General features: G+C 42.0%; 1 protein-coding gene across 3 annotated transcripts; it reads right to left on the bottom strand.

Annotated features, from left to right (window-relative positions):
* Positions 1-29,886: 29,886 nt before the first annotated feature.
* LOC137423033 (cytochrome P450 26B1) lies at positions 29,887-42,352 on the bottom strand. Of its 3 annotated transcripts, none has more exons than XM_068109809.2 (7): positions 42,140-42,352; positions 40,347-40,615; positions 39,328-39,552; positions 38,770-39,045; positions 33,114-33,269; positions 32,442-32,729; positions 29,887-31,762 (listed from the first exon to the last, which is right to left on the bottom strand). In XM_068109809.2, the coding sequence occupies exons 2-7, from the start codon at positions 40,548-40,550 to the stop codon at positions 31,394-31,396; spliced, it is 1,518 nt and encodes a 505-aa protein (XP_067965910.2). In that variant the 5' UTR covers positions 40,551-40,615; positions 42,140-42,352; the 3' UTR covers positions 29,887-31,393. The 3 variants fall into 3 exon arrangements, with proteins under 3 accessions (XP_067965910.2, XP_067965911.2, XP_067965909.2); XM_068109810.2 differs by having other exon boundaries at positions 42,116-42,180; XM_068109808.2 differs by lacking the exon at positions 42,140-42,352 and having other exon boundaries at positions 40,347-41,065.
* Between the last annotated feature and the right edge of the window lie 29,737 nt (positions 42,353-72,089).

The following is a 72,089-nucleotide window of genomic DNA, read 5'->3' as shown; positions in this document are numbered from 1 at the left end:
GACCATAATGACTATGATCTTGACCATAATGACTTGAGACTTGACCATAATGACTATTAGCTTGACCATATCGACTTGAGACTTGACCATAACGACTTGAGACTTGACCATAACGACTTGAGACTTGACCATAATGACTATAATCTTGACCATAACGACTTAAGACTTGACCATAATGAATATAATATTGACCATAACGACTTGAGACGACTATAATGACTATAATATTGACCATAATGACTATAATCTCGACCATAACGACTTGTCTTGACCATAATGACTATAATCTTGACCATAACGACTTGAGACTTGGCCATAATGACTATAATCTTGACCATAACGACTTGAGACTTGACCATAATGACTATAATCTTGACCATAACGACTTGAGACTTGACCATAATGACTATAATCTTGACCATATCGACTTGAGACTTGACCATAACGACTATAATCTTGACCATATCGACTTGAGACTTGACCATAATGACTATAATCTTGACCATAACGACTTGAGACTTGACCATAATGACTATAATGACTATAATCTTGACCATAACGACTTGAGACGACCATAATGACTATAATCTTGACTATATCGACTTGAGACTTGACCATAACGACTTGAGACTTGACCATAACGACTTGAGACTTGACCATAATGACTATAATCTTGACCATAACGACTTAAGACTTCACCATGACGACTTGAGACTTGAACATAACGACTTGAGACTTGACCATGACGACTTGAGACTTGACCATAATGACTATAATCTTGACCATAATGACTATAATCTTGACCATAACGACTTGAGTCTTGACCATAACAACTTGAGATTTGACCATAATGACTATAATCTTGACCATAAAGACTATAATCTTGACCATAACGACTTGAGACTTGACCATAATGACTATAATCTTGACCATAACGACTTGAGACTTGACCATAATGACTTGAGACCTGACCATAATGACTATAATCTTGACCATAACGACTTGAGACTTCACCATGACGACTTGAGACTTGACCATAACGACTTGAGACTTGACCATAACGACTTGAGACTTGACCATAATGACTATAATCTTGACCATAACGACTTAAGACTTGACCATAACGACTTGAGACTTGATCATAATGACTATAATCTTGACCATAGCGACTATAATCTTGATCATAACGACTGGAGACTTAAACATAACGACTATAATCTTGACTATAACGACTTTATTATTGACCATAACGACTTGAGACTTGACCTTATTGACTATAATCCTGACCATAACGACTTAAGACTTGACCATAATGACTATAATCTTGACCATGATGACTATAATCTTGACCATAACGACTTGAGTCTTGACCATAATTACTATAATCTTGACCGTAATGACTATAATCTTGACCATAACGACTTGAGTCTTGACCATAATGACTATAATATTGACCATAATGACTATAATCTTGACCATAACGACATCAGACTTGACCATAATGACTATAATCCTGACCATAACGACTTGAGACTTGACCATAACGACTTGAGACTTGACCATAATGACTTGAGACTTGACCATAACGACTTGAGACTTCACCATAACGACTAAAGTCTTGACCATAACGACTATAATCTTGATCATAACGACTAGAGACGACCATAATGACTATAATATTGACTATAACGACTTGAGACTTGACCATAATGACTATAATTTTGACTGTAACGACTTTATTCTTGACCATAACGACTTGATTCTTGACCATAATGACTATAATATTGACCATAATGACTATAATCTAGAACTTAACGACTTGAGACTTGACCATAATGACTATAATCTTGACCATAACATCTTGAGACTTGACCATAATGACTATAATCTTGACCATAACGACTTGAGACTTGACCATAATGACTATAATCTTGACCATAATGACTATAATCTCGACCATAACAACTTGAGTCTTGACCATAATGACTATAATCTTGACCATAATGATTTGAGACTTGACCATAATGACTAATCTTGACCATAATGACTTGAGACTTGACCATATCGACTTGAGACTTGACCATAACGACTTGAGACTTGACCATAATGACTTGAGACTTGACCATAATGACTATAATCTTGACCATAATGACTTGAGACTTGACCATAACGACTTGAGTCTTGACCATAATGACTATAATCTTGACCATAATGACTTAAGACTTGACTGTATTGACTATAATCTTGACCATAACGACTTAAGACTTGACCATAATGACTATAATGTTGACCATAACGACTTGAGACTTGACCATAATGACTATAATCTTCACCATAATGACTGTAATCTTGACCATAATGACTATAATATTGACCATAACGACTTGAGTCTTGACCATAATTACTATAATCTTGTACATAACGACTTGAGTCTTGACCATAATGACTATAACCTTGACCATAATGACAATAATCTTGACCATAATGACTATAATCTTGACCATAACGACTTAAGCCTTAACCGTAATGACTATAATCTTGACCATATCTACTATAATCTTGACCATAACGACTATAATCTTGATCATAACGACTGGAGACTTAAACATAACGACTATTATCTTGACTATAACGACTTTATTATTGACCATAACGACTTGAGACTTGACCTTATTGACTATAATCCTGACCATAACGACTTAAGACTTGACCATAATGACTATAATCTTGACCATGATGACTATAATCTTGACCATAACGACTTGAGACTTGACCATAATGACTATAATCTTGACCATAACGACTTGAGACTTGACCATAATGACTATAATCCTGACCATATCGACTTGAGACTTGACCATAACGACTTGAGACTTGACCATAACGACTTGAGACTTGACCATAAAGACTATAATCTTGACCATAACGACTTGAGACTTGACCATAATGACTATAATCTTGACCATAACGACTTAAGATGACCATAACGACTATAATATTGACCATAACAACTTGAGTCTTGACCATAATGACATAAGACTTGACCATAATGACTATAACCTTGACCATAACGACTTGAGACTTGACCATACCGACTATAATCTTGATCATAACGACTAGAGACTTGACAATAACGACTATAATCTTGACTATAACGATGAGAGACTTGACCATAACGACTATAATCTTGATCATAACGACAAGAGATGACCATAATGACTATAATCTTGACTGTAACTACTTGATTCTTGACCATAATGACTATAATATTGACCATAATGACTATAATCTTGACCATAACAACTTGAGTGTTGACCATAATGACTATAATCTTGACCATAATGACTATAATCTTGACCATAACGACTTGAGTCTTGACCATAATGACTAGTATCTTGACCATAATGACTATAATCTTGACCATAACGACTTGAGTCTTGACCATAACGACTATAATCTTGACCATAATGACTATAATCTTGACCATAATGACTATAATCTTGACCATAATGACTATAATCTTGACCATAATGACTATAATCTTGACCGTAATGACTTTATTCTTGACCATAACGACTTGATTCTTGACCATAACGACTTGAGACTTGACCATAATGACTATAATCTTGACCATATCGACTTGAGACTTGACCATAACGACTTGAGACTTGACTATAATGACTATAATCTTGACCATAACGACTTGAGACTTGACCATAATGAGTATAATCTTGACCATAACGACTTGAAACTTGACGATAATGACTTGAGACTTGACTGTAATGACTACAATCTTGACCATAACAACATAAGACTTGACCATAATGACTATAACCTTGACCATAACGACTTGAGACTTGACCATACCGACTATAATCTTGATCATAACGACTTGAGTCTTGACCATAATGACTATAATCTCGACCATAATGACTTGAGTCTTGACCATAATGACTATGATATTGACCATAATGACTATAATTTCGACCATAACAACTTGAGACTTGACCATAATGACTATAATCTCGACCATAACGACTTGAGACTTGACCATAATGACTATGATATTGACCATAACGACTTGAGACTTGACCATAACGACTTGAGACTTGACCATAACGACTTGAGACTTGACCATAATGACTATAATCTTGACCATAACGACTTGAGACTTGACCATAATGACTATAATCTTGACCATAACGACTTGAGACTTGACCATAACGACTTGAGACTTGACCATAATGACTATAATCTCGACCATAACGACTTGAGTCTTGACCATAATGACTATAATCTTGACCATAACGACTTGAGACTTGACCATAACGACTTGAGACTTGACCATAACGACTTGAGACCTGACCATAATGACTATAATCTTGACCATAACGACTTGAGACTTGACCATGACGACTTGAGACTTGACCATAACGACTTGAGACGACCATAATGACTATAATCTTGACCATAATGACTATAATCCTGACCATAACGACTTGAGTCTTGACCATAACAACTTGAGATTTGACCATAATGACTATAATCTTGACCATAAAGACTATAATCTTGACCATAACGACTTGTCTTGACCATAATGACTATAATCTTGACCATAATGACTATAATCTTGACCATAACGACTTGAGACTTGACCATAATGACTACAATCTTGACCATAACGACTTGAGACTAGACCATAATGACTTGAGACCTGACCATAATGACTATAATCTTGACCATAACGACTTGAGACTTCACCATGACGACTTGAGACTTGACCATAACGACTTGAGACTTGACCATAACAACTTGAGACTTGACCATAATGACTATAATCTTGACCATAACGACTTAAGACTTGACCATAACGACTTGAGACTTGATCATAATGACTATAATCTTGACCATAGCGACTTGAGACTTGACCATAACGACTTGAGACTTGACCATAACGACTTGAGACCTGACCATAATGACTATAATCTTGACCATAATGACTATAATCTTGACCATAAAGACTATAATCTTGACCATAACGACTTGAGTCTTGACCATAATGACTATAATCTTGACCATAATGACTATAATCTTGACCATAACGACTTGAGACTTGACCATAATGACTATAATCTTGACCATAACGACTTAAGATGACCATAATGACTAATCTTGACCATAACGACTGAAGAGTTGACCATAATGACTATAATCTTGACCATAATGACTTGAGACTTGACCATAAGGACTATAAACTTGACCATAACGACTTAAGACTTGACCATGACTATAATCTTGACCATAATTACGATAATCTTGACCATAACGACTTAAGACTTGACCATAATGACTATAATCTTGACCATAACGACTTGAGACTTGACCATAAGGACTATAATCTTGACCATAACGACTTAAGACTTGACCATGACTATAATCTTGACCATAATGACTAATCTTGACCATAACGACTATAATATTGACCATAACAACTTGAGTCTTGACCATAATGACATAAGACTTGACCATAATGACTATAACCTTGACCATAACGACTTGAGACTTGACCATACCGACTATAATCTTGATCATAACGACTAGAGACTTGACTATAATCTTGACTATAACGACGAGAGACTTGACCATAACGACTATAATCTTGATCATAACGACAAGAGATGACCATAATGACTATAATCTTGACTGTAACTACTTGATTCTTGACCATAATGACTATAATATTGACCATAATGACTATAATCTTGACCATAACAACTTGTGTTGACCATAATGACTATAATCTTGACCATAATGACTATAATCTTGACCATAATGACTATAATCTTGACCATAATGACTATTATCTTGACCATAATGACTATAATCTTGACCATAATGACTATAATCTTGACCGTAACGACTTTATTCTTGACCATAACGACTTGATTCTTGACGATAATGACTTGAGACTTGACTGTAATGACTATAATCTTGACCATAACAACATAAGACTTGACCATAATGACTATAACCTTGACCATAACGACTTGAGACTTGACCATACCGACTATAATCTTGATCATAACGACTTGAGTCTTGACCATAATGACTATAATCTCGACCATAATGACTTGAGTCTTGACCATAATGACTATGATATTGACCATAATGACTATAATTTCGACCATAACGACTTGAGACTTGACCATAATGACTATAATCTCGACCATAACGACTTGAGTCTTGACCATAATGACTGATATTGACCATAATGACTATAATTTCGACCATAACGATTTGAGACTTGACCATAACGACTTGAGACTTGACCATAACGACTTGAGACTTGACCATAATGACTATAATCTTGACCATAACGATTTGAGACTTGACCATAATGACTATAATCTTGACCATAACGACTTGAGACTTGACCATAATGACTATAATCTTGACCATATCGACTTGAGACTTGACAATAACGACTTGAGACTTGAACAAAATGACAATAATCTTGACCATAACAACTTAAGACTTGACCATAATGACTATAATCTTGACCATAACGACTTAAGAATTGACCATAATGACTACAATCTTGACCATAACGACTTGAGACTTGACCATAATGACTATAATATTGACCATAATGACTATAATCTCGACCATAACGACTTGTCTTGACCATAATGACTATAATCTTGACCATAACGACTTGAGACTTGGCCATAATGACTATAATCTTGACCATAACGACTTGAGCCTTGACCATAATGACTATAATCTTGACCATAACGACTTGAGACTTGATCATAATGACTATAATCTTGACCATAGCGACTTGAGACTTGACCATAACGACTTGAGACTTGACCATAACGACTTGAGACGTGACCACAATGACTATAATCTTGACCATAACGACTTGAGACTTGACCATAATGACTATAATCTTGACCATAATGATTTGAGACTTGATCATAATGAGTATAATCTTGACCATAGCGACTTGAGACTTGACCATAATGACTTGAGACTTGACCATAATGACTTGAGACTTGACCATAATGACTATAATCTCGACCATAACAACTTGAGTCTTGACCATAATGACTATAATCTTGACCATAACGACTTGAGACTTGACCATAATGACTATAATCTTGACCATAACGACTTGAGACTTGACCATATTGACTATAATCTTGACCATATTGACTTGAGACTTGACCATAATGACTTGAGACTTGACCATAACAACTTGAGACTTGACCATAATGACTATGATCTTGACCATAATGAATTGAGACTTGACCATAATGACTATTAGCTTGACCATATCGACTTGAGACTTGACCATAACGACTTGAGACTTGACCATAACGACTTGAGACTTGACCATAATGACTATAATCTTGACCATAACGACTTAAGACTTGACTATAATGACCAATATTGACCATAATGACTATAATCTTGACCATAACGACTTAAGACTTGACCATAATGAATATAATATTGACCATAACGACTTGAGACGACTATAATGACTATAATATTGACCATAATGACTATAATCTCGACCATAACGACTTGAGTCTTGACCATAATGACTATAATCTTGACCATAACGACTTGAGACTTGGCCATAATGACTATAATCTTGACCATAACGACTTGAGACTTGACCATAATGACTATAATCTTGACCATAACGACTTGAGACTTGACCATAATGACTATAATCTTGACCATATCGACTTGAGACTTGACCATAACGACTATAATCTTGACCATATCAACTTGAGACTTGACCATAATGACTATAATCTTGACCATAACGACTTGAGACTTGACCATAATGACTATAATCTTGACCATAACGACTTGAGACTTGACCATAATGACTATAATCTTGACTATATCGACTTGAGACTTGACCATAACGACTTGAGACTTGACCATAACGACTTGAGACTTGACCATAATGACTATAATCTTGACCATAACGACTTAAGACTTCACCATGACGACTTGAGACTTGACCATAACGACTTGAGACTTGACCATGACGACTTGAGACTTGACCATAATGACTATAATCTTGACCATAATGACTATAATCTTGACCATAACGACTTGAGTCTTGACCATAACAACTTGAGATTTGACCATAATGACTATAATCTTGACCATAAAGACTATAATCTTGACCATAACGACTTGAGTCTTGACCATAATGACTATAATCTTGACCATAATGACTATAATCTTGACCATAACGACTTGAGACGACCATAATGACTATAATCTTGACCATAACGACTTGAGACTTGACCATAATGACTTGAGACCTGACCATAATGACTATAATCTTGACCATAACGACTTGAGACTTCACCATGACGACTTGAGACTTGACCATAACGACTTGAGACTTGACCATAACGACTTGAGACTTGACCATAATGACTATAATCTTGACCATAATGACTATAATCTCGAACTTAACGACTTGAGACTTGACCATAATGACTATAATCTTGACCATAACGTCTTGAGACGTGACCACAATGACTATAATCTTGACCATAACGACTTGAGACTTGACCATAATGACTATAATCTTGACCATAATGATTTGAGACTTGATCATAACGAGTATAATCTTGACCATAGCGACTTGAGACTTGACCATAATGACTTGAGACTTGACCATAATGACTTGAGACTTGACCATAATGACTATAATCTCGACCATAACAACTTGAGTCTTGACCATAATGACTATAATCTTGACCATAACGACTTGAGACTTGACCATAATGACTATAATCTTGACCATAACGACTTGAGACTTGACCATATTGACTATAATCTTGACCATATTGACTTGAGACTTGACCATAATGACTTGAGACTTGACCATAACAACTTGAGACTTGACCATAATGACTATGATCTTGACCATAATGACTTGAGACTTGACCATAATGACTATTAGCTTGACCATATCGACTTGAGACTTGACCATAACGACTTGAGACTTGACCATAACGACTTGAGACTTGACCATAATGACTATAATCTTGACCATAACGACTTAAGACTTGACTATAATGACTATAATATTGACCATAATGACTATAATCTTGACCATAACGACTTAAGACTTGACCATAATGAATATAATATTGACCATAACGACTTGAGACGACTATAATGACTATAATATTGACCATAATGACTATAATCTCGACCATAACGACTTGAGTCTTGACCATAATGACTATAATCTTGACCATAACGACTTGAGACTTGGCCATAATGACTATAATCTTGACCATAACGACTTGAGACTTGACCATAATGACTATAATCTTGACCATAACGACTTGAGACTTGACCATAATGACTATAATCTTGACCATATCGACTTGAGACTTGACCATAACGACTATAATCTTGACCATATCGACTTGAGACTTGACCATAATGACTATAATCTTGACCATAACGACTTGAGACTTGACCATAATGACTATAATCTTGACCATAACGACTTGAGACTTGACCATAATGACTATAATCTTGACTATATCGACTTGAGACTTGACCATAACGACTTGAGACTTGACCATAACGACTTGAGACTTGACCATAATGACTATAATCTTGACCATAACGACTTAAGACTTCACCATGACGACTTGAGACTTGACCATAACGACTTGAGACTTGACCATGACGACTTGAGACTTGACCATAATGACTATAATCTTGACCATAATGACTATAATCTTGACCATAACGACTTGAGTCTTGACCATAACAACTTGAGATTTGACCATAATGACTATAATCTTGACCATAAAGACTATAATCTTGACCATAACGACTTGAGTCTTGACCATAATGACTATAATCTTGACCATAATGACTATAATCTTGACCATAACGACTTGAGACTTGACCATAATGACTATAATCTTGACCATAACGACTTGAGACTTGACCATAATGACTTGAGACCTGACCATAATGACTATAATCTTGACCATAACGACTTGAGACTTCACCATGACGACTTGAGACTTGACCATAACGACTTGAGACTTGACCATAACGACTTGAGACTTGACCATAATGACTATAATCTTGACCATAACGACTTAAGACTTGACCATAACGACTTGAGACTTGATCATAATGACTATAATCTTGACCATAGCGACTATAATCTTGATCATAACGACTGGAGACTTAAACATAACGACTATAATCTTGACTATAACGACTTTATTATTGACCATAACGACTTGAGACTTGACCTTATTGACTATAATCCTGACCATAACGACTTAAGACTTGACCATAATGACTATAATCTTGACCATGATGACTATAATCTTGACCATAACGACTTGTCTTGACCATAATGACTATAATATTGACCATAATGACTATAATCTTGACCATAACGACTTGTCTTGACCATAATGACTATAATATTGACCATAACGACATCAGACTTGACCATAACGACATCAGACTTGACCATAATGACTATAATCCTGACCATAACGACTTGAGACTTGACCATAACGACTTGAGACTTGACCATAACGACTTGAGACTTCACCATAACGACTTGAGACTTCACCATAACGACTAAAGTCTTGACCATAACGACTAGAGACGACCATAATGACTATAATATTGACTATAACGACTTGAGACTTGACCATAATGACTATAATTTTGACTGTAACGACTTTATTCTTGACCATAACGACTTGATTCTTGACCATAATGACTATAATATTGACCATAATGACTATAATCTCGAACTTAACGACTTGAGACTTGACCATAATGACTATAATCTTGACCATAACGTCTTGAGACTTGACCATAATGACTATAATCTTGACCATAACGACTTGAGACTTGACCATAATGACTATAATCTTGACCATAATGACTATAATCTCGACCATAACAACTTGAGTCTTGACCATAATGACTATAATCTTGACCATAATGATTTGAGACTTGACCATAATGACTATAATCTTGACCATAATGACTTGAGACTTGACCATAATGACTATAATCTTGACCATATCGACTTGAGACTTGACCATAACGACTTGAGACTTGACCATAACGACTTGAGACTTGACCATAATGACTATAATCTTGACCATAACGACTTAAGACTTGACCATAACGACTTGAGACTTGATCATAATGACTATAATCTTGACCATAGCGACTATAATCTTGATCATAACGACTGGAGACTTAAACATAACGACTATAATCTTGACTATAACGACTTTATTATTGACCATAACGACTTGAGACTTGACCTTATTGACTATAATCCTGACCATAACGACTTAAGACTTGACCATAATGACTATAATCTTGACCATGATGACTATAATCTTGACCATAACGACTTGTCTTGACCATAATGACTATAATATTGACCATAATGACTATAATCTTGACCATAACGACTTGTCTTGACCATAATGACTATAATATTGACCATAATGACTATAATCTTGACCATAACGACATCAGACTTGACCATAATGACTATAATCCTGACCATAACGACCTGAGACTTGACCATAACGACTTGAGACTTGACCATAACGACTTGAGACTTCACCATAACGACTTGAGACTTCACCATAACGACTAAAGTCTTGACCATAACGACTATAATCTTGATCATAACGACTAGAGACGACCTTAATGACTATAATATTGACTATAACGACTTGAGACTTGACCATAATGACTATAATTTTGACTGTAACGACTTTATTCTTGACCATAACGACTTGATTCTTGACCATAATGACTATAATATTGACCATAATGACTATAATCTCGAACTTAACGACTTGAGACTTGACCATAATGACTATAATCTTGACCATAACGTCTTGAGACTTGACCATAATGACTATAATCTTGACCATAACGACTTGAGACTTGACCATAATGACTATAATCTTGACCATAATGACTATAATCTCGACCATAACAACTTGAGTCTTGACCATAATGACTATAATCTTGACCATAATGATTTGAGACTTGACCATAATGACTATAATCTTGACCATAATGACTTGAGACTTGACCATAATGACTATAATCTTGACCATATCGACTTGAGACTTGACCATAACGACTTGAGACTTGACCATAATGACTTGAGACTTGACCATAATGACTATAATCTTGACCATAATGACTTGAGACTTGACCATAACGACTTGTCTTGACCATAATGACTATAATCTTGACCATAATGACTTAAGACTTGACTGTATTGACTATAATCTTGACCATAACGACTTAAGACTTGACCATAATGACTATAATCTTGACCATAACGACTTGAGACTTGACCATAATGACTATAATCTTCACCATAATGACTGTAATCTTGACCATAATGACTATAATATTGACCATAACGACTTGAGTCTTGACCATAATTACTATAATCTTGTACATAACGACTTGTCTTGACCATAATGACTATAACCTTGACCATAATGACAATAATCTTGACCATAATGACTATAATCTTGACCATAACGACTTAAGCCTTAACCGTAATGACTATAATCTTGACCATATCTACTATAATCTTGACCATAACGACTATAATCTTGATCATAACGACTGGAGACTTAAACATAACGACTATTATCTTGACTATAACGACTTTATTATTGACCATAACGACTTGAGACTTGACCTTATTGACTATAATCCTGACCATAACGACTTAAGACTTGACCATAATGACTATAATCTTGACCATGGTGACTATAATCTTGACCATAACGACTTGAGACTTGACCATAATGACTATAATCTTGACCATAACGACTTGAGACTTGACCATAATGACTATAATCCTGACCATATCGACTTGAGACTTGACCATAACGACTTGAGACTTGACCATAACGACTTGAGACTTGACCATAAAGACTATAATCTTGACCATAATGACTTGAGACTTGACCATAATGACTATAATCTTGACCATATCGACTTGAGACTTGACCATAACGACTTGAGACTTGACCATAACGACTTGAGACTTGACCATAATGACTATAATCTTGACCATAACGACTTAAGACTTGACCGTAATGACTATAATCTTGACCATAATGACTATAATATTGACCATCACGACTTGAGTCTTGACCATGATTACTATAATCTTGACCATAATGACTATAATCTTGACAATAATCACAATAATCTTGTACATAACGACTTGAGTCTTGACCATAATGACTATAATCTTGACCATATCTGCTATAATCTTGACCATAACGACTATAATCTTGATCATAACGACTAGAGACTTAAACATAACGACTATAATCTTGACTAGAACGACTTTATTATTGACCATAACGACTTGAGACTTGACCTTATTGACTATAATCCTGACCGTAACGACTTAAGACTTTACCATAATGACTATAATCTTGACCATAATGACTATAATCTTGACCATATCTACTATAATCTTGACCATAACGACTTGAGTCTTGCTTTTGTGATTTGAAAAAAGACGACTTTGTCACAACTCTGGTAGCCATTGCGCACACATGGGCAAGTTCTCTTGCTCGGACGTCTCTCACGGTCGTGCTGTCACCGCGCACCCGGCTCGTTAAATTGTCCCACAATTCGCGCTCCAGCTCCGTGCAGGTCAAGTGTGGGTCAGGAGGAAATAATGCGATGAGACGGTAATTGCCTCAACAGATAATCTAGCGCCCAATAAAGCGCGTTCATTCTAATGAAAAAGCCGTAATGACAAGACCATTGTACTTCTCTGGTGGAGACTAATCGGCTAATGAGGCGACGGCGCCTTCGTGCGGTTCTGCTGGGGGACGCGAGCCGCCTAATGATGACCCGAGGGTCCTGCCAATGCCATCCAATCAAAAGTATTTACTCTTGAAACAGCACCGGTGGGGCCCGAGGTCGTGCTCGTTTGCATAAGCGAGGCACCCAAACGCCTATGGGCCATCTTCCACGCCCAAATCGTTAGTCACCGTGTTCGAGAAGGCAAACGTGGTACATGGGGGCAGGGGGAATGATTTGCGGCCGCGAATGAGTGGTTGGGATGTGGGGTGGGGGTGATTTGCACAGATGAATGAGTGGTTGGATTTGTTGGGGGATTGGGGGTGATATGCAACCACAAATCAGTTGATTTGGTGGGGGTGAGTGAGGTGTTAGGGGGTAATTTGCAGGTACAAATGGATTTTCCTTCTTTTATAATTCTTATTTCGTTCTCCTTTATATTCACCTCCTTTCCTTCCTTCTTGCTTTCCAACTAGATCTCTTTCTTTCTCCATTTCTTTCTTTTTTATCTTTCTTGCCTGCCTCCTTTCAATCCTTCGATCACTCTCACCTGCTTTTTTTTCTTTCTATTTCTCTTGCTCTTTTTCATTCTTCTTTCTTTCTGTATTTATTTATTTTTTCTTTCTTTTATATTTTTCTCTTTCTTTCTTGTTTTTCCTTTTTTATTATTTCTGTCTTTCTCTTTTGCTTGTTTTCTTTTTCATGTTTCTTTTTTAAATTATTTTCCTTTTTCTACTCTCTTTTTTGAAAATATATCCTAGCTTTCTTGCTTATTTCCTTTACTTTTTCTGTCTTGGTTTATTTTTTCTTTAATATAACTTTAGTTATTATTTCTTGCTTTCTTTTTGTCATTTTTGTTTATTAGCGCTGAGGAAGCGCCTCTAGCGAATGACTTCCAGCCAGTGTAACGCGAATTCCTGTCACAGGAATTCTGAGATCATATAAGTGTGACGTGGCAGTTCCTGATTGGTTCGTGTTGGGGAACCCCTTCTCGCTGCCGACGTGACGTAAATTCGCGCACGCGCACTGGTGAAGCGCGAGATTCGGCCCAAGGTTCTTATTATTATTATTATTTTTGTATACAAGATCGAGGCTCGAACCATGATCGAGGCTCGAAATTCCATGCCCGAACCTCAGCGCAATCCAAGAGGATTCACTTGTTCGCTGAATTATTCATTCTTTTTCCTTCTTTATTTTCCTATCACCTTGCCCAGTTTCTTTCTTGGCCTCTGCCACCAAAGGTTTATGGAGGTAATATTTTCACCACTGTCTGTCTGTCTGTTTGTCTGTCTTTGAACAGGATATCTCAAAAAGTTGTCATTTGATTTGGACAAAATTTGGTGGAAAGGTTGGTTACGTGACGAATACGAAATTGTTCGATTTTAGTGAAAATCCCAATCCGGATCTGGAACTTAGATTATTTTAAGTGATTCTTCACCATTGAGAGATATGGGTCTAAAACGATATATAGCAGGATATCTCAAAAGTTAAGGATGGGTTATGCCAAAACTAGGTGGGTGATCAGTTGGTTCGGTGACGAGTATAAGCCAATTAGTATCGCAATAATACTCACGAACAGGTACTTACAATAATCCAACTTAATAACTATATTTACCTAGTTATTTGAAAAATATAGAGATAGTCGGTGTATATTGGGTCATTTTGAGTAACCCTATCGTATACCCTTTTTAATACACTTCGTAGTGCGGTATGCCCTTTGACCTTTTTGGCCCTAGGTTTGAATGTTTTGCTTTAGAATCATCCTTTTTATCTAGCTGAAACGGGTTGGCCTCAAAAACCTGTAAAAATCTGACTTTTTCTCTGTGTAATCACCGTATTTATGCTTTATGTTGTTTTGTGTCGGTGAATGTTATGTTTGTAAATAATGGATAATTCTTCGATCTTTGCTTTTTATTTATTTGAGCAAAGAAAAGAATCCTGAAACAGATGCCCAAGACCGGTGGCTTTTGTATGGTTTAGTATTTGCCTGTAATCATTGTATTTTTCCCCTTATGTCCATGTGTTAGACTGAATATTAGCATGATCACCAATATATTATAAATACATCACGGCCCTCATTATTTAATGCTGTTTTATAAAATTTCTCACTTTCATCATTGCAATTTTTAAAATACAGATATAAATAAATAAATTGTTTTTCCCCTGTATTACATTCCTGATTCCACCCTATGTTAACTGTCTTTCAGTGCTGCGACATAATCTTCTTCCTCTTCCTCTGTACTTCACCTTCTAGAGGACAATCACTTTGTTACATTTTTGTTGCATTTGTGGTTTTAAACTAAAATTGCCTCATCATGTTCGTGTTTTAAACTCCCTCCCTCCCCAGCCCTATCTTAGATTCCGAAGCTCCTTGGCATCGTTTCCGAAGGTCTGTATGCAGGTTGAGCGTGGGCCACGCGGTTCAGGAGCAGGTCGTGCTAGATAACCGCATGACCTGACCGAGAGTGTTTCACAAACATACTGTCAAGCTTCCAGCTGGCCGTATGAACAGCAATCCATAGGTTATTTGCACGAGACAGCGACACTGTCCGGGCCACAAGTAGGCACAGGGGTGATCGGTTTGTTTCTAGGGGAGTAGGGGTAGAAGATACTCAGAGCTTGAACAGGAGATGCGACCGCTTAGGTGAAACAATCCTGAAACAATCTAGGACGTGAATGTTCAAAGATAGTAGGACTTTTATCAATTTGATGTGAAGCCATCAAAAATGGAACCGAGACATACAACATAGAACATAGAACATGGAACATGGAACTCTCCTGCATCATTTCTCTTGAAGGATAATAGGCTGAGTCAACCCGCCTGGTGTTATTCCACACTCAAATAGGGGCGCAAACCCTCAAGACCCTATTATATTAAGGCTGCCATATTAACCATATTAACACCAGGCCTACTTTTGCAATAATCTTATATTCACAAATGAAAAATGAACCTCATTTTGTTTTCCGCCAGTTTGAGTTTTACATTTTGGATGCCGTTTGTCCATGAACTTACTGATCTACGCTCACACCTGCTCAGCTCACCTGCACCTATATGTATCGACAAAACCTATTCACTAAAACTATTACAATAAACAATTTAACACATGAGATTCACACTTTAATTTTAATTTTCCAATTGAAAGTTCTCGTGGAATGCAGCAACATAAACCTACTGACCTCAGTTAGCATGAGGGTTAGGTTTTGGATTAGGTTTAAACTTTTGGCTTAAATTGTGGTTAGAGTTATAGATAAAGGTTGACTTTAGGGTTACGTTAGGATTTGAGTTTGTGTTACGGTTAAGGGTAGGGGTAAAATCAGGCTTTGGGGTTAGAGCTGGATTTGGGTTTGAGTTTGCGGTTTGGATTAGGTGTAATGTTAGGTTACATAAAGGTTAGGGTTAGATTAGGGTTGCGATTCAGATTACGGTTATGGATTGGGTTAGATTAGGGTTAGAGTTTGTGTTACGGTTGAGGTTATGGTTAAAAATCAAGTTATGGGGATCGAGCTAGATTTGGGTTTGAGTATGGATTAGGTTTAATGTTAAGTTACATAAAGGTTAGGGTTAGATTAGGGTTGGGATTCAGGTTAGGGCTATGGTTTGGGTTAGGTTTTTTTTTTTTTTTTTTTTTGTATACAAGATCGAGGCTCGTGAGAGAGCGAACATTAATCACACAGAAAGACAAACAGACACATAAAACAAATAACATCGGGAGCGGTAGACAAGATGGGGAGAGAGGGGGAAGGACACAAACACAACATTTGAGAGCAGGGACCGAGAGACATGGAGACATCGAGAGATCTGTGGGAGGGAGAGGGCTTTGGGGGGGAGGCATGTGAAGGGGGGGAGGCATGTGAAGGGGGGAGGCATGTGAAGGGGGGGGGGGGGTGGGAGAGGTATAAACATATGGACACTGCCAGGATTTCCAGGAAATAAGTTGGAATTTCAAACAAGGTGGATCTGGGGTGAATTAGTGGGGGTAGAAAAGATCAAGGTTATGGATGGGGGAAGATAAGAGATGGTGGTGAACAGCAGTTTTAAAGACCTGGAGGGAGGAGAGGGATTGAAGGGAGTGTGAGAGTTTGTTCCACAGGCGGAAGAAAAGAGGAATGAAAGAGTGAAGGTGAGCAGAGAGCCGAGATTTCGGCAGTTTAACCATCAGAGGGTTGCTGGCAGATCTTGTGCGACCTGTAGGAATATTTGGGGGACAGAGCACGGAGAGAGCTGGGGGAGCAAGGCCGGAGAGGAGTCGGTAGAAGACAGAAAGACCACCTACCTGCCTGCGGTGAGTGAGTGAAAGGCCCTCAGAGATAGCTTCATCGCGGGAGATTCCAATGATTTTGAAAGCTTTGGATTCAACAGCGTGAAGCCGAGCCAGGTGTGAGGCAGGTTAGGGTTAGAGTTTGTGTTATGGTTAAGGTTAGAGTTAAGGTTAAGGTTAGAGTTAAGGTGTTATGGTTAAGGATAAGGTTAGAGTTTAAAAAGCAGGTTTCGGGGATATAGGTAGATTTGGGTTTAGATTTTTTTTTTTTTTTTTTTTGTATACAAGATCGAGGCTCGTGAAAGAGCGAACATTAATCACACAGAAAGACAAACAGACACACAAAACAAATAACATCGGGAGCGGTAGACAAGATGGGGAGAGAGGGGGAAGGACACAAACACAACATTTGAGAGCAGGGACCGAGAGACATGGAGACATCGAGAGAACTGTGGGAGGGAGAGGGCTTTGGGGGGGAGGCATGGGAAGGGGGTGGGGGGGGGTGGGAGAGGTATAAAACATATGGACACTGCCAAGACTTCCAGGAAAGAAGTTGGAATTTCAAACAAGGTGGATCTGGGGTGAATTAGTGGGGGTAGAAAAGATCAAGGTTTTGGATGGGGGAAGATAAGAGATGGTGGTGAACAGCTGTTTTGAAGACCTGGAGGGAGGAGTGTGATTGAAGTGAGTGTGGGAGTTTGTTCCAGAGGCGGGAGAAAAGAGGAATGAAAGAGTGAAGGTGAGCAGAGAGCCGAGATTTCGGCAGTTTAACCATCAGAGGGTGGCTGGCAGATCTTGTGCGACCTGTAGGAATATTTGGGGGACAGAGCACAGAGAGAGCTGGGGGAGCAAGGCCGGAGAGGAGTCGGTAGAAGACAGAAAGACCACCTACCTGCCTGCGGTGAGTGAGTGAAAGGCCCTCAGAGATAGCTTCATCGCGGGAGATTCCAATGATTCTGAAAGCTTTGGATTCAACAGCGTGAAGCCGAGCCAGGTGTGAGGCAGGAGCACCAGACCATAGGGGAGAACAGTATTCCATTGAGCTGTGGATGAAAGCCTTGTATGTGGTGAGGAGCTCAGGTGTGCCTAGGAAGGACTTCGCACGACGGAGGATGCCCAGTCGGCGACTGGCTTTGGAGGCCAGCTTGGAAATGTGGTTTTCCCAAGAAAGATCATGGCAGATGGTGAGACCCAAAAGCTTGAGCGACAGAACTTCTTGGAGAGGATTGTTGAGAAAGTAGATGGGAGGGTTGTCCAGTCGATCTTTTCGGAGAGACATAGTAAGAGAGTGAGATTTGTCAGGATTGAAAGACATGTTCCACATGTTTGACCAATCTATGATTTGGTCCAGGTCTTCAGAGAGTGAGGAGGCTGCATATTGCCGATCTGAGGGAAGAGGAATGGAGCGGCAAGAGAGTGGAGTCATCAGCAAAGAGATACAGAGGATTTTCCAGAGAGTCGGAGAGATCATTGATAAAGACCAGAAAAAGCACAGGGCCCAGCACACTGCCTTGGGGAACTCCAGCCTGAACGGGAAGGGGAGATGAGAGAAATCCATTCAGGGCCCCACGTTGACTACGACCAGAGAGGAAGTCCGCAAGCCATGCATGGAGATTTCCATGGATACCATAGGAGGAGAGTTTGGTGAGCAGAGCTGGGTGCCAGACCGTATCGAAGGCACGTGATATGTCAAGGGAGACAGCTCTGATTTCCTGTTTGGCATTGAGGACCTCCATCCATTGTTGAGACAGCAGAAGCAGCATGTCCAGAGTAGAGTGACCTGGTCTGAAACCAAATTGATGATCAGAGATCAAGCCATTGGAGAAGAGGAAAGATTTCATATCCGAAGCAATGATGGATTCCATGACTTTGCTGATAATTGGGAGCAGGCTGATTGGTCTGTAGTTGCAAGGATCTGTTTTTGCACCTTTTTTGTGTAAAGCGGTAATGTTTGCTGATTTCCAGGATGCTGGCAGATGACCTTGAGCAAAAGATAGGGTGAAAAGAACAGAGAGAGGGTGAGATAGAGCGGCAGAGCAGGATTTTAGGACCCGTGGGCTGATGCCATCTGGTCCAGTTGCAGAATCAGAGTCGAGGTTTGACAAAAACTCCTCCACCTTGTCAGGAGAGAAGGTCACAGAGTCCAGGAGCAGTTTGGTTCGACTGGGAAAGGTGGGAACAGAGAGAGATGGGTTTGGGACTAAGGATTTTGAGGCAAACACAGAGTTGAGGCATTCGGCTTTGTCACGTGCGATGTCAACTGTGTGGCCATTTGAGGTAAGGGAGGGGATGGAGGGGGAACAAACACCAGAAACGGATTTGACCAGACGCCACCAGGATTTGGAGGAAGGAGACAGGTTTGAGAGTTCATTCTTGAGTGAGGAGAGATAGTGCTTCCTGGCACTCCTGAGGATAGACACACACTTGTTCTGAGCTTGGTGGAAGGAACTGAGATTTCCTTCAGTTGGATTAGCCTTCCAAGAGGCAAAGGCAAGTTGTTTCAGGGCAACTGCCTCACCACAAGATTCAGTGTACCATGGACGGGAGGAAGGGTAAGACAACTGAAGGCGAGATGGGATAAATCTGTGCATGAGAGAGATCAGTTTGCTTTGGAAGAATTCCCAGGAAGAATTGATGTCAGAGGCAGTGGAGATGGGAGACCAATCCAGACGATTGATGGCTGCTTGAAGACCGTCCCAGTCGGCCTGAGTGAAATGCCAGACTCGTCAACGCTGAGGAGGCTCTCTGAGAATGGCCAGAGAGATGTCCACTTTGACAAGCACATGATCAGAAGAACCGATTGGAGCAGAAGAAGAGCAGCAGACATTAGCAGGGAAGTTAGTCATAACCAAGTCTAGAAGAGAAGATACTCCATTGGCTGAGATCCGGGTCGGGAAATTGACAGATTGTGTCAATCCCAGTGAGTCACAGAAGTCCTTTGCTGAGGTGCCATGACTGGTGAGAGAGGAACCCACACCCAACCAGGTGGCATGATGACAATTGAAGTCACCACATATGAGGAAGAGAGAGTTGGGATGAGTGGATAGAAGTTGGTCCATGTTGTCAGACAGTGAAATGTAGATGGAGTCATCACTGTTTGGGGGACGGTACAGAACACATATGAACAAAAGGTGGGAGCGGAGAGGAAGCCGTAGCCAGAGGTACTCCTGGGGGTGAGGAGGAGAGAGGGCAGTGCAAGGAGAGTGAGGAAGAGAGTTTTTTATAAAGATAGCCACCCCACCACCAGGCCGAGGCTCAGGTCTATCATACCGGAGGAGGGAGTAACCAGGAAGAGATATTAAGGAATCAGAGACATCTTGAAGGAGGAAAGTCTCTGTTAAGCAGATCAAGTCTGGATTGTCAGAAGCAACCTGTATGGAGAGATCAGTCAGGTTTGAGCGAAGGCCCCGGATGTTTGAGGTCCATACCGTTAATGAAGAGAGAGGGGGAGCATCGGGTACAGGACAGGGGAGGGGAGGAGTAGGGTAAGATGAAGGATGAGAGGGGGAGGTAGGGAGAGCAGTTGTTAGTGTGTCAGCGATTGCAGAAGAGTTCCAAGAAAGGGAAGGATGAGGAGGATGAAAGGTTTGAAGGTGAAGGGATGAGGCACAGAGAGGGGTTGTTTGAGGGGGGGGCAGAGGAAAGAAGAAGGTTGGTGGGGGTGGAGGTATGAGATAGAAGGGAGACGAAGTGGGGAGGAGGCAGCTTTGAGGAGCAGGGGGGAGGAGGGAGAATTGGAGAGGAATGGTATGGGGGGAGATTTGAATGGGAGGGGTTGGGGGGGAGTTTTGAAGGGGAGGAGTGAGGGGGGAGTTTAGGAGGGGAAGGGCAAGGGGGGAGTTCAGGAGTGGAAGGGCAAGGGGGGAGTTCAGGAGTGGAGGGGTAGGGGGGGAGTTTAAGAGTGGCGGGGCAAGGGGGGAGTTTAGGAGTGTAGGTGCAAGGGGAGGGATTTGGATGGGAGGGGCAAGAGGGGAGTTTAGAAAGTGGATGATTAATGAAAGACGAACATTGAAAACAAATTGGGTTTGTTGTGATTTTCAAGTTAGCAATCCGGTTCAGAATGATGGAGGAGGGATGGAATGAATGTGAATTTAGACCATGTAGTGAGGGAGACGTATAAGATATTGAATTTCTTTTTTTTGAGGTGGAATGAGTTGGAGAGGAAATTGAGAAAAGCCTTTTAAATAGGAAGAAAAACAGCGTGTTGTAAAATACCACTGAGTAAAACACTGAAGGGGAAAGGTTATACATATTTAAATAATATTTAAACAGAACCGTGAACAATCTTATGTGCACAAAAATACCAACGGGGGGAGAGCCGAGAGGGACCACCACGAGTCACGTGAAGGGCAAACGGTGGATGGCAAGGAGTTAATGGGGGCGGGGCGAACAGCACACCTGGACAGAAAATACAGGATGAGTCAACAGTACACGTGGAGAAAGGAAAATAAATGTTTTTGGTTTTTTTTTTGTTTGTTTGGTTTTTGGGGGTGGGGGGGGGGGGGGAGGTGGGGATTTAGAACGTTAGACAGAGTATTATGTTCGGGGTAGAAGGGAAAAAAACTAAGAGCCAAGCAAAACACGATTAAGATAACAAACACCGACGGGGGTACAACTACAAGGCCACACACGAGGAGCAGAACACGATTAAATAATTACAAGTTACAGGAAATTCAAACCAAAAGTAACTATAAAAAATCAAAACAATAACGCATGGACGATAAAATAACGAGTTGAAATTTGACAATCTATCTGGGGAAATGGGGGAGAAACACGTGGTCGAAGAACGAACGACCGAACGAATAAGAATGAATAAACGAATGAGAACAGAGAAGGAAATGTTTTTTTTTTGGATTTTTTTGAGTTGTGATTTACACAAGGAAGAGGGCTATGGGGTGAAAAGATTGGGAAAACAGAGAACGAAAGTTATTGGATTACAAAAACACGGACCGCTGAGAGAAAAACAAAGCCTCCAGGTTGTACAGTGTTCACTGTACAACTACAAGGCCTCAAAACACGACCCGAATTAACACGATTTTCAATACAGGTATGAAAGATTTGCACCGAAAATCTTCGTCGGGAGACAATATATACACCATAAAATAAATAGTTATAACGAAAATACAAATGGGAACAATTACTTAACTTCGATTTCGATGGATAGCATGGAGAGCTGAGAATAAACGAACCCTCGCCAGCAAGACCGGAAACGGAAGTTTGTTTTAACGTTTAAGTAATTTGGATTCGTTTTAACGTTAAGTTACATAAGGTTGCGTTTAGATTAGGGTTGGGATTCAGGTTCGGATTATGGTTTGGGTTAGGTCAGGTTAGGTTAGGGTTTGAGTTTGTGTTACGGTTAAGGATAGAGATAAAAAGCAGGTTTAGGGGACAGAGCTAGATTTGGGTTTGCGTTTAGATTTGGATTAGGTTTAATGTTAATTTACATAAGGTTGGGGTTAGATTAGGGTTGGGATTCAGGTTCTGGTTATGGTTTGGGTTAGCTTACGGTTTGAGTTTGTGTTACAGTTAAGATTAGAGTTAAAAAGCAGGTTTAGGGGATAGAGCTAGATTTGGGTTTGAGTTTAGATTTGGATTAGGTTTAATGTGAAGTTACAGAAGGTTGGTGTTCGATTAGTGTTGGGATTCAGGTTCAGGTTATGATTTGGGTTAGCTTAGGGTTTGAAGATGGGGTGGGGTTTGATTGCTCAGTTTGACAGTAAGACGGATATGTGTGATGGGATGCAAGCAGCAGCTGCGGAAAGAGCGTGTGCTCGAGCAACGACCGAGCGAGCGGATGGATCGAATGGCAAGGCTTGGACACACGAGAGCATGGCTGGTCATTCGCCCGTGGAGTCGCCCAAGGGTCAGTGCTACTTTATGGCGCCACTTGGAGTTGCGCTAAAGGAAGAACGCCGTAAACTAGTAAAGGAAATGTCTCTGCTCAAGCATTCACAGGGCGGCTGCTGGACACGCCCCCGTCTGTTGGCTCTGCAGGTGCCACAAAGCAATAAATCCAAGGCTCGTTTGGACATCCCATGAAAGATCAAAAGTTTGTGAAGGAAAACAAATCTTTGTGGAACTTTCGCTTGTCCCTCCATGCTCTAATTGCGTCGGGTCCAAAATTTCTATCTTGAATCTGAAAGAAGATTGGTGAAACCCAGCACTGTATTTCATGGATGATATTGCATTATCATGTTTGCAATGAAATAGTGAAAGTGTGCTGTTGTGGTTGCGTTTACTCAAAGGCTGCATTGCAGCAATACATAATACAAGGTGCAATGGATTTTTTCTAAAATAAATAAATAAGCAATAAATATGTCGTACATAGCACGATACTTGCGAAATCCCTAAAATAAGTTGTTGACCTTTGGCCGATGTTGACCTCAAAAATAATTGGTGGTTGAATTCAGTGATCTGATATGCAAAATCTCTTCAAATTTAAAGTCAATCAAATGACAAGTGAAGATTTTAGAAATCTGGCCTACGTTGACCTTTCACCTTTAGACTTCAAAAATAATTGGTGGTTGGATTAAGTGATCTGATATGCAAATCCTGTTCAAATTTCAAGTCAATCAGATGAAAATTGATGATTTTACAAGCTTAACTTTAGTTGTTGACCTTTGGCCTATGTTGATCTCAAAAATAATTGGTTGTTGGATTAAGTGATCTGATATGCAAATCCTCTTCAAATTTTAAGTCAATAGGAAGAAAATTGAGGATTTTAGAAATTCAACAATAAGTTGTTGACCTTTAGCCTAAGTTGACCTTTTGGCCGATGCTGACCTCAAAATTGATTGGTGGTTGAATTCAGTGACCTGATGTACAAATCCCCTTCACATCTAAAATCAATCGGATGAAAAATGCGGATTTCAGAAATTCCACTTTAAGTTGTTGGCCTTTGGCCTAAGTTGACCTTTTGTCCGACGTTGACATAAAAAATAACACTGGTCAACAGCCAAATTGGTTCTGACTTATTTTCAACTGTTTCTAACTAATTTGGTGCCCACGAATCCGAATCTGACCTTAAAATTTCGCTATCATGTAACCTTGACGTAGTACATCATAAGTGTGGATAAAATCTTTAGAGCATGCGGATTTCTTGATTAAGTCTCAATAAGTCTATTTATTGTCACAAAAAATAATATGAATTTAAAGTTTTTATTTACATCACATAAAAAAATGTAAATCTCCAAAAATAATATTAACTTTAGAAAATATCACAAAAAATAATATGAACTTTAAGTTTTTATTTACATTACATAAAAAATGTAAATCTCCAAAAATAATATTAACTTTAGAAAATATCACAAAAAATAATATGAACTTTAAGTTTTTATTTACATCACATAAAAAAATGTAAATCTCCAAAAATAATATTAACTTTATAAAATATCACAAAAAATAATATGAACTTTAAGTTTTTATTTACATCACATAAAAAATGTAAATCTCCAAAAATAATATTAACTTTAGAAAATATCACAAAAAATAATATGAACTTTAAGTTTTTATTTACATCACATAAAAAATGTAAATGTCCAAAAATAATATTAACTTTAGAAAATATCACAAAAAATAATATGAACTTTAAGTTTTTATTTACATCACATAAAAAATGTAAATCTCCAAAAATAATATTAACTTTAGAAAATATCACAAAAAATAATATGAACTTTAAGTTTTTATTTACATCACATAAAAAATGTAAATCTCCAAAAATAATATTAACTTTAGAAAATATCACAAAAAATAATATGAACTTTAAGTTTTTATTTACATTACATAAAAAAATGTAAATCTCCAAAAATAATATTAACTTTATAAAATATCACAAAAAATAATATGAACTTTAAGTTTTTATTTACATCACATAAAAAATGTAAATCTCCAAAAATAATATCAACTTTATAAAATATCACAAAAAATAATATGAACTTTAAGTTTTTATTTACATCACATTAAAAGCGCTTCTGAACTTTACTTTTGCGTTTGTAGGAGCAATCACTTTCACGCTGTAAAGTCCAACAGTAGTCGCCCATCATGTTTGGATTGAATCGGCCTTGATATCGAGTCTCCATGATGGCAATTTCCTGGTGAAACCTTTCTCCATGTTCATCACTGACATCGCCAAGATTTTGTGTAAAAAAAGTCCAGATGAGAATGGAAGAAATGTATCTTGAGTGACGTTCGAGCACCGAGCGCTGGTAACTCTTCAACATCTTGTCCACAAGCTCTTCATAATTTGGTGCTCGAAAATTTCCAAGGTGATTGTTAGCAAGAGCCACAAAGCTATCCCAAGCAACGCTTTCCAGCTCAGATAGTCTCGTTACAAAGTCCTGATTAGTGAGTACAAGACGAATTTGAGGACCATTGAAAACACCCGCCTTTACTTTGACCTCAGGTACAATGCCTTGGAACTTAATTAGCAAGTAGTGGAAGCCAGCACCATCTTGATCCATGGCCTTCACAAAGTTCTTCATCAAACCAAGTTTCAAATGAAGTGGTGGTAAGAATACCTTCTCAGGGTCAACAAGAGGTTTGTGAATTTCAAATAAAGTGGTATTCCTATGGTATACTGGTTCTCAAAAACTGGATGTGCTATTGAAAAGTGGATATTATAATCGAAAACTACAGGTTCATGTTGGTTAGAATCACCTCAAAATATACTAGAACCATAAAACATTAAAAATTTTGTTGACCAGTGAAAATTGATGGTTGAATTCAGTCACCTGATATGTAAATCCTCTTCAAATTTCAAGTCAATTGGATGAAAATTGAAGATTAAAAAATTTTTGAAAAAATTGTTGACCTTTGGCCTATGTTGACCTCAAAATCAATAATCTTCTTCCTTATGACCAACTCTATCGTTTGGTGAAGTTTCGTAAGGATTGGTTTAAAATTGTGACCTGTAGGCGATTGACATACAGAGAAACAGACCACAGGCAGAATAACGGACAAAAAGCAACCAATAAATTTGAAAAATCTTCGATTTTCGCAAATAATTAAAATAGTACAATCAAATTGAAAAATTATGTTTGAAGCTTGACTCGAAGACTTCAATCCAAATTTCGACGTTTTGAGTGAAACAATAAACCGTTAATGACAAATTATCGTTAACGTGTGGTGTTTCTCTAGAAAAAGAATCTGTCAAAAAAAGAAAAAAAAAATCACTTAATACAGCAGAATCTTACTGAGGTTGTACATTACTTACTTACTTACATGTTACTTATTTAGCTTAATTAGACCTCGTTTAGCTTGTACCTGTTGCTGTGTTTGAACCTGGGTCGTAACTGCTGAAATCTATCTATCCGGGTTCTTCCCGAAATCTTTGTTATTTGTTACTTTCACACTTCTTTCTACTTTTCCACATTTCTCTTTATTCATTCTAATTCTTGCTTTTTCTTTATTTTTGAGAAGTGAATTATTTTCTGTAAGGCTCATTTGGCTGCACTTGGATGGGATTGAGGTTTGCGGAGTAGCGGCTGAAACCCGAATCCTATCCAGATTCCTCATAATGACTCCATCTTTGCTCTTTACTTGTCTGGGTTTCTCCTGATGACTCCAAATCAGTATTTGGCCTTCCTTTTGATTACAAAAAAACAACAATACAGGAGTTAAACAAGCACCCTCTGATAAGTGAGGGAATTTTTGTTGACCCTATCCATAACAATCAGGGTTTATTCACAATATTTGAGCTTTATTTGTAATGTTCGATTAGTTTTTGTTCTTTGTAAGTCCCAATTATTCCCATTTTTTTGTTGGGTCAGCCGAGGAAAGTTTTTGGCCCAATTATTTCAAGAACCAGCTGGCCCGGCCTGATGTTGAAATGAAGTTTTTTTTTGCGAATTCCCTCACAATTCTAAGGTTGTGCGTTTTTATGATGGATGATGTTTTGGAAGCATGGGTATTTCTATACGTATTGGGAATCACCATCGTTTTGGTTGCTCAGTTTTCCTGCATAACTGCATCACACAAGCAGATGGCGCTCTGCTAGATGAGTGTGCCCTGGAGAGCTCTTCAGTACATCCATGAATTCCAGACATTCCTTAAATGTCAATTCAGATTCTTCCCCGCCATTCAGTAGATAAAGGTGTTTAGAATGTTAAAGCATGCTGTTTCCTGTTAATCGCTGTACTCATATGCACACTTCTAGTTTAACATTCCCTTATGATTTGCAAATGGCCTCTTTAAGTCATCAAGTGAGGTCAAAACGATTTTCAATAATGAGGTTAATTTGCGTTACAAAGCCCATCACCGGATTGAATTTTAGGTTGTTATATGGTTTGGTCAGTTCCTGGGATAAGGGAGAATGGGGTGTAACAAAATAGATATCTTAATTATTTTTCGAATTCCAAGTTTACTCCGTGATATCTTCAGCTCTCGCACCTCAAGAGCAAACGCTGGTAGCTCCTCTTGCATGTATGTAGATTTCTGGTGAGCTAGCAATTTTCACCTACACACATCTTAGACTTGCAACTATGTCGTTAAGAAAACAAAACTTTCATGTGCACAAATTCATTCGATATTATATTCTCCCATTTTCCTTGACATCATGATACCTGTATAATCTCAGTTTGATATTACGCATTCATTAAATATTATGTTAAGCACCAACACTAAAACAAAGAGTCCTATATATACTTTTCAGCTTTCACATTTTGCTTCGAAAATGTTGTAATATAAAGTCTGTTTGGGATATTTAACACTTATTTATATTAACATAACTTTACTTTGGCCATTATGAAAATAAAACTCTGGAATTTTGAATTAGACCATATACCAGGGAAAGTATGAGTTGTTAGTATCTATATATGATGCAGCTGTAATTCAAATGTTTTTTAAATTCTCATTATACAAGTATATGACGTAAAAATAATAATAATAATAATAAATAGTTTAAAATTTTTTTTTGGTGAGAGTGCCAAAACGTAGCATTTCTTCGTCTATTATGAATACTAGTGGGGAATCCCACGTGCATGGAGGTGTATCGTTGCGATCGGTGCAGCCGTTTTTGCAGTACCCAGGACAATAAGGTTAGGCGGGAGTACAAACCTGAAAATGCTGGAGACCAAAGCAGAAATTGGAAAAACAATATAGCCTATTTTACTCCAGGGGGTCCCAGGAATACCCACCCAAAATTTCGTTGCGATCGGTTCAGCCGTTTTTGCGGTACCTGGGAACGGACGGGCGGACGGTCGGACAGGCAGACAGACGGACAGACATTTGGTGAATGATAGTAAGATTATCATCATCATGTACCATCCCTATTTGTAATTTGTTTTACGTGCCGGTGATAGCTCGGCTAGTTTTCATGAAGGACACCGTGGGGTCTTTAACATCCACCAACGAATGTCGGCAGAAGGGGAGGCCCAGTTTAACGTCCAGCACGACAGTTTATAACTGGGTCGGGATTCAGACCCATGATCACCAGCTTGGAGGCGAATGTGTGTACCTCAATTGTATCCTGCCAGTGTCAATATCTCATTCGTACAATTTTTTAAATGCCTCTCATACATGTTGACAATGCAGAAAAGAATATTGCAACTTTGTTGATGCAACTGCAAAACAGTGCAAGTTTATTGTAGTTCAATTGCAATACAATTCAATTGTTAAAAAAAAAAAAAAAAAAAAAAATTCAGTTGGAAAACTCTTCAGCAGCCTTAAAGCCATTGAGTCACAGCTTTGTTTTAGTAATTGCAAGACAATAGACCTTGAAGAAACCTTTATTTCAATGCAAATATTTATGAGAAACAGCATATAACAAAGAGTATCCGTACGTTATAGAAGTATTTAGATTTTCTTTCACAAAATAATTATGGCAAATGGCTATCTCACAATCCAGCAGCAAATAATCGGTATTTGGAAAAAATCAATATGTTTAGCTTTAAAAGTGAAAAAGGTTACGTTCAGAGGAAGTCAACAACCACAATACCATTTTGTCACCAAACAAAACTTCACAACTGATCAGAAGCCATTCGCTGTGGGATGGAAATGCTCTTTAAAAGAAGTTTGTTTCCAAAAAAGTTTGTTTCCAAAAAAAGTTTGAGAAAATTTAATTCTTTCTTCCCACAGGGCTCATGATCCAGGTCGAGAGAAACCACAAAAGGTCTGAGGATGTTTTAGTGACAACAATGGCTCATTGTGTCGAAGAGGCCAAATCAATGCGAATGGTAATAAATCCTGGTAATGGAGTACTTCTTGTCTTCTTGCAACCATCACAACAGTGACGTCATTAAAAAATAATAATAATTATATTTCTATAAGTCGCATTTAAATGTATTTAGCATATTAACCAATGTAAACCAGGTTATTTTATCAACACTTCCATAAACGTACAGTTTTCTAAGTATTTATATTTTAACACAGTTCTCAATAAGCAGCCTTAGCTGGAATGAAAGGTTAAATTAAATTAAACATGTCACAAGTGCTAATGTATATTTCGTTACATTACATTAAAAGTCTCAAGCAAAATATCAATTATAATTCTTCAGCCTCGTTTCTAGTTAATATTTCACACTATAACAAATTATATATTTTACATTGCAGTGCTTACAAGTAAATTATACAATGGATAAAGTGGTTTTGATTACCCGTGCATGTAACTGACGCCTCCTGCAACCCAACAACAATATGCAACATTGCAGCTCAAGGGAAAAAAAAAAAAAATCCGAAATGGCAAGTTCGATGAAACTTTAGTTTTTTATATTACATATAGAAAGAAATATGTTGGTGAAAAACCAGATTAATTGTGTCATGCCATCTGTATTTGCTGAGACGCATAGCTCGCCCGGTCCGCAGCAAGGTCTAGCTAGTGGGGCAGGTGGCACATTAAGTATCAGCGTCGTCTCAGATAGAGCTTCTACGGCTCAAGACTTGGACCAAAATGTCCATTCTCAGTCCTATCACAAACACTAGAACGATTCTTTTCCAACAAATCCAAAGCATGGTATGAAAAAGTAATAAAACTAACTTTTGCATGAATGTACAGTCCACTATAAATGTATTTGCATATGGAATCATTTGCTTTGTAAGAACACTGTTACAAAAGTGCATCTGCTATATCCAAAGAATATCCACGCCTTGTGACGGATCAATCTTGACAAGTAATGACAATGTTGTCTTGGAAATATGTACTCAACTGTTGAGGCCCAAAGAAACACGCAAAGTCTGGGAATCCCATAACACGTTATTCACATTTTTTTAGGCCAATACGATCATGCCCGGGCTTCTGTAGCCCTATCCTCTGGAGCAAGAGGCCGAAAGCAAACGAGTAGACCATCAACTGGATGGACAATGGGCACTGCATGCATTTGTGGAAATGACTGGCTTGCAAGTTCCCAGCTGCAGCTAGAAGCGAGCTCAATTGCAAGCACCTTGATGATGACCTTCGCCAACTCCTTTCCCAGGCAGCTTCGTACACCACCACCAAATGGAAGATAGCTGAAACGCTCCTTCGCATCTTCCCGACGGGCCGGACTGAAACGCTCTGGGTCAAAATGTTGAGGCGAGCTGAAAGCTGCTGCCATGTCCTGTGTGTCTCGAATGCTGTACATAACTCCCCAGCCTTTTGGGATTTGAAATCCCTGCAAAAGCACAGATAACAAGGAGAAAAGGACATAAAATGTTAGAGCCCTGTGGTTTTAGTAATTTTGCTCTATGGAGATAAAAGGCCGCAAGTCGGCAATCTTTGGTCAGATTACAAAACAAAATTTTCTGCATACGTACACTCTCATGTATTGTCTTTGTGCCTAGTTTGAACAAAATCGGACCATGCATTTTCAAGGGATATTGGGGACTTGTTTAAGTGATAAAATGGCTGCCAGTCGACCATCTTGGATCTGATCTCAAAATAAAATGACGGGCATATGTAAGCCATCATTCATTATCTGCCTGCCCAGTTTTATCAACATTGGTAAATGCATGTCGGAGAAAATGGTTGGGCACGTGTTCAACATCGGGGTTTTTACAACTAAAATGGCTGCCAGTCAGCCATCTTTGTTCACATTGTGAAACAAAAGTGTGTATATGTATACCAACATGTATTGCCTTTGTTTCAAGTATGAATGAAATTGGTCAATAAATCTCCAATATCTGGTTGCGGACAGACGGACGGATGAGACCCAATCCATAAGGCCTCATTCCGGACCAAGTCCAACGGGGGCTAATAAAGTTAATGATGAAACAGTGTGTAATGAGCAGCAGAAGTTTGACGTCAACCTACAGAACAAGTATATTGACATTTAAAAAAAATGCAGCACTCACGTCTAACTCAAATGTCTTCAATGCTGTCCGGTAACCACCAGAAACAGGAGGCAGCAGGCGAAGCACCTCCTTTATTACCCAGTCAAGGTAATTAAGCCCCATGATTGAAGAAAGTGATAGGCCCTGGTCATCAGGGCCAGCGGTAGATGGTGGCGAGAGACCAGCATCGACTATCTCTTCCTGGAGTTTCGTTAGTACAGCTGGGTGTTTCAAGAGTTGTAGAATGAGGGAGGTGCTGGCACTCGCAGTTGTGCTATATGCTGCGAAGATCAACTCCACCACTGCTTCCTGAAAAAGCCATGTTTGGATTCTATTATACATCCGTTTCGAGCATTTTTACAAACAGTCACAATTAAAGAATTTCATTTCCAGCCAAAGTGATGAAAATCCCACATCTTCTGCAATAGAGATATTTGTATATAGAATGAGTCCCGCAGTGCTCAGTCATGAAAAAAAACAGAAATAAAAAAAGATGAAAAACATCGACACCAATGTATTCTTTGCTATAAAATTGATTCACTCACATATCCTATTCGAATTTTTTTTTTTTTAAAAGAATATCCAATGTGTACAGATCCCAGTGGTCGGATTAGTATGCTTTTGTATACAGGGATTATCGAAACATTTGTGAATGAACAATCAATGTGAAGTTTTCTGCTCATTTTATCTCACCTTCAGCTCCAGCATTGACATGCCTTTGTCATGCTGATTGGCACTGCTGATGAGGATATCTAAAGCATCTAAATAGTCCTTGGTCTCGCCTTTATCGAGCTTCTCCTGGATAAACTTCTCCAGAAACATGTGCAGTTTATTCCTTGCATTTATTCCCTGGGAGGAAAGAAATATCCATAAGTTAACTTTTGGAGTGTAGCTTAATACACAAAACTCATCAATCACTTATTACACGAAACCCACGTGATGTGCAATTTGAGTATGATGGCTAGAACCTCCAGTCATGACTAAATATTGAGTGTCCTGAATGACCTGCATCAGAGGGTTCTTTGGCAAATTGTGTCGAGGGAAAATGCAAGTGAAAAATGTTCACTTTCCCGATATATGTATATATATGTGTATATATTGTTACGTTTTTGGGGGTATATGACGGAATCTCATAGAAAAGATAGGATCGCATAGGTATAGCATGGACCGTTGACGTGTAGGAGACATCTCAATGTATTTAAATAGGGAAACTGGAGCTTAAGATTGTTTATATGTCTTCACACGGGGGGAGGGGGAGGGGGGGGGGTGGGGTGAAGCTGTGTTACCTAGTTAGGGATTAAGGTTAGTTTTCCCACAGTATGTGATTGCCTCCAGTGTATTTTCCCTACGCTTTTACAACTAAAACAAGCCTGGCCATAAAAACCCCCGTTTAAACAACAACCACCGGAACCGCCGACAGTACCCAAACACTGCCGGTCAGCAAGTAAGCCATGCCTTAATGACGCTCACGCCAAACGAAGCCAGCAGGCCATGCCCCGAAGTTCGTCATCTGTCAAACACGACTATGGGGTGGTTCGAAAGGGCCCGGCGATTGGCCAGTGTGATGTCAGAGCGAAAACGTTCTCGGGAAAAAGGGCCGTTGAAAGAAGAATCGCTCTCTTGGGGTTTTTGTGCTGGATGAGGAGGTTCAGCCATTGTTGTGTGAACTGGTGAGGAGAGCTTTGTTTGGAGATGGTGGAACTTTGGCAGTTTTGACAGTGAGAGGAGGTCTTGGCGGCGGTTTGAGTGGATCTTGGCACTTCGGACAGAGTGGAGAGCGAAAGAGGGCTGTTTCGGCTGCTTGCTTCACGCCTGGGCGTTTTCAACGTGTGGCGCCAGCGATATTCTTGGAGCGTTTCCCGCTCAAGTGGCGACACCGGGTGCACCGACAACCAAGCTCACCAAAGTGCTCGTTGGTACGCCAAAGTTGAACGCTGGCCGAATAAAAGGAAAACATTTTATTTCTTCATCTTTCCCCTGTGTGTCATATTTGTGACTGAGGGAGACGTCTCACAGTAGGAAATATTCGATTTGCCTCAGCATTTATTTTATTCTTTGATTTACTTTCATTAAGTTATTTGTTGAATTTATTTGTTGTGTCGTGTTTGTTCATTGTGGGTATCGAAATAAACCCTTGTGCTTCTGTCCAGGTAAGTGTTTGGTTCCTTCACCTGCACGCGAAGGACCAACTGCCAATTTTGGCTACAAGCCTCAGAATTAAGGACCGTTCTGGCTATTCGTCCAAGGCTGGTATTCATTGGTATACGGACAGGACAATATGTATGTATATATATATATATATATATATATATATATATATATATATATATATATATATATATATATATATATATATATATATATATATATATATATATACATACATACACACAGTCATGTGAAAAAGTAAGTACACCCCATGTAAAGTTTTGACCTTTTCATCATATTTCAACATACAGCTATTTGATCTTCATTTCAACAATATTGATAGATAAAGGTGATATAATATAACAAATATCATGAAACATTTACATTTTGTAGTCCATTGTATAATTTAAATAAACATAAATGCAAATTTCGCATGTAGAAAAAGTAAGTACACCCATGGCTCTAATAGGTGGTATTGCCCCCTTTGGCAGAAACAACCTCAAGTAGGCGTTTTTTATAACTACCAGTCTCTGACATCGACTGGGAGAAATTTTTGCCCACTCCTCCATGCAGAATTCTTTCAGCTGTGCGATGTTTGAGGGGTTTCTTGCATGCACAGCTCGTTTCAAATCCCCCACAACATCTCAATGGGATTTAGATCCGGGCTTTGACTTCGCCATTCCAGAACCTTCCATTTCTTTCTTTTCAGCCATTCCTTGGTGGATTTACTGGTATGTTTAGGGTCATTGTCATGTTGCAAGGTCCACCTTCAGTTGAGCTTCAACTGTCCGACAGATGGCCTCACATTATCCTCAAGCACCCTCTGGTACAATGAAGAATTCATAGTGGATTCTATGATTGTGAGCTGCCCAGGCCCTGATGCAGCAAAGCTGCCCCAAACCATAATATTTCCACCACCATGCTTTACAGTTGGTATCAGGTACTTGTGGTCAAATGATGTCTTTGGTTTTCGCAAAACATGTCTTCTGGTACTGTGGCCAAAATAGCTCTACCTTTGACTCATCTGTCCAGGGCACATTGTTCCAGAAGTGCTGGTCTTTGCCTCGGTGTTCATTGGCAAACTTTAGTCTTGCCCTGATGTTCTTTCTGGACAGCAAAGGTTACCTTCTGGCACACCTCCCATTTAGATCAAATTTGTGCAGCCTCTTTCTAATGGTAGACTCGTGCACTTTGACATCAACAGTGGCAAGAGCTACCTGTAGGTCCCGTGATGACATTCTGGGGTTCTTAGAGACTTCTTTCAGCATCTTGCGGTCTGCTCTTGGGCTGAACTTGCTGGGGCAGCCTGGCCTGAACAAGTTGGCAGTTGTTTGGAATCTTCTCCACTTGTAGATGATCTTCCGGACAGTCGAATGATTGATTTCAAATTGTTTGGAGATCTTTTAAAATCCATTCCCAGACTCGTAGGCATCTATAACCTTCTTTCTGAAGGCCTCAGAGAGCTCTTTTGATCTCGGCATTTTGACACCACACACTTCAACAACAAAGAACAAACCAAACTAAATGTCTGAGGTTTAAATAAGACAGGTTCCTCCAAGATCCTCTCTAACGATGTTCTAATAATTTGCACCTGAGTAGTGATAAATGTAGGGGTGTACTTACTTTTTCCACATGCGAAAGTTGCATTTATGTTTATTTAAATTGTACAATGGACTACAAAATGTAAATGTTTCATGATATTTGTTATATTATATCACCTTTATCTATCAATATTGTTGAAATGAAGATCAAATAGCTGTATGTTGAAATATGTTGAAAAAGTCAAAACTTTACATCGGGTGTTCTTACTTTTTCACGTGATTGGATATATATTTGCACTTTTTTCAAATAATGCAAGATTGCTTCCAGAAAATTGTTGAAATAAAAATATATTTTGGTATCCACATATGTATTTCTTTGGTTTACAGTGGAAAAAAACAAAATATCTGAAAAAAAAATACTAAATCTTAGCTTATTCCACAAAGAAACCCGAAAATGGGCCGGAAAATATTATTGGCACCGATAAGAAGTTGTTAGAAATAATTATATTTCAAGCAGGTGATTCTCCTTTACTTTGGAATTGAACTCACCTGTGGTATAAAAAATCTCTCATTCAACCAGTTTGAAAAGAGAAAAGGAGTCATTCTGCTGTTTTGTGTTGCTGTGTGTACTCAAAGGAGCATGGAGCAAAGAAAGAAAAGCAGAAATTGTCTGAGTAGGTCAGACACAATATTGTAGCCAAACATGGACAATCTCAATGCTACAAATCTATTTCCCGAGACCTTGATGTTCCTGTGTCTACTCTACGCAATGTTATCAGGAAGTTTAAGGCCCATGGCACTGTAGCCAACCTCCCTGGACATGGCCGCTAGAGAAAACAAGAGAAAACTTGTTTGAAGATTGCAGCGAAGGATTGTTCGAATGTTGGAGAAAGCACCTCAATCAACTCCCAAACAGATTCAAGCTGACGTTCAGACACAAGGTACGACAGTTTCAACTTGCACCATCCGTCGCCAACTCAATGAAAGGAGAACCAGGTGGACCCCACTGCTGCTGAGCTGAGAGAGAGAGAGACATAAGAAAACCTGACTGGAGTTTTCCAAAGCACACCTGAACAAACGAAAATCATTCTGGAAGAATGTCCTGTGGACAGATGAGACCAAATTAGAGCTTTCTTGTAAAGCACATCATCTCTATGTTTACAGAAAACTAAATGAAGCCTTCAAAGAAAATAACACCTTCCCTACAGTCAAACATGGAGGAAGTTCAGTGATGTTTTGGGGTTGCTATGCTGCCTCTGGCACCGGGTGCCTTGAATATGTGCATGGCATCATGAAATCAGGAGATTACCAAGGCATTTTGGAGCACAATGTTCAACCTAGTGTCAGAAAGCTGGGTCTCCGTCGAAAGTCATGGGTCTTGCAGCAGGATAATTACCCCAAACACACTTCAAAAAGCACCCAGGAAATGTTCAAGACAAAACGCTGGACTTTTCTGAAGTGGCCAGCAATGAGTCCAGATCTAAATCTCATTGAACACCTGTGGGGAGATCTGAAAACAGCAGTTGGGAGAAGGCACCCATCAAATCGTGGAGAACTGGAGCAGTTAGCATAAGGAGAGTGGGCCAAACTGCCAGTGGAGCGGTGGAGGAAGCTCATTCATGGCTATAGGAAGCGCTTGACTGCAGGTATTTTCTCCAAAGATGGTGCTACCAAATATTAAGTCGACGGTGTCAATAATTTTGTCATTTTCATTTCTTTTTATTTTCTGATTTAAAAGGATATATTAAGTTCTGAATCAAAAACAAAGGTTCTGTAATATTAACAGTGAAATAAAGAATTGGGGAGACCAAATACTTTTGTCAATTTAAAACTTATTTTTCAGTACAATTGTGAGTTGTTTGAAAAACGTGCAAGGGTGCCAATATTTCTGGCCACAACCATGTATGTATACATATATGATGGGTAATGGTTTTTACAAAACTTTGGTGCTGTATAAGCAGTTTCTTGGCAAGGGTTATACTGGGTGGGTTGCCATTGCTCTCCCAGCTTTGTTTGTCCATGCTCTCTGTCCTCTTAAATGCTGAACATCAAGTTTTGACATACTGTGATGCATATCGTGGATGGTTGGCATATTGCCCAACCTTTCTCTAAGTTAATATAGTTTCGTTTTTTCCTCCTCCATGGTATTATTAAACACAGTACTTACAGAGAAACGGTTGATTAATTTGTTTTATCTCTTAATGATTTAGTCTTTCCATCACAACTTGCAAATGCCGCACAACTTCCATAGATAAGCAAGTTAAGAGGACTTCAAAAGAGAGGCTTAAGTTGGCATTGTGGAAAGTTCTTTTTTGTGTTCGTTAGTGATTAAGTGTTAACTTGATCATCATTAGGGTGGCTTGGACACCCTACGGAGAACGTGACAGGTAAGCAGCGACCCGCTGTTGGGAATCCTTACACAGCTGAAACATTCAATTAAGTCTTTAGTTGGCTTAAGATCGGGCTTTATCTCCCTCCAACTACCTGCACAATGATTCAAGAACCCCAACCAGCTTGGCTGACTGTGCACCAAATCAATCAACCCGTTTGTTTGCAAACTCAACAACGTTAGTGCAACAGGCACGAGATGTTATGGTTTCAACAATTAGCGAAACAGAAAGTACGAGGTGCATGCACCAGCATACCAGAAGGTCGCTCACCTTGCGCAGACCGCTAAATGGCAGGTCAAACGGTAATGAGAACAGGTTCTCCACGAACTGCTCGAACACCTGGCCCAGGTTCTCAAGCTCTGCGTCGCTCGGGCTGAATCCCAGTAAGACGCGCACGGCGATTCGGAAAGTCAGGCGTTTGCAGGCTGGGTACACGGTCGTTGGTGTCAAGGCCGTGCTCCAGCTGGATACGGCGTCCCGCACTACGCTCTGAATGCTTGGCAGGTAGCTCTCTAGTGCGCTGTGGCTCAGCACAGGAGCCATGACCTATGGACAGGCGGGTGCACCAGGCATCATGCACGGATCGACGGAAATGCACGTTTTATGAACCCGCACACAGATCGGAGGTCGCGATGGAAGCAGCGAGTAGGAAGAGGAGGAGGGAAGCAAACAAGATGCGGACAACGCGTTTAGCATTCCTATTGTCCACTGTTATAATCGATGAGCACAGATAGCCCATGAGTGTCAGGTTGGCCGGTGCGGCGTTGCCATCTGGAAAGGTGTACAGACTAAAATAAAAAGGTGTCTGTAAGCAGTGTGTCGGCTCACCTTGCGCTTGAAGCGATGTATATCGCCCACAGAGTTTGCCAACGTGCTGCCACCCAGCAATCGGCGTGTGCTTTGCGGCCACTGCGACATGACCAGCTGGTGCTCGCCCAAGAGGATGCGCCGCACATTCTCGCCTCCAGTGACGCGCACCACGGGCCGGCCCAGCAGGTGGGTTTTGAATACATTGCCGTAGCGCTCACGGCGGGACGAGTGGAAATCTGCACCCTGTTGGGCCACAAAGAGCTTGACTCAGGACTCAGAAGAAGGTCTTGCGGGTTTTTCCGCTCTCTCACTCCTTCCTCTTTACATACTCCTTCACTCCTGCTCCCGCTCGTCTCACTCGTTCAGTCTCTCTCTCTCTCTCTAACTCTCACTCTCCCACTCTAACACTGTGTTGAACTGCCGCGCTCTCTACTTCTCTGCTATTTCCTCTCCTCCTCCTCCCCTGCTCTGAGGCTCCTACGCGTAATGCGCGCTCTCTCACTCTCTCTTTCTTTCTAACACTGTGTTGAACTGCCGCGCTCTCACTCTCTACTCCTCTATTTCCTCTATTTCCTCTCTCTCTATATATACCTCTCTCTCTCTCTTTATACCTCTCTCTCTCTCCCTCTCTCTCTCTATATATCCATGCCACCATGGTCCGACTATCCCTTTGCAATCTGTCTTCTCTAATGCTCAAAGTCCTTACTGCGCTCAAACTTATCAAGGTAATTAAACTCTAAGCTCTACAATGTTAATCATTCTAAGCTTTTATGCCAGAACCGATCATTGAAACAAACTCATAGTGAATTAAACATGCAAAGTGGTATACATGTGCGTTTGTGTAAATGATAGTTTATACACACCATATCAATGTTTCTTAGAATCAGTGCACGCATAAAACAGAACGAGCATTTGTGGGACAGGTGCATATGGTGCAACACGTTGGGCCGCAACTCGCCAAGACGGAGCACAGATTGCGCGCAAAGCAACACTTCCTTCCATAAAGTTTCAGGTGGAGCGAGGTGCACACGACGTACCTGCACGAACCAATGGAGCGTTTCTCCCACCAAGGGAAGGCCCATGGAGCCCTTAGGCAGGGGAAGGTCGATGCTGTCGTCGCGCCCGGCATTCCAGCGCAACACCCAAAGCTTCTGCACCGTGGCGAACACGATGACGACGGAGGCGAGCCAAATGCTCAGGATGGTCACGGTGGAAAACACGTCCACGTCTGTCGCGAGCATTTTCCCGCTACCGGTCACTCGTAGATCGCCGACCCAGGGCACGACCGGAGGAGGCTCGAGGAGCGCTGCGAATGGGAGAAACACCGTAATGTTCATCGTGTTCAGAAACCCGAGCACCAGATATTGCGCGAATAAAGCGTCTCTCTATTGAATGAAGCACAGGTTCCAAATTGGAGTCTTCTTCGCGCTTCCTTCGCTTATATTTATAGAGATGTGGCGTTGTGGGCACCGAGCCAGACTCGGATACGATAGAGACCGGCTGCGCCCTCGTGTCGACTTTGCTGGGGCCGCGGGCTTCGCTCATCAACCTTTATAGGCAGGAGCAGCGAGGCGCGCGCTTCTTTGGGAGCACACCAACACCTTTAAGCACCCGATACCTGCATCACGAGGCTTTCAACCTCAGCCCAAAGGCTCTTTAATAGCCTCTCAACGCCTCTTTGTTATTTTTTCTCCTTTCTGATCTTCTTCACTTTTTTCTTTTTTGCTCACACCCCAATGCCATTTAGAAGTTCAACAGAACGCGACGTTAAGGAGCACGTCAAAATATCGAGATAACATCTGTGATATATAGCAAAGGTCATGGATAAGTCATTGTTATCTCATTACGTCATTACGCCATTTATGCGAAGTTTCCTCATTTTCGCTCAACAAGTGTTTCAATCGTGGAATGTGCTTTTTGTTGCCATGGAATATGATAGTACTCCATAAGTATGGATGGCACGGGAAAAAAGGCCAAACACATTCAAATGTGTACATAGTGATATGTTTGAAAAACTACTATATGCATATATATATATATAATGCAATCCTCTCACAATCCACTACATAAAATATATAAAGCATATATTTCGTATACACCCTGGTAGTTGCTTGCAATATGCAAGCATGTCCCGCTGGTGTATACATGTAAATATATATATATATATTTCTACCGGAAAGTGCAGAAAAAGAGTAAGGTGTTGAAGTTTCCTAGCATCCACTTTAAGGTTTATCTCGTCTTCGACAATCACTCTCCCGTACGGCATTGGAAGCCAAGGAAACTAGGATAAGTGGGTGAAAGGTATACAAAAGGAAGGTGTAGCCACAAATCAGGTACGCGTGGGCTGTTGAATGACAATGCCACCGCGCGGCGTTCACGCATCTTGCAGAGTCCCAGAACCCCAGAGCCTCAGAACCCCAGAGCTCCAGAACCCCAATAAAGAGACTGCACGAGCAGTTTGGGCGAAAATCGTTTTCAACGCCGATTCCACTCGACAATCGCATAGTTTCGACCTTGATTGAAAATAATCACAAACGAACCGAAACGTAATCAAAATCACAGCGATCTTTATTCCATCATATCCCCTGCTAGATTTGGCATACCTGTACGAAAAAAAAAAACACTTATAATCGGGAGAAAGTTTGCCATCTCGTGTTGACTTTGTCAAAAAGTCATTTAATTGATTTTCAATAACACAAAAAAAAAAAGCGTCATTATCATTCATCAAGATGCGGATGTGCGAAGATGCGGATGTGCAAAATCCAGTGCGAAGAGGCAGAAAATGCAATAAACGATAAAGTCTTACTTATGGAAAGCCTTTTCCACTTACTATCCACGTGCGAGTCCTGAATGCAAGTGAAGGAAGTCCTCGTGAATGAACTCTTTCCGTCCTACGATCACTTTTATAATCCACATTACCATGGAAACCTCCTCCACGCATGACGTGCGATGTCCTGCGTCCACTATATATAGGACTACCTTGCATCAGCCAACTCCCCTGCCACACTCATAGCTGCGCACCAGGCGCGTGTTGGACTCTTCGCGCGAAGCAGAATGCAATTGCAGTTGAAAGTGATGCGCGGTCCGCATGGATTTCTTAAGGTGTTGTAATTTTCAAAATTTGAAATTGAAAAAATTTCAATGAAATCTCACTCGAGTTATGGTGTAAGGAGCTGATGAATTATCTTCACCTGCGACGTGCGATCAGACATGATGAAGTTAATTTGTGCAATACACATCTTTATTCGAGGTATTGAATGTAGCTGACTTTTTCCTGTCGTAAAGAGTTGTATTTTACCTGATTCGTTCGTCGAGTAAAGCCAATTTACCTGTGTCGTCGTGTTGCAAAGAGTTAGCAAAAGACGCGGCACAAATCTCCGGGCCCATTCGCACCGAATCGCAGCTATTCCTATCAGGACTGAAAGCATCTGGAACAGAAGGTTTCTAAAAAACTGCCCCGATAAAAAATAAAATATTTATATAAATTTTCTTAACCCTTTTGACATGGTCCGAGTAATTTCAAGGCAGCAAATTTCCCTTAGAAATCCATCAAAATCCAGTGCGTTTTTACCCTTGATCATTTGGCGTTGCTGGCGTGACACGTATTGGCGGATTAGGGCAGTGTGTTTACCCTCCGACCCGCTGGACGTTCATTTCGCAGCGCTTGGGAGACCCTGCGCCACCATCGATCTTCATCAGGCCGAGGAAAGCGGCCGCTTATACCAAGCTGTGGTCAATCCAAGCGAGGACGGCGGCCACCATCAGGGTAAGGGGACACGCAGGTCCTCCTGAAATGCGCTTTAGCGGTCGGTGCTGCTTGACGGAGGCGACTTGCGTGTCGTGTCAGACGTTCTTTTTTCAGGGCGGTGGATTCAAGAAGCACATTTAATGCGAGTCTGTTTGGTAGGTGTCCAACTGGATGGCAAGAGTATCCCAAAAATGCACAAACGTGAAACAGAGTTTCCGGTGTGTTTTTATAGCAGTGACAACGATCGGCAAGTTGTCGCAACTCCATGAGAGTTTTTATGTCTTAACTTCCGTACTGTAAAGAACAACACCTGGAATTGGCAACTTGTTGGCATCCAAAACCCTATAAGTGCATCAAAGGTGGAGTCACTAAGCAAAGTTTTCAGGGCTTGGTTTGAGCTTGCTCTCCAAAATACAGCCACATGCATTACAGAAGTAAAAGAAAATCTAAATTCTAAATAGATAAACAGCAAATTTATTCAATTTGTTGTGAAAAGATTGTGCAGAAAAATAACGCGCTTTCTTTCTGCTGGTGAATCATTGACCTTTTTTGCTCTGATGAAGGGCCGAGGCTCGAAACGTTGGCTGCAACTTTTTCCCACGGTAATAAGTACAACCTTATCAACCTCTACTTGATCAATTCCAGACTTTGCATCATATAATTTACCAGTAAGCTCTCAAGTATCACTGTTCAAATGTAATGCATATAGTTGCTGCACCTCCACGCTTGAGCGATTGACACAAAACCTTCAACATAGCAGCGCCGAGCCATGGAGAAGTAAAAAAGAAAATAAACTTATATGATGATTGAATGGAAAATGCGGCCGGAGTTCCAAAAAGTCTGTTTTCTGTAGGCATGGGTTGCAGGGTGTTTCACATATCAGGAATAATTGGCATTGACCTTGCTTCGCTCGGCCTTGGCCTAATAAACAAGCAAGACCGGACCTAATTTCAGGTGACGTTTCACCTGCTTCACAGCAAGCTTCCTCAGGCCTCAGGCCACGAGCCCCGGCACATGTCCACTTTTATTCCCGAGTCAACCATTTCCGGTCACGTGCAGGTGTGCAAGGGCATTTGAGGAGCGTTTTTATTTTGCCAAACCTCAGAAACTATAGCGACATTCCAAAAAGCACCTCGTCTTGTCTTGCACATTCAAATTGAACAAAAATACCATCGTTAACTGAACACACTACTATTATGGCGCATATACCCATGCACCCTATTATGTCACATATGTTGCCATTAACCGTTGATTTATTGATTGATTATTAGGACCACTATGTAATGACCACTTTTGCGCACGTTGAGGATAAATTGTGTCAATGAAGGTGATTATGGTGCTTACACACACACACACACACACACACACACACACACACACACACACACACACACACACACACACACACACACACACACACACACACACACACTTTAAAAAAAATTTTGTTCCTCACAATTCTATCTCTTATGATTTTCAATTCTTATTTCTCTTTTTCAATTCCTATTTATTATTAAAGTTGTTATTGTGTAGTAAAACATACACATACACACACACATTTACAATAGCAGATCACAAATAAATAATAAAAATATCAAAGCAGACCATTGATGATGTGATTGCCGTTTATTGCCTAAATTTTGGCAAAATAAAAACACTCCTCAATTGACCTCACGCAACAGCATGTGACCGGAAATAAACGCTGAACATGCCGGGGCTTGGGTTCTATTGGCCTGAGGAAGCTCGTTGGGATGCAAATGAAATGTCACCTGAAACTGGGTCTGCTCTTATTACTTGAATGATCAGAGTATATCTCGCTACTTTTTGGTTGGATGCACCTTTTTCTTCAAAAAAAGGGAGAAAGTGTATATATGTATGTATAAAAGTAGTTGCCGTACCTCAAATGAGCATTTTTTGGAGTGTGTATTGGTAGCAACGTGAATTCAGTGTAAATATTCAGTGAGCAGATATCGCAAAAAGTGGAGCTTGTAACCTCGTCAACCTCGTTCCATTCCACCAGCTAAGATTTCCAATCCATGCTTGTTGTACTGCATGGGAGTGAGGGTGATATTATGAAAGCTCAGCTGGGAAACGGGTTTGGGCATGTTTTGGGCCTACAGCCTGACGGAAGATCACCAAAGTTCTTTCCATATCAGTCGACCACCTCCAGGCACCTATCCATCTCCACATCAGTTCTTCAGCCCTCAACCTGCCCGGTCTCTCTATACTCCCTATAGCTTTGCTTTTGGCAATTTACATGCAGTATTTCTCACAGCATTTCATTCTGGTTTCCCATTCGATGATACATAGATCAGTAGTTTCACTTTCACTTTTCAACATTAGTTTAGCTTTGAGATTTCAGTTGCGATTTGTCATTGCAACTTGTGATGGCATGCAAACAGTGCACGGAAAGGGACGTCAAATATTATTTTGGGGGGATTTTTTTTTTCAATTTTCTAAGGGGTCGAACATGTTTAAAAGGTATATGGCTTTTAAACGGGCCTAATGGGATCTAAATGGGTCGAAGGGTGACAGAGCAAAATGGGTCAAAAGTGTCCAAATGGTCTTAAATTGTCTGAAGGGTCTTAAAATCTATAGGTCTGAAAAGTTTTGAAGAAGGTGTGTATGTCACAAAAGGGTCTAAATTGGTATGAAGGGGTCTAAATGAATATGAAGGGGTCTAAAGGGTGCAAAGGTCTAACAGGTCATAACAGTCCAATGTGGTTTATAGTGTGTAAAGGAGTGAAGCTGGAGTAAAGAAATTACCTCGGGTTCGTAAATAAATTAACTCTGGAGTGCAACACGGCAATAACGAGCCAAATGACCTCATCATGACTGATTAAAAACCCCATTCAGATGCACTGTGGTTAAAAATCTGATTGTAGAAAGTTTCATTGTGATTAACCTTGGGAGCTCAAAGCCGTAAGTTCACAAACAAACAAACCAACAGCAAAACAACTCACCTTATCGTGAGGATGAGGTGTTGTTGGTGGTTTACACATTGGCATGTGGCAGCTTGGAGATGGCTGCAGGTGGGTTGCCTGGCAGGCATGGTATATATGGATCTACCCTAGTTTATGATGGTGCCCCACGGGTGCCGGGTGTCGTAACGACTCCAAGTCTCGTATTTTTCACAGGTGGTGGCTTGGGTGTTTACATGTTATGAATTATGAGAAAATAACTGTTTTAAAACACCCTATTTAGGTGCATCATGGTAAATAATGTTATCCTATAAAATTTCATGTCAATTAATCATGGGAGCTCAGAGGAGTAAGGTCACAAACAAACAAACAAACATACAAACAAACATTTCACTGATATGAGGATTTTCACTCATACGAGCAAACAAACAAACATTTCGCTCAATAGCGCAGTGGGCTGTCGCCGCCAAAGTGATGGAGGTCCTTGGTTCGAGTCCCATGTTGAGTCAGAGTTTTTCACACTTAGCCCCACGCAGGAATTTAATTCCTGTTTATATAAAAATTGTAGATGAGTTAATCTCCAATGCACTTCTGCATATACTTGCATACACATACGCTCACATCCGGGGTCTGCCTAGCAGGCACGTAAGACATCGGCCATTATAAAGCTCGCAGTGTTAAGTGTGGAAAATTCTGAGATTTCAGCTGGCTCAATAGTGCAGTGGGCAGTCGCTGCGAAAGTGATGGAGGTCCTTGGTTCGAGTCCCATGTTGTCTTGAGTTTTTCACACTTAGCCCCATGCAGGAATTGAATACGTGTTTATATAAAAAAAATTCATATATATATATATATATATATATATATATATATATATATATATATATGTATATATATGTATATATATATATATATGTATATATATGTATATATATATATATGTATATATATGTATATATATATATATGTATATATATGTATATATATATACTGAAACGCAAAAGAAACTTACCACCTTTGAAACCTTTAAATATCAACAATAACACTGCGTGTAGTAAATGTGTGAACTTATTTGTGGACAATAGTGTCCTCACTGTCAGACAAAACGGTCACGGATTGTCACTTGAACCTTCAATGGTCACTTCATAGCACAGCTGTTGAACAGCCGTTTTGACTGTCAGTGATTAGCCAAGAGGTACGGGATGATTTTAATGAGCTGCACGTGATGTCTTGATATTGGCTTTAAAAAGGCCAGTGCAAAATGGGCATTTTGACCGAAAAATTTGACCATTTTGACCAACTTCAAAAAGACCGAAAACACAAAAGAAACTTACCACCTTTGAAACCTTTAAATATCAACAATAACACTGCGTATAGTAAATGTGTGAACTTATTTGTGGACAATAGTGTCCTCACTGTCAGACAAAACGGTCACGGATGGTCACTTGAACCTTCAATGGTCACTTCATAGCACAGCTGTTGAACAGCCGTTTTGACTGTCAGTGATTAGCCAAGGGGTACGGGATGATTTTAATGAGCTGCACGTGATGTCTTGATATTGGCTTTAAAAAGGCCAGTGCAAAATGGGCATTTCAATCAACATGCCACGATTGTCAAGGGATCAACGGCAGCGTGCCCTGGGCATGCTGCAAGGTGGACTGAGCTACCGTGAGGTGGCACGTCGCCTTGGCTGTTCACACCAGACGATATCGGCCCTGGTGGACAGAGACACCCTCCACAACTCTGCAGATGACAGACCTCGATCAGGGAGGCCAAGAGTCACCACTGCAAGGCAGGACAGGCAGATGGTCTGAAGTCACCTGCGGGATCGATTCCGTCCAGCATCCCGCACTGCGGCAGAAACTCCGGGGCGTGCAAACCCACGGATCTCCAATGATACTGCACGAAGACGACTGCATGACTATGGTCTGACTGCCAGAAGACCATACAGAGGCCCCGTGATGATGGTTGCCCATCGCCGCAACCGTCAGAGATGGTGCCAGCAGCATCAGCGGTGGACCTTGGCGCAGTGGAATGAGGTCGCTTTCAGCGATGAGTCAAGGTTCTGTGTGGACAGTCCTGATGGGCGTGAGCCGTGAGTGTGTCTGGAGAAGAACTGGCGAGCGATATGCCGATTGTTGCGTGCGTCAAGCCAACAGGTGGGGTGGCCCAAGTGTGATGGTGTGGGCAGCCATATCAGGCCGGTACAGGACGCCACTGGTGGTTGTGGATGGGAATCTTAACGCCCAGCGGTATGTGGATAACATCCTGCGACCTCATCTGCTGCCATTCCTGCTAGACCACCCAGAACTGAGAACCTTTCAGCATGACAACGCTCGTCCCCATGTTGCTCGCTTTACCACTGCATTTCTCCAAGGCGAGAACATCAACACCATGCAGTGGCCTGCGCTCTCCCCTGACCTGAATCCCATAGAGCACCTGTGGGATGAGCTTGGGAGACGCGTAGTTGGCAGGGCCAGGACACGGGCAGAGCTGCTTCAGACATTGAGGACTGAGTGGGACAGAATCCAGCAGCAATCCATCCAAAGACTGGTAGGCAGTATACGCCGACGATGCACTGCCTGTATCCAAAACAATGGTGGCCATACACGCTATTGAAAGGGGACTGACATTGCACCCTGTGCTGTTCTGTACTGTAGAACAAACTGATGAGATGGTGTATCTTGGTCAAAAACTTGACATGTCATCAATAAAATGCCAATGTTTCAATTAGCAATTGTTGGTTTGTTTTATTTTGAACTGTTACAATTTTATTACATTTCAAACAAGTGGTAAATTTCTTTTGCATTTTCGGTCTTTTTGAAGTTGGTCAAAATGGTCAAAATGGTCAAATTTTTCGGTCAAAATGCCCATTTTGCACTGGCCTTTTTAAAGCCAATATCAAGACATCACGTGCAGCTCATTAAAATCATCCCATACCCCTTGGCTAATCACTGACAGTCAAAACGGCTGTTCAACAGCTGTGCTATGAAGTGACCATTGAAGGTTCAAGTGACTATCCGTGACCGTTTTGTCTGACAGTGAGGACAGTATTGTCTACAAATAAGTTGACACATTTACTATACGCAGTGTTATTGTTGATATTTAAAGGTTTCAAAGGTGGTAAGTTTTTTTTGTGTTTTCGGTCTTTTTGAAGTTGGTCAAAATGGTCAAATTTTTGGGTCAAAATGCCCATTTTGCACTGGCCTTTTTAAAGCCAATATCAAGACATCACATCACGTGCAGCTCATTAAAATCATCCCGTACCCCTTGGCTAATCACTGACAGTCAAAACGGCTGTTCAACAGCTGTGCTATGAAGTGACCATTGAAGGTTCAAGTGACCATCCGTGACCGTTTTGTCTGACAGCGAGGACACTATTGTCCACAAATAAGTTCACACATTTACTACACGCAGTGTTATTGTTGATATTTAAAGGTTTCAAAGGTGGTAAGTTTCTTTTGCGTTTCAGTATATATATGTATATATATTGTTGTGAATATGAGAATGTTTTTTTATTTTGTGGTGGTGGTAAAATGTTGTAAAAGGTTGTTGTAAAAGGTTGTTGTAAAATATCACCCCTCCTCCCTCCGTTGTGGTTGTATAAAGGTCAAAGGGCGTTCCCGTAGTTAGTCCATAAAAAAACATACATGCAGGACACGATATATCTTTTCTTTTGATAGTTATCTCTTATTCTGTGTTTTAGGATAAGGCTGTGTCTCCCATTAATTGAAGTACTCCATTGCACCAGTGAAAGAGAATAGATCCCCCTTTCATTCCCATCCCCAAAAATCCCCATTTCCTCCACATCCCCCTTTCGTGATTGCCGACCCTCGATTGCCATATTACATCCCCTCTCGTCATTGCTGAGCCTCGATTCCCAATCACCTCCCCTCCAATAACCGCCATTGACCACGAGGCTCGAGTCAGGGAAGAAAGGCGTGTCTCCACCTCGTCAGAGGAGGGGAGGGGCGCGCCCGCCCGTCGTCGTCCGGGGCGGAGCCCGAGGGTCGTGCGACCAGCCAGGGCCGAGGTGAGCGCCCCGATGGGCGTGTCCAAAGCGCCAGGGGCGTGATCGCTGGGGGCGCTATAAAAGGGCGCAACCGGAAGTGGAGCAAGAGAAGAAGAAAGAGAGATGCACTCTGGGTTGGTCTGGGTCGGTTGAGAGAAAGAGAGGAGGAGTTGGTTGCAAGGAGTTGGTGACAGTCGGTTGCCAGAGAAAGGAGTCGGTGGTCAGTTGGTTGCGGTGGTGAGGAGTCGGTGGTGACGAGTGAGACAAGGCCTGGCAAGGCAAGTGCAGGCGGCCGCAGCAGCGCCACCCAACCGCCAAAGGGGGCCTGAACGGCGGTTCGGAGCAGGGCCGAAACGGAACGGCGGCTGCTGAACGCGCCGGTTGTGCTGCGGGACCCCCCTTGGACCTTTCCTCTCCCTCCAGCCATCCACCTTCTGCCATCCCTGGCATTCCCCGCGTGAGTCAGCGTTCTGTTTGTTCTGTCCTGGGATATAAGTTAAGTCTGTAGGTAAGCTAAATTTGCACTGTGTCACCTGCGTCTTGTGCTTGTAAATAAACGTGACATCTGTCTTTTTGCTTGTGTGTAAATAGTAGGAATAAATGTAGTAGTATTTCAAACCTTTTTTTGTCTCCGTCTTCCTCTTGCATTGCGTCGCTTTTGTCTTTTCCCTCATTGAGCAGCTAGGGTGCGATACAACCAACGTTCGGGTGGAATCGGGTGAGTTTTGTTAGGTCGCGGTTTTAAACCACCGCTCGGTCTATAACATCCTAACCGCGATCAATAACAATTGGTGTCGGGGAGTGAGATCGACCCGGAGCGCGCTTCACGCACTCAAAATTATAAAATACCGAAATTTGTTTTGTTTTAAAGGAAAAGCCCGAATTTTGAAATCGCGCCATGGCTGTCCAAGGCGACGGGATGCCGGTGGGAGAGATAGAGGGGTTAGAAGTAACCCAGGACTTCGGGGAAGAAAGGGAGGAGGAAAATGGCAATGTGGTTGCGGGAATTTCAGGTGCACAAAATGGCGCTCTAGCGCACGTGATTACAGCGGCGCCACATTTAGCCACGCCCATGGTCGCGGTAGTCGAACCGGAGATGCCAATGGATTTGAACCTTTTTTTTAAACAAATGAAGGCCCTTATGGCCCAGAATAGTGAGCGATTGGAGGGCCAAATGGGGGTAATGGGGAACCGGATGGATGCTCAGAGTGAGCAATTGGGGGTAATGGGGAACCAAATGGGGGTAATGGGAAACGAAATGGGGGTAATGAGGGACGAAGCGAGGGGTACCGTTGAGGGGTTAGACAATAATTTTAAGGGGTTAGACAATAATTTTAAGGAGTTAGACAAGAAATTTGAGGGGTTAGACAATGGGATAGAAGGGGTGAAACATGGGTTAACGGGGGTGGAAAATAGAATGGCTGCCCAGGAGAATCAGTTAGAGGGGGTGAAAAATGGGTTAATGGGGTTAGAAAATAGGATGGAGGACAAATTGCGGGAAATAGGGGAACAATCCGCCCGGGAAATCGAACAGATGGGGAACCAGATGGAGGAAATACGACGAGGGGTGAGTGAGGAGGTCTCGGGGCTACGCGAGGAGGTAAAGCGAGGCGAAAAGCGTATAGAGAAAGAAGTGAGGAATAATACGGCTAAGTTACAAGGGGGAATAGAAGATCTGACGGAGGAGGTGGAACAGCTGACAGAGGGACAAACGAAGTTAGTGGAGCAGGTTCAAAAGAACACTGCGGTACTAGGAGGGTTAAAGGCGACACAAAAAGAAATTAAAAACGAATTAATAGCGACGCAGAGGCAATGTCAGATGGTAAGGGAGGAACTGACAATGAGGGTGGACGAGGTGACAGAAGTAATGGAGACGAAGGACCGGGAGGTAAGGATGCACATAGAGACGGTCACGGTAGCCTTAGAGGACGAGCTTGAGGAGACGCACCGAGAAATAAAAGAGGTTAAACAAAAATTAGAGGAAGTGGGAGAAGAGGTGAGTGAAATTAAGAAGGGACGGACAGAAACTAAGAGAGAAATCCAGGAGGAGGTAATGGAATATGTGCAAGGTCTGTGTTCAAATCATGATGTGATGCTCACTAACCAAATAAAAAGTTTGCAGGTGGCAGAGGAGGTGAGACGAAGTACGGAGGTGAGTGGCAATGTATATGATGTGAGGAAAGCTTCAGTCGGCTTGGGGATTGGTTTGGATCCGGGTGTTCGTGAGAGGCCGTTGGTGAAGTGTGCGACAGGTCAGGTGTGCGAAAAGAGGTGTGCGAGAATGTCCGACCATGGGGTGTGTGAGGAAAAAGTGCACGCCGAGGAGTGAGTGTGCCGTCAAGAGTGAGTTGGTCGAAGCGCGTGTGCGAGGGAGCACAGGGAAGCGCGGTGTGGTGAGTGTTACGGAGGAAGTAACGAAAAAGTGTGCGCGGGAGGACGCGCGAGAAAGGTGTGTAACGGACGGGTGCATGAGGAAAGAGTGTGCTGTCGAGAGTAAGGGTGAGTGCGCGACCGAGAGTGGAGGTGAGAGTAGTGAGAGTGAAACGGAGCGTGAGTTGGTTGTGACAGGTGAGCGAGGATGTACACCTGGAATGGAAGGAAGCACACCTGGGATGGTAGAGCGTGTGTGGGAAGGCACATTTGAGTTGGTAGTGAGGCACGTGGATGGGTGTGCGAATGAGAGCACACCTGTGATTGTCACAGAGGAAGTGACCGAGGAGGGGGCGCGAAGGTGTGTTAGTGAGGTGTGCGAGCGACGAATGTGTGCCAAAGTGTTCGGTGGTCAGGTGTGTGACCAAGTCGGTGAGCGGAATGAGTGTACCGAGGTGTGTTAGAGAAGGTACGACCAAGAGCATGGAAACGGCTGCATGTATGAGCACGGAAGGGGTAGCGTATGCTTGTAGGCATCCAGGTGAGGCGTCGACGATAACCGGGTTAAAGGTTAGAACGACTTATAGCCGACTCGGGCCCTCGGTGCGTGCCGGGCTTCGCGTGCCGCGAGAACCAGCGGGGATCCGAACCACGGCGGTTTCGAAAGAACCGCTGTGCGCGATCCACGCTGGGCCTCGCGTGGAACGGCCGCGTCCGGGCTCCACTAGGCGGAGCGGGCAGCTCGATAGGAAGGGTCGTCATGGCGACCACTTTCTATTGAGACGTGCCGGCAGGTCGAGATCGGGACATTGGATGGCTCCACGCCGAGGTGGTGCGTGGGATCTCGGCCCGGGTAAGCCCCCGTCCCTGCCCCGAATGCGGGACGTATCCAGCCGCTGGCACAAAACGACCCGCGTTCATTGCTCGGCTGTACGAAGCCGGGCTGTAGATGTGAATTGGCGCACCGAGAGGATGTAATAAGTAGACGGACTGTGATAGTGATAGTGATTTGATCCGAAATTTAGAAAAGTGAATAGAATTGGCAGTAAATGGAAAATTTTTGAATTGGTTGGAATTTGGACGAGCGAAATTGGTAGTGAGAGACCCCCGATGTGGTGGGATGGCAAATCCACCATCCTTCCCATGGGGGGGGCAAATGCGCAATAGTTTATGGGGTGGCTATGACAACCGAGCCAGGGAGGGCTTGGATAATGATAGGGATCTAGAAGAAATTGACATTAGGTGACGTTAAGTTTAGTTAGTGACTGATACCTGTAGTGGGGACGCAGGTAGATTAGTATGGATGATAATGACGTGGGAGCGCAATAGTTTAAAGGGACGACTGGGAAGCGCAAGTTTCAGAGGGGAGTAGTTAGCTGAGATGATGCCGTGTGTGTGAGGATTGAACAGGTGAGAATTGAACAGGTGTGATTGCACAGGTGTGCAACTGAACAGGTGAATGGAGCAGTGTATGAGGGAGTAGTGGTGATTGCGTGTTGTGTTGACCAAATGGTCCAGGAAGAGGAGGAGGGTGCAGGTGGCACCAGGTAGGATTGCACAGGTGTGCAACGACAGGTGAATGAAAGACAGGTGTATGGAATAAATGGTCTGGAGGATTGGAATGGATGGTCGTGGAGTGAGAATGGTGGAAATTGTGGAGTGGAGTGGATGGTGCGAAGGTGTGAATGGGGGAAGAGTGGACCCCCATCACGGATACCCGGGGCGGGTAGTGTAAGTGTTAGGTAGAGGGTACAGGTAAATTGTGGTTGGATATTGGCATCTGTGGTGCGAGGTGAAAGAATGGTATTTGGATGGGTGCATTAGTGTTGTGGAAATGGCTGGGCGTGTAGCCTGTTAGTGTGTGTAGTTGGTTTGGGCACTCCACCACTGTGAGGATGTCGGCCAGGTGAGGCCGCAGGTGGGCTCTTGGAGCCGGTAGTAGTTGTTGTGGATGGGGCCCGAGGATCCGGGGGACGGACCCGGGTAGCCCAGTGCCAGAGGGCACCATGGGGTGACAGAGCCAGGAGAGGGGCTGCCCCCAGTTAGATAGGTTAGGGTGAGGAGCTAGGTAAGCTCGGGTGGCAACTACAGTGGTGGAGGTGTGCAGGTGGGTAGACCTGTTGGGAGAGCTGCGCGTCGCGGCCCAGAAATTGTGCGAGGGCACCGGGAGATGAATCGGGGGAGTGAGACCCCAAATTGAAAAGCACCACAGTTTGGCCAATGGGAATTGGTTGTTAGAACCAATAGTGTAAGAGGGCCAATGGTTTGGCCGGAGAAAGACCCCGGGTAGTGTAAAGTGTGTTAAAGTCATTTAGAGGATAGTTAGGATGAAGGATCTCCTCGCACCATCTGCACCCACTCACCGGAGGTGACAGGTAACTCCACACCATGCCATGTTTTATTATTTTTTATTGTGCAAAGGTTTGGAATGTGAGACGCATCATGACGTGGGTGTGACATTGTGCTTTGATGTTCCATCTCTGCCTCCTTATGAGGATTGATGATGAATTGATGATGGCAAATTTTTGAAGTAGAGGGATTGTGGTGACGAATTTGATATAGGGGAAATATGGGGAAGACGTGACAGTAGTGACGAATTGGTAATGTGTAGGTTTTGTACATATGGGGTAAGGGCAAGGGTGGGCTAGGTAACAGGGGGGTGATGTACGGTAGGGACGAGCTTTCTCACTTCGCCCTCCGTACGCATTTCGCCTTGCATTGCCTTTTTGATGTGTACCCTTGAGACCTTACCCCTCGCTCATCTGTCTTGTCCCCCCTTTTGTCTCCCACATGAGGACCTGAGCGCCGTTGGGCGCCGAGGGGAGCGTGCGTGGGTCGGCCATTGTGCGCCCGAAATTCCCAGAACCAGCTGTCTGCATCGATGCACCACATTATGGACCACATATCAGTGGCCGAGCACCACTTATGGACCCCATGGGTTGGGGCAAGGCCCCTCTGCTGGAACCGGCCATGAGGCCCCGAAATCTTGCTGGCGGACCTTGGCCACAGGGCACCGATGCCCCACAGGTGAACCACACGTAGTCGGCCCTGTGGGCCATAAATAAAGATAAATAAAATGGACACGTTTGGGCAAGCTTTATTGCAAATAGGCCGCCAGTAAGCAAAGCAAATGAAAATGACAACAACTGGAAGAAATAATGATAACCAGCAGAGGGAGCCGAAGAGCAAGAGACACCTGCAGGGTTGGGTTTGTTGGTTTTATTTTATTCATTGAACAATGGGGACTGCACCGATTGGTGCTTGGGTGTGTATTGGTGCGTTTTTGGGTGCTTTAATGGTGCATTGATGCAGAGCAGACTGTACTCCCCCCAGAAAGAACAATTACAGGTCCTGGGTTAGTTTTGTAAATAAAATTAGCGTCAGTGTAAATAATGCTCCCCACCGTCAGTGTATAGTTTGAAGACCATTCCGCAATTCGGTTAACTGTGGGCGTAAGTCTGTTAGGCAGGGTGCAATGGAGCAGCGGGACACATTTATTTATGTTTTAAAACCAGTCGCACTCAGGGTCAGGTTAAAAGTAGAGGGAACTACACCTACATGCCACACTAAGGTAAAAGTAATAGGCCCGGGACGTGCCTAAGGGGAGGAGGGTGCAGTGTTGTGAATATGAGAATGTTTTTTTATTTTGTGGTGGTGGTAAAATGTTGTAAAAGGTTGTTGTAAAAGGTTGTTGTAAAATATCACCCCTCCTCCCTCCGTTGTGGTTGTATAAAGGTCAAAGGGCGTTCCCGTAGTTAGTCCATAAAAAAACATACATGCAGGACACGATATATCTTTTCTTTTGATAGTTATCTCTTATTCTGTGTTTTAGGATAAGGCTGTGTCTCCCATTAATTGAAGTACTCCATTGCACCAGTGAAAGAGAATAGATCCCCCTTTCATTCCCATCCCCAAAAATCCCCATTTCCTCCACATCCCCCTTTCGTGATTGCCGACCCTCGATTGCCATATTACATCCCCTCTCGTCATTGCTGAGCCTCGATTCCCAATCACCTCCCCTCCAATAACCGCCATTGACCACGAGGCTCGAGTCAGGGAAGAAAGGCGTGTCTCCACCTCGTCAGAGGAGGGGAGGGGCGCGCCCGCCCGTCGTCGTCCGGGGCGGAGCCCGAGGGTCGTGCGACCAGCCAGGGCCGAGGTGAGCGCCCCGATGGGCGTGTCCAAAGCGCCGGGGGCGTGATCGCTGGGGGCGCTATAAAAGGGCGCAACCGGAAGTGGAGCAAGAGAAGAAGAAAGAGAGATGCACTCTGGGTTGGTCTGGGTCGGTTGAGAGAAAGAGAGGAGGAGTTGGTTGCAAGGAGTTGGTGACAGTCGGTTGCCAGAGAAAGGAGTCGGTGGTCAGTTGGTTGCGGTGGTGAGGAGTCGGTGGTGACGAGTGAGACAAGGCCTGGCAAGGCAAGTGCAGGCGGCCGCAGCAGCGCCACCCAACCGCCAAAGGGGGCCTGAACGGCGGTTCGGAGCAGGGCCAAAACGGAACGGCGGCTGCTGAACGCGCCGGTTGTGCTGCGGGACCCCCCTTGGACCTTTCCTCTCCCTCCAGCCATCCACCTTCTGCCATCCCTGGCATTCCCCGCGTGAGTCAGCGTTCTGTTTGTTCTGTCCTGGGATATAAGTTAAGTCTGTAGGTAAGCTAAATTTGCACTGTGTCACCTGCGTCTTGTGCTTGTAAATAAACGTGACATCTGTCTTTTTGCTTGTGTGTAAATAGTAGGAATAAATGTAGTAGTATTTCAAACCTTTTTTTGTCTCCGTCTTCCTCTTGCATTGCGTCGCTTTTGTCTTTTCCCTCATTGAGCAGCTAGGGTGCGATACAACCAACGTTCGGGTGGAATCGGGTGAGTTTTGTTAGGTCGCGGTTTTAAACCACCGCTCGGTCTATAACATCCTAACCGCGATCTATAACAATATGTATATATATATATATGTATGTATATATATGTATATATATTGTTACAGACACGACTTTGATGTTAAGGTGGGCCGAGCGGAATGGCCGTCGTGTCCGCACAAATTACCCGATTGTACTCGAACGTTGACGAAGCCGCGCGATGCTGGCTCAATAAGAAAAAGAAGACACCCGGCTGGATTACAATAACACAATACGACACCAGGGGTTCAGTTCTCAAGACCTCCGGAGGAGGTTATATTAAGGCGGAAGGTTAGATTACAACTACAAGAGGGACAGCATAGAAAGACAAGCACTTAGACACACTCTTATATTAACCCCGGACAGACGACAGACAAACGGGACAAGGCTGACTCACACGGGGGTTGATGAAAAGGACAGCGGGTATCGATGGCTCAAGGTGCACTCTTGGCTCAAAGCAGGGTCCAGTACGGTCCGGTCCGGTCCAAAGATGCGGGGAGGTATCGTCGCGCTGGGGGTGGCGGTGGCTTCCTCTGCTCTCCGTAGTTCAGGCGCATCTCACGTCACATCCGGCGCGGGGCCGCGTATATCCGGCGGGGAGTGACACGCCCTCGGCTCGTTAGCTCCGCCTCGTGGAATCGGCACGTTGCTTCTCATTGGGTGCGTGCGGGGGGTTTACCAGGCTCCGCCCTTGACGAGGAGCTGACAAGGAGCCCCTTCGTGGTAACCCCGTGGAGCGCATGGTCTGGAGCTAATCGAGCCGGTGGGAGGACGCATCCTCCCCCGCTCCGCCGCCATCTCCTCTGTTGTTGTTGTAATTGTTGGGGAAGAAGATGGAAGGAGGTATGGGAAAGGTCCTAAACTCACTACTGATGCCATATAATCACATTCTGGTGCAACGAAGAGTCATAATTAATGGAAACGAGGCCTTAACTGACATAGATTAAGAATAACTAGGAAGATGTCCGAAAGTTGTCTACGTGTGGTGCGGTGGACCTGGGCACGACATTTAATGGGGGAAGAAGGGGAAGGTCGGCTCTACTGATTGTTATTTACATGCAATGGGACTAGGGAATGGGGGATTGGGGAAAGTTGGGGAGTATTGGAGAAAATAGGGGAATATTTACAAGCGGATATGGAGGCCAAATTCCATATTCGCAACAATATATATGTCTATATATGTATATATATATATGTATATATATGTATGTATATATATATATATATATATATATATATATATATATATATATATATATATATATATATATATATATATATATATATATATATATATATATATATATATATATATATATATATATATATATATATATATATATTTTTTTTTTTTTTTGTTACGGATCCGGGGGACGGCACTCCCGTTAGCAAGGGGGGGTTAATCCCCTTGTCCTGTTAAGCTGGCCGTCCGACCGGTCCTGGGGGTATTACGTCACTTCCGGTCAGCGCTGAATAGGGTAGGCCAATTATTCCTATGACCTAATTACCAGCGCCTTCCAGTAAGCGAGGAGATACTCCCACCCGGGCCGCAGCGTGATTGGATGCGCCGAGCGAAGCGAGCTGCGACTCGGGCCGTTAACAAGAGACTAAACCCGATAATAGCGTTGGCCGAATCGCGCCACAGGTACTCAATGGGGAAAAGACTAAAGCGACCGGATGAGAGGAAGCCAAAGAACCAAAAAGGGTAAAGGAAGAACACAGGTTTATTTACTATCTACAAGAGGAAACGAAAGAAGGGAATATACAACGAGAGGAAATAAAAGGACATAGGGAAGCCTTAAAGCAGTCTTATATTATACCCCAGACAAACAAACAGACAGACTTACACGACAGGGAATGGCAGGAAGGAATGGCTGGAAGGAGAAGAAGGTCCAGGCAGGTGACAGGGTAGGAAGGTCCGGGCAAATGCACAGCGTCGAGGTTGGCTCCAGTCCACGCTCCGGGCTCGAGCCGAAACCTGGCGGCAGCTGCACATATTCATTTCACGCGGGCTGACAACGTGAATAGATGGCGTAATGTCAGCGGACTCACTCTTCTGCCTCACGATCCTTTGCACTCAGCTCTCCTCTCTTTGATCTCTTGACACACTCATCCCCCTCACTCATCTGCTCAAGCAGTCCCTCGCAGCCGCTTCTATTGCCCGTGTAGAAATCAAGCCACCGGCTCCGATGACACGCCTACCGGTTGGCTCACCTCGGCACTGGTTGGCCCACAAGGGCTCGCTGGCTCCACCTCTGATGACGAGTCGACGTGCCACACCTTGTTCTTGTGGTTCCGCCCCCTTCTTCCTCGGCTGGAGACCACGTGTTTAATGGCAGTTTGGGGCCAACAACCAAATCAAGGCAAGGGGCAGCGAACGCCGCCCTACTGCTACTTTGAAGAGCGGGTGAGACGATTGGGGAAATTGAAAGGGGCCTATCTTATTTGATTAATGCAACGCAGATTCAACTATTGGGAACAGATCCTTAACTGAAACACATAATAATGAAATAACTACAGAGAGGTCCTATGGTTCTCTACGTGTTGTACATGGACTAACTAGGGTGCGATCTTTAATAAAGCCAATTGATGGGGATATTTACAGGGGATCATTTATAAGGGAAACATTTACTAAAATTTACCAGTGAAGGGTCTAAAAACCGTAACAATATACTGAATATAGATATATATTTGTGTACTGTCAGACCTCAACATTCAGTGTCCCAACATTCGCGGACCCCGCGTATTCATGAAAATTGACTGGGAACTGCTAATGATTATTTAATTATACATTTGTTGTTCAGTTATAAGTTTTATGATTCTTTTACTATGATTCTACATGCTGCCCTGTCTTCTAGCAACCACTGAAAATGGTTTAAAATACCGTGTTACTGTTTAAAATACCTTTAGTCTGTGTAGTAGAGCACTTTGTTGGTAAGACCAAGGCTGGGATGAAAAATAAACTTTTATTTTATGCTGCGCTGTGCTCCAAGTCAGGATAATTTTTAGACGTGAGATCCAGAGCCTCATTAACTTTATTCAGGATGTTTAAAGAATTTTGCACGTTAAAATCATTCCTGGTTGGTCCTCTTCTGTTGCTTCTTCAGCCTTTTCTTCAGTCCGTTGTTGGTCAAGCTCTATCAGGTGCTCATTGGTCAAACTCTTCCAATGAGAGATTAGCAACTCCTCCACATCTCCTGTGCCGACTTCATTGAATCCCACTTCTTTGGCCATTTCGGTGATTTCATTGTGCAGTGTGGGTAACTCGGGTTTGAATCCCATAAAGTCGCTGATGCACTCCAGCCAAACCTTCCTCCATACACCGTTCATGCAGTTGCCTATGATGACTTCCCTCCAGGGTCTCAGCGACGTTTTCAATGGTTTTCATGATGTTAAAAGACTGCCAGAAGTCGCAAATGGATTGGCTATCTTTTCAATCAGTCTCACAGGTCAGCTTTGAAGAGGTGTGTCGCAGGTAGTAAGCCTTGAATGCTGCGCTGGCACCCTGACCCATCAGCTGTAGGAGAGAAGTTGTGTTTGAAGGAAGAAACACAACTTCAACTTTGATGCCAGTTGATGAGTCGATGTCGACTGGGTGACCTGGTGCGTTGTCCAAAAGTAACAGCACTTTCTTTTCAAAGTGATTATTTTCACAATAACTTTGCACTGCTGGACAAAAATCATTCACAAACCAGGAATTCCTGCCTGTGGAACCACCTTACACACTCTCTTCAATCTCAGTCTTCTCTCCGGGTCTTCAGGACAGCTGTTCACCACCATTTCAGGTCATCCCCCATCCAAAGCGATTATCATTTCTCCACCCATTAAACCACCCAACCCCTCAAACATTTTACACACATATATATATATATATATATATATATATATATATATATATATATATATAGTTGTGGAAATGAGAATTGTTTTTTTTATTGTTGTAAAAAATATCACCCTCCTTCCTCCAGTTGTTGTGTATAAAGGTCAAAGGGCGTCCCTTAGTTAGGTCAGATACAATCACGTTAGCCAATCATAGATTTCCTCCTTTGTTGGTAGTTATTTCCTTATTCTGTGTATTAGGTTAAGGCTTTGTCTTCCATTAATTAATACTCCATTGCACCGAATTCAAATAGATAGATCCCCTTTCATTCCCATTCCCAAAGCCTCTATTGCCAACTGCATTTATTGCCAACTGCATTTGCCGCCATTACGGCGTGGTCAGCTCGGGGAAGAGGGGCATGCCCGCCCATCGTCATCAAGGGTGGAGCCAGAGAGCCCGTGCCCACCAATCGGCACTGCGGAGAGCGACCCCATGGGCGTTTCCAAAAGGCCGGCGGCTTGATCGCCACGCGCCTCATAAAAGAGGGTTGGGAGGGACTGCTTAAGCAGATGAGTAAGGAGTCCACCACAGTTGAGTCCACCGCAGTTGAGTCCACCGCAGTTGAGTCCACCGCAGTTGAGTCCACCGCAGCCGAGTCCACCGCAGCCGAGTCCACCGCAGCCGAGTCCACCGCAGCCGAGTCCACCGCAGCCGAGTCCACCGCAGCCGAGTCCACCGCAGCTGAGTCCACCGCAGCCGAGTCCACAGCAGCTGAGTTGAGCTTTGATGGCAGTTTCGACCCGCTGCTACGAAGCAACGCCGCCGTGCAAACCAGATTGAGGAGGGTCGGCGGCCGCTCACCTCGAGCCTTGCCGTTTACACGAACAGGACCCGCATCCTTCCAGCTCTGTGGACCACCTGGACCATCCTCTCCTTCCAGCCAATCGTTCCTGCCTTCATTCCCCATTCGTGTGAGTCTGTCTTTGTTTGTTCTGTCCTGGGTTAAGTTCTGTCCTGGGTAAGTAAGACTGTTTATAGGTAAGCTAATTTGCACTGTGTTTCTTCTTCTTCTGTATTTTATTTTATTATCTTTCCTTCTTCCTTGGTTTCTTTTGGTTGTAAATAGTAGTAATAAATCATATTCGTATTTCCTACCTCTTGTCTTCTTCTTATTCTTCACATCCATCGTCTGTCTTTTCCAAATTGAATACCTGTGGCACGATTTGGCCAATGTTTGAGAATCGGGTCTAGTCATTGTTAACAGTTCGTGCCGCGGCTGCCATCCGCTCGGCAAATTACCATCTTATCCGCGGTCGCGAACGAAGCTGCTCACCGGCCTTTCCGGAGGTCGCGGTGCAGCTTCAGGGACCACGTCAGTCAGTCACAAACGAGGGGACTAATCCCCCCTCGAGAAGGGATCCGAGGCCGACGTTGGGTTCCGCAACAATATATATATTTTGCTTATACATTTTGCTTATATACATACATTTTGCTTATATACATATATTTTGCTTATACATTTTGCTTATATACATATATTTTGCTTATACATTTTGCTTATATACATTTATTTTGCTTATACATTTTGCTTATATACATTTATTTTGCTTATACATTTTGCTTATATACATTTATTTTGCTTATACATTTTGCTTATATATATTTATTTTGCTTATACATTTTGCTTATATATATTTATTTTGCTTATACATTTTGCTTATATATATATATATATATATATATATTTTGCTTATACATTTTGCTTATATACACTTATTTTGCTTATACATTTTGCTTAAATACATTTATTTTGCTTATACATTTTGCTTACATACATTTATTATGCTTATACATTTTGCTTATATACATTTATTTTGCTTATACATTTTGCTAATGTACATTTATTTTGCTTATACATTTTGCTTATATACATTTATTTTGCTTATACATTTTGCTTATATACATTTATTTTGCTTATACATTTTGCTTATATACATTTATTTTGCTTATACATTTTGATTATATACATTTATTTAGCTTATACATTTTGCTTATATACATTTATTTTGCTTAGAGATTTTGCTTAGACATTTTGCTTATGTACATTCATTTTGCTTATACACATTTATTTTGCTTACACATTTTGCTTATACATTTTGGTTATATACATTTATTTTGCTTATACATTTTGCTTATGTACATTTACTTTGCTTATACAGTACATTTTGCTTACTTGCATTTATTTTGCTTATAAATTTTGCTTATATACATTTATTTTACTTATACATTTTGCTTATATTTATTTATTTTGCTTATACATTTTGCTTATATACATTTATTTTGCTTATACATTTTGCTTATATACATTTTGCTTATACATTTTGCTTATATACATTTATTTTGCTTATATACATTTATTTTGCTTATACATTTTGCTTATATACATTTATTTAGCTTATACATTTTGGTTATATACATTTATTTTGCTTATACATTTAGCTTACATACATTTATTTTGCTTATACATTTTGCTTATATACATTTATTTAGCTAATACATTTTGGTTATATACATTTATTTTGCTTATACATTTTGCTCACATACATTTATTTTGCTTATACATTTTGCTTATGTACATTCATTTTGCTTATACATTTTGCTTGTGTGCATTCATTTTGCTTATACATTTTGCTTATATACATTTATTTTGCTTATGTACATTTACTTTGTTTGTACAGTACATTTTGCTTATATACATTTATTTTGCTTATACATTTTGCTTATATACATTTATTTTGCTTATACATTTTGCTTATATACATTTATTTTGCTTATACATTTTGCTTATGTACATTTACTTTGCTTATACAGTACATTTTGCTTATATACATTTATTTTGCTTATACATTTTGCTTATATACATTTATTTTGCTCATACATTTTGCGTATGTACATTTACTTTGCTTATACAGTACATTTTGCTTATATACATTTATTTTGCTTAAACATTTTGCTTATATACAGTCACGTGAAAAAGTAAGTACACCCCATGTAAAGTTTTGACGTTTTTAACATATTTCAACATACAGCTATTTGATCTTCATTTCAACAATATTGACAGATAAAGGTGATATAATATAACAAATATCATGAAACATTTACATTTTGTAGTCCATTGTAAAATTTAAATAAACATAAATACAAATTTCGCATGTGGAAAAAGTAAGTATGCCCCTACATTTATCACTACTTCAAATACCTAAAATTAGAATCAGGTGCACCAGCTCAGGTGCAAATAATTAGAACATCGTTTTTTTTTTTTTTTTTTTTTTTTAAGAGAGGATCTTGGAGAAACCTGTCTTATTTAAACCTCAGAGATATCGTTTGGTTTGCTCTTTGTTGTTGAAGTGTGTGGCGTCACCATGCCTAGATCAAAAGAGCTCTCTGAGGCCTTCAGAAAGAAGGTTATCGATGCCTACGAGTCTGGGAACGGATTTAAAAAGATCTCCAAACCATTTGAAATCAATCATTCGACTGTCCGGAAGATCATCTACAAGTGGAGAAGATTCCAAGCAACTGCGAACTTGTTCAGGCGAGGCCGCCCCAGCAAGTTCAGCCCGAGAGCAGACCGCAAGATGCTGAAAGTCTCGAAGAACCCCAGAATGTCATCACGGGACCTACAAGTAGCTCTTGTCACTGTTGATGTCAAAGTGCACGAGTCTACCATTAGAAAGAGGCAACACAAATTTGATCTACATGGGAGGTGTGTCAGGAGGAAACCTTTGCTGTCCAGAAAGAACATCAGGGCAAGACTAAAGTTTGCCAATGAACACCAAGGCAAAGACCAGCACTTCTGGAACAATGTGCTCTGGACAAATGAGTCAAAGGTAGAGCTATTTGGCCACAGTACCAGAAGACATGTTTTGCGAAAACCAAAGACATCATTTGACCACAAGTACCTGATACCAACTGTAAAGCATGGTGGTGGAAATATTATGGTTTGGGGCAGCTTTGCTGCATCAGGGCCTGGGCAGCTCACGATCATAGAATCCACTATGAATTCTTCATTGTATCAGAGGGTGCTTGAGGATAATGTGAGGCCATCTGTCGGAGAGTTGAAGCTCAACCGAAGGTGGACCTTGCAACATGACAATGACCCGAAACATACCAGTAAATCCACCAAGGAATGACTGAAAAGAAAGAAATGGAGGGTTCTGGAATGGCGAATTCAAAGCCTGGATCTAAATCCCATTGAGATGTTGTGGGGGGATTTGAAACGAGCTGTGCATGCAAGAAACCCCTCAAACATTGCACAGCTGAAAGAATTCTGCATGGAGGAGTGGGCAAAAATTTCTCCCAGTCGATGTCAGAGACTGTTAGACAGTTACAAGAAATGCCTACTTGAGGTTGTTTCTGCCAAGGGGACAACACCACGTATCAGACCCAAGGGTGTACTTACTTTTTCCACATGTGAAATTTGCATTTATGTTTATTTAAATTATACAATGGACTACAAAATGTAAATGTTTCATGATATTTGTTATATGATATCACCTTTATTTATCAATATTGTTGAAATGAAGATCAAATATCTGTATGTTGAAATATGTTGAAAAAGTCAAAACTTTACACGGGGTGTACTTACTTATTCACGTGACTGTATGTATGTATGTATGTATGTATGTATGTATGTATGTATGTATGTATAATGTGTATATATATATATATATGTATATGTATGACAAGGATGGTTGTCCGTTCGTCTGTTCCCTCCGTTCGTCTGTTCCCTCCGTTCGTCTGTTCCCTCCGTTCGTCTGTTCCCTCCGTTCGTCTGTTCCCTCCGTTCGTCTGTTCCCTCCGTTCGTCTGTTCCCTCCGTTCGTCCGTTCCCTGTTACACTGATTAACTGTGTGTGAGGTGCATTCCCAGCCAGTGTGTCCAGCTGGGGCCAATATGAGTCCTATGTGGGCTAACTTGTGGGTCCCACATAGGCCCCAGCTGGATTTGTCCATTGGCTCCACCCGGGGGGGCCTACTGTGTTAGCCCACGTGGGCAGGGCATAGGCTTTTTGTGGGCTAGCTCACGTAGGCTGGACATGGGTTTTGCATGGGTTATACATGGATTATTCCTGGGCCCCATGTGAATGTAAATGGGGTGTAAATCAATCCTGCATTAGCTACAACATCAAATTTGCTTTACTGTCAGTAGAAATATAGAATGGAGTGTATTTTTAGAGAGGATTTTGCTTGAAATGATCTTAAAGAACATCCTAACTTGGATCTGTCAAAACAAGCAAGTAATGGTAAATACTTTAATAATTCAATGGTGTTCCTGTGGTATTTGAAATGTCTTGGAACATCTCGCTGTGGTATTTCTGCTTCCAGAATACCAAGGGTGTGAACCTTCCAGAATACCAAGGGTGTGAACCTTCCAGAATACCAAGGGTGTGAACATTCCAGAACACCAAGGGTGTGAACCTTACAGAACACCAAGGGTGTGAACCTTCCAGAACACCAAGGGTGTGAACCTTCCAGAACACCAAGGGTGTGAACCTTCCAGAACACCAAGGGTGTGAACCTTCCAGAACACCAAGGGTGTGAACCTTCCAGAACACCAAGGGTGTGAACCTTCCAGAACACCAAGGGTGTGAACCTTCCAGAACACCAAGGGTGTGAACCTTCCAGAACACCAAGGGTGTGAACCTTCCAGAACACCAAAGGTGTGAACCTTCCAGAACACCAAGGGTGTGAACCTTCCAGAACACCAAGGGTGTGAACCTTCCAGAACACCAAGGGTGTGAACCTTCCAGAACACCAAGGGTGTGAACCTTCCAGAACACCAAGGGTGTGAACCTTCCAGAACACCAAGGGTGTGAACCTTCCAGAACACCAAGGGTGTGAACCTTCCAGAACACCAAGGGTGTGAACCTTCCAGAACACCAAGGGTGTGAACCTTCCAGGATACCAAGGGTGTGAACCTTCCAGAACACCAAGGGTGTGAACCTTCCAGGATACCAAGGGTGTGAACCTTCCAGAATACCAAGGGTGTGAACCTTCCATAATACCGAGGGTGTGAACCTTCCATAATACCGAGGGTGTGAACCTTCCAGGATACCAAGGGTCTGAACCTTCCAGAATACCAAAGGTGTGAACCTTCCAGAATACCAAGGGTGTGAATCTTCTAGGATACCAAGGGTGTGAACCTTCCATAATACCAAGAGTGTGAATCTTCTAGGATACCAAGGGTGTGATCGTCTGAAAGTTTTACGAAGATCAGATCCGTTCGCCCATCCCTGAGAGAAATGGCGCGCGACACCGAGACACACACACACACACACACACACACACACACACACACACACACACACACACACACACACACACACACACACACACACACACACACCTCTCCTATAGTATGTATAGATTTACTAAAAATCAAACATTTAATCCTCGACATTGAATCACCATCCGAAGTACCATAAAATTGACGATTCAGGTATTATCGATCTACATCCGGGTCTACAACATGGCCGCTGATTGGAAACTACAATGTTTCTTCAAACGGAACGATTCACTTCAGACAACAACAAACTCACGTTTAAAAACTGTAGTTGAACTGGTCTCGATGACACGTTGGCTGCCACTGCTGCTGTTGTAGACGTTTGGGCATGAACTTAAACCAGGAACAATCAGCAGTGTTAATCACCGAGGGAAAATTTTCAAAGTGAGCCGTAAACATGGACGTCTCTTGATACAATATGGCACCCACCGTAAATCTCGCGAGATCACGCCAGGGGGAAAAAAGTGAGATTACAGGAAGACCTGACGTCACTCCATACGAAATATTAGCTCACCTGCTGGAATGAAGTTATGCGATGCGATGGCGTGTCACCCGTTCGTCCGTCTGTCCGCCTGTCCGTCAACACTTGAAACTTCTTCTCCAAAACCGCTGATGAGATTGCGACTAAATTTGGCATGAATGATATTTGTTGTGTTGTGACTAAAGTTTGTTCATGGCATTTGCTTCATGCTTCATGGCATTTGCTGCATGCTTCATGGCATTTGCTTCATGCTTCATGGCATTTGCTTCATGCTTCATGGCATTTGTAGTAGTCTGTCGAGATACCTTACAGCATCTAAAAAAAAGTCGGGTTCTAAGGGGGTTTACCGGGGTCAAAGTGGGTCCAGGTTTGATCCCCAAAATAGGTTTTTTTGTTTGTTTGTTAAAAGTCTCATGATTATGTTAGTATGATTCTACATGTTGCCCTGTATTCTAGTACCACTGAAATAGGTTTAAAATACCTTTAGTCAGTGCAGTATTGTTTGTTCTACCAGGTGAGCACCAGGCCCTATGTTTATTGACCTCACTCCGCTCACGAACCACAGAAGTCAATTCTCATGCGTCTTACCTTATATGGACACACCTGCATGTATTGCTTAATTTGTTTTTTTGTTGTTGTTATAAAAACAGCTTCTACAGTTAAAATAACAACACGCATTCGATTTTAATATGATTCTTAAGAAATACAATATGCAGAAGATATATATATATAACTGCCATTTTTTTTTAACTTCTGAAAACAACATTGGCTTGGCACACCTGGGACCTACAAAGGGCCCAGTTAAAAAGCCACTCACCAGCCCAAGCCAGCTTTGTAAGGTGGGATATGACGTCAAAGAGTGTCGATCGAGTTGTAGAATGACATTGGCAGCCCAGATGGGATCCATGTGGAACCCAGTTAGATGCCCACCTCAGCCCATCCAAACCACCTATTTACCAGCTGGGCCCCATGTGGAACCCAGTTATATGCCCACCCAGAACCCAAGCCCACCTCAGCCCATCCATACCACCTATTTACCAGATGGGACCCATGTGGAAACCAGTTATATGCCCACCCAGAACCCAAGCCCACCTCAGCCCATCCTTACCACCTATTTACCAGATGGGACCCATGTGGAACCCAGTTAGAGCCCATCTCAGCCCATCCATACCACCTATTTACCAGATGGGACCCATGTGGAACCCAGTTAGAGCCCATCTCAGCCCATCCAAACCACCTATTTACCAGCTGGGCCCCATGTGGAACCCAGTTATATACCCACCCAGAACCCAAGCCCACCTCAGCCCATCCATACCACCTATTTACCAGATGGGACCCATGTGGAAACCAGTTATATGCCCACCCAGAACCCAAGCCCACCTCAGCCCATCCTTACCACCTATTTACCAGATGGGACCCATGTGGAACCCAGTTAGAGCCCACCTCAGCCCATCCATACCACCTATTTACCAGATGGGACCCATGTGGAAACCAGTTATATGCCCACCCAGAACCCAAGCCCACCTCAGCCCATCCTTACCACCTATTTACCAGATGGGACCCATGTGGAACCCAGTTAGAGCTCATCTCAGCCCATCCATACCACCTATTTACCAGATGGGACCCATGTGGAAACCAGTTATATGCCCACCCAGATCCCAAGCCCACCTCAGCCCATCCTTACCACCTATTTACCAGATGGGACCCATGTGGAACCCAGTTAGAGCCCATCTCAGCCCATCCATACCACCTATTTACCAGATGGGACCCATGTGGAACCCAGTTAGAGCTCATCTCAGCCCATCCATACCACCTATTTACCAGATGGGACCCATGTGGAAACCAGTTATATGCCCACCCACATCCCAAGCCCACCTCAGCCCATCCTTACCACCTATTTACCAGATGGGACCCATGTGGAACCCAGTTAGAGCCCACCTCAGTCCATCCATACCACCTATTACTAGCTGGGCCCCATGTGGAACCCAGTAAGATGCCCACCCAGAACCCAAGCCCACCTCAGCCCATCCATACCACCTATTTACCAGCTGGGCCCCAGCTGTGTGCCGGCAGGGCTGTTATTGGCTCCTGGCAAGATTGAATAATGTATCGTATATTCGTATAGGCTTACTAAAAGCTGATATTCGAAATCTAATTCCATATTTCACCATCAGAAGTCTTGGTCTTAATAATAATGTCGAGATCTCTGGAGTGAAATTGGAACAAAATTAGGGAAAAATGATGTTTAAAATTAAATAATAGGCTCCGCGAGGCGTGAGGTAAAAACGTCTCCAAAATTCATTTTTCGCTCTTTTAAAGGTAATTATTGTACGTCTGATTTTATTTTGCATCGTCCAGGGAAATCGGTCGCGATCTTTTTGGATTCAGATTCTACTTTTATTATACATTTTTAACGTATAGTAAGTAATACATACCGGTACAACATGGAATCACAGTTTGATTTTTAACAGTTCGTTAATGGACGACCTCGGCTGACAGGATGACGTCTGAGGTACGCACACTCTACTCGAAGCTGTCTCGCCTGGGTTTGAATCCCGACCCAGCTAGAAACGATCATCCCGGTGTTTCACAGACTGGGTGAATCATCAACGTGTGCCGTCCCTCCGATGGATGTTAAACCGTTAGGCGTCCCGTCTTACAACATTAGTTGGTGGATGATAAAGATCCCATGGTGGTCTTCACGAAGAGTGGACAAGCTATCGGCGGCACCCTGAACAAATTACAAATTCCTGCCCGAACTACTGCTGGGAATGCAATGGCAAACCACCCAGTATAACCATTGCTCAGGAAGCTGATTTGGTGGCACAGACGCTCAGTAACGAGTATGGTACAACAGATATCAAATATAACGAAATGGAAAACAAAATACTGCATTGGAGTCTTCAGAAGGAACCCGAATAAGCAAAGAGCAAAGATTGAGTCATCAGGAGGAACCTGGATTGGGTTCGGGTTTCGGCCGCTACTCCGCAACCCTCAAACCCATCCAGGCGCAGCCAAGTGAACCTTCCAGAAAAATCTCTGCAATAATTCACTTCTCCTTGGACAGATAGATGAAGAAAGAGAGAAAGAAAGAACAAGCAAGAATTAGAATGAATGACAATTCATTGTTTGACAATTCAGGGGACAATACCACTGGTGCTCACCTGGTAGAATAAACAGTTTACTGCACCGACTAAAGATATTTAAACCAATTTCAATGGTTGCTAGAAGACAGGGCAGCATGTACAATCATACTAATATAATCATAAGACGTTAAACAAACAAACAAAAAATATCTATTTTGGGGGGACCCCCCCCCCCCCCACCCCACAGACCACCTTAGACCCCGATTTTTCTAATGCCTTGAACAAACGTTGGTACATCACGGGTGGTGAAGGTTGTGTTCAAGTTACATCCAAATAGTGTGTGTAGTTTCTGAGGAAAAAGCAAATCCTATTTTGGGGGTCAAACCTGGATCCATTTTGACCCCCGGTAAACCCCCTTAGACCTCGATTTTTTTAAATGCTGTGAACAAACTTTAGTCACAACACAACAAACATCATTTGTGCCAAATTTGGTCGCAATCCCATCAGCCGTTTTGGAGAAGAAGTTTCAAGTGTTTACGGACTGACTGACGGACGAAATCCCACAACGAAACCACAATCATTTGGCACCCACAATATCGTGGTGGCCCTGCATAAGCTCCCCTGAACTTCGTTCCAGGTGAGCTAAACATTAGAAATAAATGTGAAAGAAACAAAGATCCCTAACTCCTAGCCCTAACTCCGAGCCCTAACTCCGAGCCCTAACTCCTAGCCCTAACTCCTAGCCCTAGCTCCTAGTATTAAGAGAATATAAGAATCATATAAGTAAGAGAGGGGAGGGAGAGGGATGTGAGGGGAGGGAGAGAGTGGGGGACACAGGGGAGTGGGGGGGAGAGGGGAGTGGTGGAGAGAGACAGTGTGGGAGGGAGGAGAGAGGAGCAGAGGGAGAAGGGGGAGGGCGGGAGAGAGAGGAGAAGACTACCTATGGAGAATATTCCAACAAAGTCACATGATGATTGGATGGAAGATGTGGCCGGCATTCCAAAAAGACTTATCTGCAGACTTGGTTTGCAGGGGATTTTGCACTTTTTTTTTAAAATAAATGCAAATACAAAAGGGATTCAAATGTCAAAAAACAACCAAACAAGGTAGGAATGA

This window comes from Myxine glutinosa, chromosome 3 (assembly GCF_964187855.1).
Source record: "Myxine glutinosa chromosome 3, kmMyxGlut1.1, whole genome shotgun sequence".
Classification (NCBI taxonomy): Eukaryota; Metazoa; Chordata; class Myxini; order Myxiniformes; family Myxinidae; genus Myxine; species Myxine glutinosa.
The sequence above is the reverse complement of the archived record's forward strand: the minus strand, read 5'-3'. Positions and strand labels throughout refer to the sequence as shown.

Coding starts and splice junctions, on each gene's coding strand:
- LOC137423033 (XM_068109808.2), bottom strand. CDS start 40,646: ATGAACATTACGGTGTTTCTCCCATTCGCAGCGCTCCTCGAGCCTCCT. Junction 39,046..39,327: donor TACATCGCTTCAAGCGCAAG/GTGAGCCGACAC, acceptor GCCTGTCCATAG/GTCATGGCTCCTGTGCTGAG. Junction 31,763..32,441: donor TGAAGACATTTGAGTTAGAC/GTGAGTGCTGCA, acceptor GTGCTTTTGCAG/GGATTTCAAATCCCAAAAGG.